The sequence below is a fragment of the Gymnoscopelus braueri genome (assembly GCF_963280865.1).
Source record: "Gymnoscopelus braueri genome assembly, chromosome: 9".
Taxonomy (NCBI): Eukaryota; Metazoa; Chordata; class Actinopteri; order Myctophiformes; family Myctophidae; genus Gymnoscopelus; species Gymnoscopelus braueri.
The window spans coordinates 22,538,582-22,592,146 of NC_137610.1; the positions used below are offsets into that span (position 1 = coordinate 22,538,582).

At 43.3% G+C, this 53,565-nt stretch overlaps 1 protein-coding gene across 1 annotated transcript; it reads left to right on the plus strand.

The window, feature by feature from the left end:
* Positions 1-18,397: 18,397 nt before the first annotated feature.
* Positions 18,398-44,663, plus strand: LOC308092225 (immunoglobulin superfamily member 22-like; the record flags this gene model as incomplete). Its single annotated transcript, XM_080438069.1, has 26 exons — positions 18,398-18,445; positions 18,560-18,599; positions 19,765-19,869; positions 22,517-22,653; positions 26,246-26,345; positions 27,131-27,167; positions 27,852-28,023; positions 28,519-28,632; positions 28,802-28,964; positions 29,798-29,910; positions 30,113-30,275; positions 31,901-32,185; positions 32,519-32,643; positions 33,216-33,357; positions 34,117-34,324; positions 35,127-35,215; positions 35,709-36,011; positions 37,163-37,336; positions 38,332-38,460; positions 39,433-39,729; positions 40,193-40,281; positions 41,577-41,769; positions 42,895-43,194; positions 43,859-44,007; positions 44,132-44,312; positions 44,599-44,663. 26 exons carry the CDS (start codon positions 18,398-18,400, stop codon positions 44,661-44,663), a joined length of 3,921 nt encoding a protein of 1,306 aa, XP_080294195.1.
* Positions 44,664-53,565: the final 8,902 nt, after the last annotated feature.

The following is a 53,565-nucleotide window of genomic DNA, read 5'->3' on the forward strand; positions in this document are numbered from 1 at the left end:
CACCCCCCATCTCTCTCCCCATTTCCTGTCAGCCTACTGTCCTGTGTCAATAAAGGCTGAAAAATCTTTAAAAAGAAAATAAGCTGTCAAATAATTGCAGTGGAGTAAAAAAGTTCTATATTTGTCTCTGAGATGTAGTGGAGTGTAAATATAAAGTAGGCCTGCTGAAAAATGGAAATACTCAAGTAAAGTAAAAAGCACTTCAAAATTGTACTTAAGTACTGTACTTGAGTAAATGTACTTAATTACTTCCCAGCATCTCCTGAAGAAAGCTGCAGGTGCTCAAACAAGTAAGAGGCGAACTATACTCTATACCAGTAGTTCTCATGTCAAGGACCCCCCAAATTGATATGTATTTGGCCAAGGACCCCCACCTGAAAACGTTTTGTGCCAGGGACCCCCAGAAGAGAAGATTTGTGTAAGAAATCTTCCAAGCATTTTCGATATTTTCCAAAAGTCTTCAAAAATAGCATGCTTGTAGATCTGTTGTTTTTGAATAGCCAACATGGATAAAGTGGTTAAAATGATAGCGACGCTATATTAACTAATTTTGCTGGGGACCCCCTGGTACCCCCCCCCCCCCCCCACACACACATCTCCAACACGCTATTTTCTGCACGTAACTCAAGTAAAATTGGGCTTGAGATGAGAAGATCAAGCGTGACTATTGTTATGCACTGTCTTTCATCAATGCTGAATATCCATGCCTGGCCCACTTCTCCCTAGTTCAATGAATGGTGACAGAAAAAGAGCAGAGGCACAAAAAATACAATCCAACCACTTCATTCATTCATTTCGTTTTGGGTTGTAAAGATGATTGCATGGAGGAATATCTCTAGGACGTTTCTCCATCATTAGTATGCCAGTCAGGTACGGCACAAAGAGGATTAGAGAGAAATTGTCTCTCTCTTTCCTTCTCTCTCTCTCTCCGTCTCTCTCTCATACACCCACCAGCTCTCTTTCAAACCAAACAATCATATTTAGTGAAAGTACTCCCTGTATACACACTGACATGTTTGATATTTGCTGCTAAGTGATGTCTCACCTGCACAAGAGACTTTACGCACAGAGGCCGTTGTTTCTATATCCGCTGTTCTTTAAATGCTCCTTTTATTGCCATTTTATCGCTATAAGTAATCAGTAGGTGCAATAGGTGGCCGAACCCCCTTGTCCTCTGTTTAATCTAGCCTATAAAACAGTTTAAAGGGGATTAGTCTGTCTCGGTTTATTTAAATGGAAAGTGGTCTTGCTGTTTCAGCACTGAGAGCATCGGAGCTAGAAAATGTGGTTTGACAAACCCCCTTCAGCTGGTGTTAACCATGACCGTATTTGTTACAGGCTTCAGCAGGGCTACTCTCACTGAACACAATATAAGGAAGGTAAACAAAGGCTGTTACAAATATCGACTCATTTGATTAGAATCTCTTTAAGCCCAATTGCATTATTCAGCCTATGACTTTTAAACAATTTAACCACTTAAGTCCCAATTTATACTTTCAAACAGGAAAATTAGAAATAGTACTTGCATAATCAGTACTTTGACCTTTTGTACTTCAACCACTTCAACCCCAGCATCCTTATTGTGGGGAAAGCTTTCGCAGAACATGGCAGATCGACAAGCTCACAACGCGCCGTGCTGCGACGTGTTGTGAGCTTGTCAATCGGCTATTTTCAGCAAAAGCTTACCCCACAATAACACAAAACTGAAAATACACTAGTACAGAGCCCTGAGGGGTCATACAGTAGGGATCAAGTGGTTAAGTATACTTTGATGGCAATACTTGTGTACTTTTACTCAAGTAATACAGGACTACAGTAACAGACTACAGTATCTCTGTATTGTGGTACTGCTACTTTTAATTAAGTAAAAGAGCAAAAGAGTACTTCTCCCAGCACTGACAGAAACAATAATACGTCTCTGTCGGGTCCAAAACTGTCACTTTTCAGGTTTGAAGTTCAAAAGCATCAAAAGTAGCAGATCAACAAGCTCGAAACGTTTCGCTTCGCACCGCGTTTCGAGCTTGTAGATATGTTACTTTTGATGCTTTTGTGTGACGCTGTAGTATGATCAAATAGGGCACTAATTTCCGAAAAAACACCCCAAAAAGTTAAAATATGGAGATAGGAGATTTCTGCCCGGCAGCAAAGAATAGCTTCCTAGTTTAAAATATTGATGATGCTGTGAGCTAGTGTTCATGCCACTGAACTGAGAGAGTAGAGAGTGTTGACTGGTTTTGAATTCTTCTCTATTATGACTCGCGGTCTGTGTAATCCAAAGATAGCACCGAAATAGTACAGACATATGGTCACGCTCCTCCGCCGCCTAGTCTATTCTTTTGTCATTTTTTCATGCCTTTAGGAAGAGTGCTCAGTGCTTTGTTCAAAGAGCAACTTTAATTTAAAACTGTATAGTTAAACTAATCGCACATCGTTGTACTTCTATTCAAAGAGAGGAGCAGGTAGAAAGAATACTCTTTTTGTTATGTGAAGTAGAGCCCGACCGCTGTATATCGGTCTGGCCGATATATCGGCCATTATTTGACTCTTTTGATGACATTGCTAGCTTGTAGATTGGTCATTTTTGAACAGGGCTTAGGTGGTTAAAGCGGCACTATGTAAAAAACGTTTATGAATAAAAGGTCAATTTGTCCAATTTGTATGGTAGTTACGTAGAGTATGCTAATACAATATAACTTATACAATTGGGGTGGTTGTATTTTGTCTCCCTGCTCTTCTATAGAGACATTTAGATTGTGCCAAAGGTCATGTCTCACCTAGACACAGGATCTGACATGAAATTTTGACCTGATGGTCAAAATTCAATTTGTCCCCTGAGCAAGCAGGCCGGCTCTATTAGCTCAATGGTAAAAATGTCAGCACTTGCGTAGGATACCGGGTTCAAATACCGGGGTAGAAGAGGAAAGTTACATAGTGCAGCTTTAAATGTCATTTTAATAGATTGAAGTTTAATATCTCGTTGCTGTCCGGCAGAAACCAGCTAACTCCATTTTGACGCTTTTGCATTTCTTTCCATAAATCAGAGCCATTGAACACCCTTTATGTCTGTGTGTTGGTTAAAAAAAATATTGAACCAATGAAAAGCATTAAAAAGCGCTTCTGACAAAACCAGCTAACTCCATTGGATCCTCAAACTTTCTGCTAAACCAGCTAATATAACTCCACCTGGAGTTAGCTGGTTTTGCTGACTCCAGGCTCCACCCCCTTTTGACCTCCAACCTCATTGTGAGCTTGGAGGTCCATTCAGCTGTTCTTATCAATGATGAACAAAACCTCCTAACTTTTTGGAGTTAGCTGGTTTCTGCCGGACAGCAGAGATATACAGATTATTTTTCTACACATTTGTTTATCGGTCAAAACATTGGCAATCGGTGGTCTAGGACTCTCCCAAATCAGGATCACCATCAGACCCATAAAAACTGGCCATCAGTGGGGCTCTAATGTGAAGTTAGTTACACACTCTCTGAAACCAAGGCATAAGAAGAAGAAGAAGTGCTGGGGGGACTTTAAGGGCTGCTAGAACCTCTCCATCACCACAGGCTCCTCAGAGAGAGAGTGATGATGTTCTGAGGAGGGCCGGGCCGGGCCGGGCCTGCAGACATAAACTTCAGCTGACCGGTGGGAGGCATTAGGATGATCTATTGGCCCGGCCGGCAGTGGTAAAAGTAAAAGTAGCAATACCACAATATAAAACTACTGCATGCAAACTTTGACTTGTGTGAGGATCCAAAAGTATTGGCATCAAAATATACTACAAAATATACTTACAAAATATACTTACAGTACCAAAGCAGTGAGCACCAAAGTAAGAATACTTAAAACTTAAAAACTTTAAATGTAAAAACCTTTTCAAAAACAGCTCACGGTATACTCAAGCGGAAGTATAAGAGAGGGCTTAATTAGTTGTATGTTTTGTAATAATCAAAATCTGCAAAGCAACAAGTACAGTAACTAAAGTTTCCAAATCATTGTAGCGTAGTAGAAGTCTAAAGTACAGTAAAAAAAAGTACCTCAGAATTGCACTTAGTACAGCACTTGAGTAAATGTACTTTTCTTTTCCACCCCAGGACAGCCTGGGCCCGAGCGGCTCAGAGCTGACCAGAGGGGAGGCATTAGGATGATCTATTGGCCCGGGTCGGGCCCAGGAGGAGAGCATGGACCCGGGCAGCTCAGAACAGATCAGAGCCTTATTTGTCCAGAGAAAAGAAAGAGGGACCCAGCTGGCCGTTAGTCACATCCTGACCCGCACAGTCACTGCTCATCCACCCAGAAAAGAAAGTGTGTGAGTAAAAGGAGGAGAGACCGAGCAGGTAGGAGACTTTAGACGGAAGAAGCAGCCTCGCTGGTGGAACGACAGCATCCTGAGTGGAGACGTTAAAGCCAGAAGCAACTGAACCTTGTTGTTATAACGCTACACCTGTAGAGAGGTGAAAGGACCAGATAAAACCATGTAAGTTTGTGTGTGTGTACTTGTATTACTATGCTAGTGAGCAGTGGTGGAAAAAGTACTCAAATTGTTTACTTAAGTAAAAGGATCAATACTGCAACGTAGAAATACTCTGTTAGTAAAAGTCCGGAATTAAAAATTTACTTGAGTAAAAGTACAAAAGTATTGGTATCAAAATGTACTTAAAGAACCAAAAGTAGAAAGTACTCATTGTGCAGTTTTTCAAATGTATAAAAATCTTTTGAAAATAGCAGATCTACAAGCTCACAACGCGTCGCGACGCGTTGTGAGCTTGTAGATCAGCTATTTTCAAATAGCCGAAATTTATATAGGGCTGAAGTGGGTAATGTACTGTATGTTTTGTAATAATAATCCAAGTAACTAGTAACTAAAGTTTTTAAATAATTGTAGTGGAGTATAAGTACAATATTTGCCTCTGAGATGTAGTGGAGTAGAAGTAAAAGTACAGAAAATTGGAGTAAAGTAAAGAATACCTCAAAATTGGATTTAAGTACAGTACTTAAGTAAATGTACTTAGTTACACCACTGTTAGTGAGGGCCAAACTTCCCACAAAGACAGTGAAGTAGAATTTGAGAAGTAAACGTTGTGAGGACTGCATTGTAGTCTTCACAAGAGCAATGGTTTTAATGGTTAGAATTACAATTAGGAAATGATTCAGGTTGGGGTTAGGAGGATTATAGTTTTATAGTTTGGGGATGGAGATGGAGTTATGCCTGATTTATACTTAATGTAATTGTGCGCCTAATGTTGCGAACCGATGTGTTGTGAGCTTGTAGATCGGCTATTTTCAGCTTGAGGGTGGTTAAAAAACATCCTAAAATGCCAATGTCAACGTGGGTGCGTGCGTGCGTGCGTGCGTGCGTGCGTGCGTGCGTGCGTGCGTTAGGGCTGAGTGATATGGACAAACTCACAATATTTTTACCCTAATACCTCGGTATCAATATTGTGACAATAATATACATTTTCTTAATTACATTAGACTAAAAATAGCAAAAATAGCGGTTCTACTAGCTCACAATGTGGCGCATCGCAACACGTTGTGAGCTTTGAAAGCCTAATATGCTTTTACTTAAGCCGTATATTATACGGCTTAAGTGATTAAAACCAGAAATATACAGTAGGCTATATCGTCTCTGTCAGGTGGAAACCTCGTATGTCCAAAACGGTTATTTTTCAGGATTCAAATTCAGAAACAGAAAAAGCAGCAGATCTACAAGCTCGAAACGCGGCGCGAGAGCTTGTAGATCTGCTACTTTTGATGCTTTTGTGCGTGTTAATTTACAAAAAAACACAAAAAGTTAAAATATGGAGATAGGAGGTTTCTGCCCGACAGCAAAGATATATAATATTGATATATTGCCCAGCCCTAGTGTGTGTGTGCGTGTGCGTGCATGAATGCGTCATTGCCTTTGTGCTGATATATGACAGGCCTTACGGAGCTGTTGGGGTGAAGAGCAGAAAGGCTGCTCTGCCAGTTACAGTGCAGAGATCAGTACGTTTCAAGAAAACCCAGCGAGAGAGCATTTAGAAATAGAGTTTTTAGTGTCAAGCTCCCTCTTCAGCGAGATGGCAACCCGCTCCACCGCTTTGAGCCATGTTGTGTTAACTACCTTTAACTACAGTATGAAGTCTCCATCAAAAGACTTCTTCTGTAGCACCACATAAAGATGGATTTTTGTTTCGCTTCCGCTGGGAGTCATCAAAGCTCGCTGGATTAATTAGTTTTCTAACCCTGGCATGTTTGCCGCAGGAGAGAAAATACATGTTTATTGTTTTGCCACTCGGAGACTAATCTTTGAGTTAAAGTTTCTGCGTTCGCTCGAGAGAAGTAATGTGAGTTCGACTAATGTGGTTGACCAAGCCCTGCGTAATTTGCACAACTTTATAATCCATTTTATAGTTGTTGTGTAAATTACTTTGTTGTGTTTTAGTTAGGTTTTATTAGTATAGTGTTATTTTGATTGTTTTTAAGGCAAAGAAGCCACTGTATTAGGGACCAATAAATATACTTACCTTTTTGATACATTTTGCATCCGTGTCCAGTTTCTCAAGGGAATTTTCTAAAGTGTGTGTTCTCAAAACCAAAGTATTGAAACTTACCAGTAACTCGAACCTGTGAAAGCCTGTAGAAGTAAAGGTGTATTTAAAGGGGACTCTCCTCTATAACAAAAGTGGCGTAGTCGACAAACTAAACAATATTCAGACTGAAACTCACAATAATTACGCACCCAGCACTTTACTGTGCATTGATATTTTATTGTTGTGAGTTTGATATTGAATTATTTATTAAAGGACAAATAGAGTGTGCAATACCTCAAGATAATTGCAAGTCAAATGTGATACAATTACGGCCTTGTTCACATATTTGGCGTAGCGCGGCAGGACTGGTTGAGAACACACAGAAAAAACCCTTAAGAGAAACTGTACTGTTATTTTGTTATTTTTGTGTTTTGTTTTTGCTTTATAATGATGATGATGCCAGTGTATCCCGGTGCCCCGTGGTTGCCCACTTTTGGTGGTACAGAAGGTGAGAGTAGATATAAGGAATGGAAAGAGCAGATCAAAGGATTATTAAGTACCCAGGAACTAACAGAAGTAAAAAAAGTTGCTATTGTAATCAAAACACTCACGAACGAAGCTAAACGGCAAATTAGTGTGGTTGATGATGGCGAACGTGACACAGTGGCAAAAATCTTTACATACTTAGACACTTTATATAAAGAAACTGTTTCAGTCGCAGAAATGCGCTCTTTATTTTATGGGTGCGCACAGCGTGCAGGAGAGAATGTACAAACCTATATCCTGAGACTTAGAGAGCTGTTTTGTGGGCTGCGGCGACACGACTCAGGCACCGCTCCCTCCGATGCCATTCTTCGTGATCAGTTTATTATGGGCTTAGCTGAGGGCCCTCTGGGCCAAGCCTTAAAAGTATATGCTCGACGACACCCTGATGAAGATTTTGCTGCTCTGCGCGAAGAAGCCTGTCTGTTAGATGCTGAACACGGAACTACTGAAATAATGTGCCACGCTGTTAATCCTATTTCTGTCCCCAAACCCTCTCAGGACCCCGCTTGGAGAGAAAAGTTAAAACAGGAAATCATGGACGACGTTAAAACCCAAATGCAAGGATTCACGCAGGAACTCATGAAAGAAATCAGACCGCTCCTCCGCACTGGCACCGCTGACGCACGATCTCGCACTCCGCCCCCACCTGAACGACGGTACACGGCCTCTCAGCGCTATGAATGGGATGAAGGAGGTAGGCCGATATGTGGACAGTGTGGGCAGGCTGGTCATATAGCGAGGTTCTGTAGATCCGATCGAGCTCAGTTAAACTAGTACGCCCTGTCGCCGAGGTCCGGGGGGCAGAGGTGCAACGTTCACTGAAAAAGTTAAGGGCCAATGAAGTGTTTATTGGGGAATGTCCGACAATTGGGATAATGATGGGGGGAGTCAAATTGCGGGGTTTATTAGATACGGGGTCCCAAGTAACGCTGATGCAACAGAATTTGTTTAACGAAAAGTTCTCACAAGAAAAGATGGAAAATGGGCCTCTGGTGTTTAGCCTACGGGCAGCGAATGGTCTCGATTTACCATACTCTGGCTATGCCATATTCGATTTAGAATTAGAAGGACTGAAGATACCTGGAAGAGGAATAGTAATTGTGAAAGATGAACATTGTATCCAGCCGCTGATAATTGGAATGAATGTGGTCCACGCCGTGTGGCACGCACTATTTAAATTACCTGGGAGGTCTGTGTTTCCATGCCAACAGGAGAGGACGCCATGGAGAGAAGCCTTCGCCGCCTGTAGGAGGGTGGAAGCCGTAACCCACGAAGATGGAGCGTTGGGCTATGTGTGGCCTGTCGGCCGGCGGAGAATCCGAGTCCCCGCCCGCAGTGAATTAGTAGTATGGGGCCGTGCATGGAAAGGACCAAATGGAGCAGAATACGAGGCCCTGATGGAGGCCATACCGGAAGGGAAGGATCTGGGAGTGGCCCGAGCGTTGGTCACCGTGCGTAATGGTCGAGTCCCAGTGCGCATTTGCAACCCCCACTCGTATAGCCTGTCCGTGGGCCGATATCAAAAATTAGGGAAGCTGTATCCGGTGGAGGAGGCCGACGTCCGCGGGAGACGAGACCTGAACCTGTCCCTGGGAACCGATGGAGCAGTGGAAGTGTCCCTGGTGAGCATAGAAGACGATGGACCAGTGAAGACCTTACCTGAGGAGATGGAGGAGTTGACCCGACGAGATGACTTACCTGAACAGCAGAGGAAGGAGCTGCATGCGATGATGTGTAAATGGAAGAAGGTGTTTGCAGTCCATGATGAGGATTTCGGGCAGACGGACGTTGTACAGCACCAAATACCGACTGGAGACGCGGCACCCATTCGTGAGAGGCACCGACCGCTGCCGCCCTCCATGTACAGAGAAATGAAGACTCTACTGAGTGACATGCTGGACAAGGGAGTGATAAAAGAAAGTTGCAGTCCATGGGCAGCGCCCATTGTCCTGGTGAAGAAAAAAGATGGCAGCTGGCGTTTCTGCGTCGACTACCGAAAACTGAATGCAGTAACCCACAAAGATGCTTTCCCCTTACCTCGGATCGAGGAGACCTTAACGAGCCTGACCAAAGCCCAGTGGTTCTCCACACTCGACCTGGCTAGCGGGTATTGGCAGGTGGGCATGGACCCTCGGGATCGGGAGAAGACAGCGTTCACCACCCCCCTAGGACTGTTCGAATTCCAGCGGATGCCGTTTGGGCTATGTAACGCCCCCGCAACCTTCCAAAGACTAATGCAGCGATGTTTGAGTGGCCAGGTGACAGAATCGTTATTAGTGTACCTTGATGACATTATTGTTTATTCACCTGACTTCTCCTCTCACATGCAGCACCTTGACCAGGTCTTCGAGCGGTTGTGGAGACACGGACTGAAGTTGCGTTTGGACAAATGCAAGCTCCTCCAAAAGGAGGTAAAATTCTTGGGCCATGTTGTAGACAAGGAGGGAGTGCGACCGGACCCTGAAAAGGTGGCGGCGGTAAGAGATTGGTCCCCACCCTCGACTGTCCGTGAGGTCCGCGCTTTTCTAGGTCTGGCCGGGTATTATCGCCGCTTTGTGTCCTCGTTTGCTGCTATAGCTAGGCCACTAAATAGTTTGTTAATCGGAATCCCAAATGATGTCAAGTCCCACCAGTGTAAAATAGTGTGGTCCCCTGAATGCCAAAATTCGTTTAATGCTCTAAAAACTGCCCTCACGCAGGCTCCAATACTGGCTTACGCAGATTATGACCAGCCTTTTGTGGTATATACTGATGCGAGTGGCCGTGGGCTCGGTGCGGTTCTGGCGCAGGTCCAGGATGGCCAGGAACGAGTGATTGCCTACGCCAGCCGAAGTCTTCGTGAGAGGCACCGACCGCTGCCGCCCTCCATGTACAGAGAAATGAAGACTCTACTGAGTGACATGCTGGACAAGGGAGTGATAAAAGAAAGTTGCAGTCCATGGGCAGCGCCCATTGTCCTGGTGAAGAAAAAAGATGGCAGCTGGCGTTTCTGCGTCGACTACCGAAAACTGAATGCAGTAACCCACAAAGATGCTTTCCCCTTACCTCGGATCGAGGAGACCTTAACGAGCCTGACCAAAGCCCAGTGGTTCTCCACACTCGACCTGGCTAGCGGGTATTGGCAGGTGGGCATGGACCCTCGGGATCGGGAGAAGACAGCGTTCACCACCCCCCTAGGACTGTTCGAATTCCAGCGGATGCCGTTTGGGCTATGTAACGCCCCCGCAACCTTCCAAAGACTAATGCAGCGATGTTTGAGTGGCCAGGTGACAGAATCGTTATTAGTGTACCTTGATGACATTATTGTTTATTCACCTGACTTCTCCTCTCACATGCAGCACCTTGACCAGGTCTTCGAGCGGTTGTGGAGACACGGACTGAAGTTGCGTTTGGACAAATGCAAGCTCCTCCAAAAGGAGGTAAAATTCTTGGGCCATGTTGTAGACAAGGAGGGAGTGCGACCGGACCCTGAAAAGGTGGCGGCGGTAAGAGATTGGTCCCCACCCTCGACTGTCCGTGAGGTCCGCGCTTTTCTAGGTCTGGCCGGGTATTATCGCCGCTTTGTGTCCTCGTTTGCTGCTATAGCTAGGCCACTAAATAGTTTGTTAATCGGAATCCCAAATGATGTCAAGTCCCACCAGTGTAAAATAGTGTGGTCCCCTGAATGCCAAAATTCGTTTAATGCTCTAAAAACTGCCCTCACGCAGGCTCCAATACTGGCTTACGCAGATTATGACCAGCCTTTTGTGGTATATACTGATGCGAGTGGCCGTGGGCTCGGTGCGGTTCTGGCGCAGGTCCAGGATGGCCAGGAACGAGTGATTGCCTACGCCAGCCGAAGTCTACACCCGACCGAGCAAAATGATGCAAATTATAGTTCCTTTAAGTTAGAGCTCTTGGCCCTTAAATGGGCCGTGACAGAAAAATTTAAGGATTATTTAACCGGCGCTCAGTTTACAATATATACAGACAATAACCCCGTTGCGCATCTTCAAACAGCTCGATTAGGCGCTGTGGAACAGCGCTGGGCGGCCCAATTAGCATCGTTCACATACGACATAAAGTACCGACCTGGAAAAAACAATGCAAATGCAGATGCCCTGTCTAGATTCCCTGTTCAACCTGTAGGAGTGGCCGTGGTGGAGTTGACGCCGGTGGCTAGGGAGGATGGGTGGGCTGGAGCTGAGTGGCGGGAAGCACAGGATCGGGATCCAGACATCCAAATGGTGAGGAGTTGTGTAGAGCGGAGGAGGCTGCCTACCCTTATGGAGAAGAAGGGTTGGTCACGGGAAGCCAGACAGCTGCTGCGACAATGGGACAGGTTACGCATACGAGACAATGTGTTATATAGGCAAGTGACTGATCAACATACACAAGAAACATACTCACAACTTGTTTGTCCAGGAGCGCGACGAGAGGAGGTGTGGAAAGGACTCCATGTGGCCGCGGCACACGCCGGGTTAGACCGGACTTTGGCGCAGCTTCGGCGCCGGTTCTACTGGCCGGGCATGGAGGGGGCGGTGCGCCAGTTCCAGCGAGGTTGTGTCGCCTGCAGCCTACTGAAGGACAGGTTAGAACCGAGGGCCCCCTTACAGCCATTTAAAGTGTCGTATCCTATGGAGGTAGTGGCTATTGATTTCCTCACATTAGGTAGACCTAATGATGCATGGCAGAATATTCTTGTAGCAACCGATTTGTTTACTCGGTACAGTTGGGCTATTCCAACGCGTGACCAAACAGCGCCCACGACTGTCCGTGCGCTTTGGACACATATTATCCAGCCCTTTGGCTGCCCGGCTCGTTTCCACTCTGACAGAGGCCCAAATTTTGAATCTGAATTAATGCAGCAATTGTGTCATACTTACGGTATTACTAAGAGTCGCACCACCCCTTACCACCCAGCTGGTAATGGGGGGGTGGAGAGGTTTAACCAAACCCTGTTGAACATGTTGCGCTCCTTAGATACTGATCGCCAAGGAAGATGGAATGAACACCTACCTGAGTTAGTACATGCTTATAACAATACTGAACATAGTGCTACAGGCTATGCCCCTGCGTTCTTAATGTTCGGTCGCCATCTGAGGCGTCCGGTAGATGTAGCATTAGGAGTACCGCTGTCACAGAATCGAATGGGAGTGGGAGATTGGGTGCAGGATCACCAGAAACGAATGGCCACAGCGTATAGGACAGCAGAGAAAAAAATGGTAAATATAGCAGCACAGCGTAAACAGGTTTATGACCGCCGAGCTGGCATGCCACCGCTATTGCCTGGAGAGAGAGTATGGGTGCGAAACAGGAACCGCCAGGGACAAGGTAAACTGGGCCCATGGTGGGACCCAGAACCTTTTGTGGTGTTGGAGAGGGTGGGGGATGCGGGGTTAGTATATAGGATCCGACCTGAGAAAGGAGGGCGAGATAAAACGATCCATAGGAATGCATTAAAAGTGTGTATAGCCCCCAGGTCCCCGATGGAGAGCCCCGCACCTGCCCCAGTGTCAGAACCGGTGGGACCTGTATGGCCGCCTTATATAGGGTTTTTTCCTGGTCCTAGGGAACCTGAAGGTCCGCGACGCTCTGGAAGAGCGAACCTAGGACAGCCACCTGAGAGGTATGGACATGACGATTAGAACCAGTTGTCAGGGACTGCCAACGGAAAAGTAGGGGGGAATGTGACAAAGGTGAAACGGGGGTTTCTTAAAACTTTTGTAAAGGTTTTTATTGGTGCTTAATGTATAATTATTTGCTCATTTAACCACCATCTTATTATTTTTGTACAACCGTTTTGCACTGTATTGAGTTACAATTGTTTTCCCCCGGTCCCTTGGTTCACTCATTGAGAGACATTCAGTGGCAGAGAGGTGGTCACGAGGTCCCGCCCAAGGCCACGGTCATGGCCAATGTCCCCAGACATTATGTCACCACGGACAAATGAAGGAAGAGAGAGGTGTGGTTTTGACAGGTATAAAAGAGGAGGCGGGACAGTTGAAAGCAGAAGCAGAGCCCAGAGAGAAGGAGGGTCAGACGGAGAGAGGTAGCAGAGGAGGAGGTTGTATGAGAGCCCCGGAATAAAGTGAGGGAACTTGAGCGAGTTACACCAGCCACCAAGCAGTTGGAAGCCGAGGTGTACCTATCTATGAGCCAAGAGGGAGGAACGATCGAACCGAAGGGGAGGAAGAGAGAGCGAGACCAGACCATAAACAGAGGACCATACGAACCGAGACCAGACCATAAAAGGAGCGCTGAGACGGAGAGTGGTGATAAACGTTGCATACGCAACCTACTCAGCGCCAGGTGTAAAAGCCTGGCCTGTCAGTAAGTACCGATCCATGCAACGTTCATCCTTGTATAAACCACCAACTGTGAAAACACGCATGTACTTTACCAATGCACAGTGAACTGGTCATAGTTTCTATCATTGCAGAAGGAGAGAAGAAGAAAAGAAGACAAAGACGACTGGCATAAACCCTCTTCCTACTTACCCCCATATATGGACATGCAGCATTTCCCCCTGAAACGAAACGTGTTGAGTACCTCAAAAGCACTTTATTGGCACAGCACTTTACTTAAGTATTGTTGCACAGAAACCCCTGCTAAATTGAAAACCTGTTGACCAAGCCCTGCGTAATTTGCACAACTTTATAATCCATTTTATAGTTGTTGTGTAAATTACTTTGTTGTGTTTTAGTTAGGTTTTATTAGTATAGTGTTATTTTGATTGTTTTTAAGGCAAAGAAGCCACTGTATTAGGGACCAATAAATATACTTACCTTTTTGATACATTTTGCATCCGTGTCCAGTTTCTCAAGGGAATTTTCTAAAGTGTGTGTTCTCAAAACCAAAGTATTGAAACTTACCAGTAACTCGAACCTGTGAAAGCCTGTAGAAGTAAAGGTGTATTTAAAGGGGACTCTCCTCTATAACAAAAGTGGCGTAGTCGACAAACTAAACAATATTCAGACTGAAACTCACAATAATTACGCACCCAGCACTTTACTGTGCATTGATATTTTATTGTTGTGAGTTTGATATTGAATTATTTATTAAAGGACAAATAGAGTGTGCAATACCTCAAGATAATTGCAAGTCAAATGTGATACAATTACGGCCTTGTTCACACTACACTTGTTAGATTGTAATCTGCTCCCCCCCCACCTTTTTTTACTGTTTTATACATTTTTATGTTTTTCTTTTTACATGTTTTTAATGTCTTCTGCCTATAAGGACATGTCCAATTTACTGCTTATTTAAACTCCATTCTGTTCTTCTTCATGTTGACAGGAGAGATGATCAGAGGAGCAGTGTTTGTACCGTTAGGCCCATGAGGACTGAACAATGGAAAGAGTTTCTCAGTGAAGGTGCAGCCAGTGAAAGAGTAGAGATGAACTCTAGTCTCCACATCATAAAAGGAGACCAGACCCTCCTCATAATCCACAAACACTCCAACTTTCTGGACCTCTCTGAAAGAGAGGACAACAACATGGTCAGCATTAGCCATATACTTTTTTCTATTCGTCAACCTTATAGTCCAGTAACCATATTTGGGACTCATTATGCTTTCATCTTTCCTGTTGATGGACTCTCTGACCACTCCTAAACTCCAATCAGTCCTCCCTGTAACCTGAACCTCATAGTAACACCTTCCTGAGAATAAACTTTGTTTTCCTAAGACATTGAGATATCTAGAGAATCTCTTTGTGTTGTCTGGGAGATTCTTCTTTACTTTACCACAACTCACTTGTTTTCCATCCTCAGACAGGATGAGTGCACTGTGTGCTGTGTCAGGGTCCAGAGTTACACCCACTGCATATTGCTGGATCCTCCACAGCTCAGCATCACACAGCTTCTTCATCTCTTGACTGAATGTCTTCTCCAGCTGAGCCACAGCTGTCCTCACTGTCCCCACATGTGAAGACTGATGGACATTGACCTTTGTCGAGTCCTTGGTGGGTCTCCACCCTGTGTTGTTGGATTTGAAGTTATGGAGGTGGTCTTCAGTTTGTGAGTGCTGATTCAGCTCAGAACTTCTCTTCTCTAACTGAGTGACTTCCTGTTGCAGCTCTGTAATGAAGCCTTCAGCCTGTTTCTCAGTTGTTTTCTGCTTCTCTTCAACCACATCAATGAGCTCAGCCTGGCTTCTCTCAATACAGCTGATCAGAGCAGTGAAGACCTGCACACCGACGGCTATGACTGCATCGGCATCTTTCCTGCTGAGCTCTACCGAGTGTTTGACCTCCTGAATCTTCAGTCGTCTTCCCTGGATCATCTGCAGAATTTCAGCCTCAGTCTTTGCATCATACTCTTCTTTGAACCTGTGACTCCTGAACTGATCGGCCATCTCTGAGAGAACTTTATTAACAGAGAATTCTGGTCTTGTATGGAAGGTTTTGTTACACAGTGGACACTTGCACACATTAGTGTCCCAGTAATGTGTGATACAGGCTTTGCAGTAGTTGTGTCCACATGGAGTGGTGATTGGATCAGTGAACACATCCATACAGATAGCACACAGGAACAGCTTTTCAGACTGGAGATTGTTGGCAGACCCCATTTCTACAAACTAAAAAAGTGTAAAATCTAAATAAATAACTTTCTTTGTAAGAGAGAACGCAACCAGTGATCACTATTGTGACTCTTCCGGTGTATATGTTCGATGATGCTACAATTCCACCGTTAAGCTGTGAAGATGTTGTGAAAGCTCAAGGATTCTTCTAGCAGGTGGTGAAGAGTCCAGTAGGAGACGTGCGTCGGAACGAGGTCTCTCTGTTTGGGCTCTACTTTTATACCAGGAGCACCTAAACACTTTACATCATCGCTGTGATGTCACCATGACGTCAAGCCACGCCCACACACAGAGTTCCACACCCGCGGTTGATAAAAGTGATCAATAAAATAGTAGAGGGAGTTACAGTAATCCAAGTGTGATGAAATGAAAGCACGTATGACTGTTTCAAGGTATGCAGTGGATAATGGTGATGTTGATTTGAAGTCCTTTCGCCCTGTGCTCGTACAGAGCAGGTTTCAAGGTCTTTACACTCAGGAGCAGGGTTGCATTGCTCGTGGGACGGCCTTGCACGCCGTGCAGGAATCTATTTGACCAGGAGCACACGCAGGCACACGCATAGATTTAAAACTACTTTAAATTCACACCTCAACAAAGTTTACAAAGGCTCCCGACTCACACCAGGTGGATTAACATAGGAATGAGCCTAGATGCATATCAATTGTCTATTGTGTGACCTGTGGTGTAGGTGTTAAGCATTAAAACAGAGTGCAACCACGTTCCAATTCAGCATTGCAACACTGCTCAGGAGTGTGATGAATATGAATAAACTATTCCTAAAGTTAATGTCTCATTTATACTGTGCAGGTTCCTATATCCCCACCAACAACAATAGAATCCAAAAGCTTCCAAAGAAAACCATGTTCCACGCTAAAATTAGGAATGCATTAGAAAGAAAGAAAGAAAGAAAGAGAAAAGCACTCTCACCAACTTCAGGCCTAGTCAGGAGGCTCCAGGAGAATCCTTTGTTTTCTTGTGTTCAACTTTTCTGTTTTAGTCCAAATAAATCCACCATCAGAATATTCTGATACTTTCTTTAACCCATTTAAACCTGGAAAGCATGCGTGTCATTTTAGATCTTAGCTATATACGTTTTTCTGTTAGAAGGCATATCATCAGAGAGATAGACACAGGTAATCTGCTTTGTGGAGGAGAATACCTATAATGTCTCTTAACACTTCTTTTTTTTAAACACTTAACGCTTTTCCCACCAGACAATGGCCCAAAGATTGTGCACACACACACACACACACACACACACACACACACACACACACACACACACACACACACACACACACACACACACACACACACACACAAAGCTTAAATACACAGGGAGAGATAAAAAATGAAATATGGACACAAGAGGGGAATTTGACGTTTCAAGATAGATCAAAGAAAGGGTACAGACCGCCGGCTATTCCCCCCCACACAGCATGTGCGTGGATTACATTCATAACTGGATATTTGTCGGAGTGTGGCAAAGACACTGGCCAATTATAATCACTGCATTAAAGGCGTGTGTGAGACGGCAGGCGAGGGATGTGAGAGATGGGCGGAGAGAGAAACAGCGTTTCAATCATGTTTGGGAGCGTGTGTCTGCAAACCACAAACCTAATTACCTGTAAGGCCAAGGGAGGCACCCTGATGGCACATGCATGGTGCCTGGTGCACACACATGCACACGCACACACTCTTTTGCCTTTGTGAGTGCTCTTTGGGGTATTGAGGACAGCTGTGTATGAATATAGAGGACACATAGTTAGGCTTGTCCCATTAAATTCCCTTTATCTAATGGAAGCAACGTGAGCCTACAGTACAATATAAAGCAGATAAACTATTAGACAGTAACAAGACCCAGTGGAGTATGTGAATTATGCTGTGCCATTCATCAAGGCCTATTATTAACTGAGCACACAGTATCGTTCGCTGTCGGGCAGAAACCTTGTATGTCCCAACAACCGTATACGTTTCTGGAATTGGAAATAAGAACCCTATGTTGGATACAGCACCGGATACAATGTAGTTATTATTATTATTTATTTTTAAATCTATTTTGGGGGGTTTTCTGCCTTTGTTTGGATAGTTCAGTAGAGAGTGACAGGAAACAAGTAGAGAGAGTCCGGGAATTGAACCTGCGACTCACTGTCGGGCTGCATTAGAGCCTATATGTGGTATGCCAACCCCATAACCACTAGGCCATCGGCGCCCCCTGTAGTTATTATTTGGTCACAGAAGCTCTTGTTAATATTTTTCATCTGTTAAATATTTATAAAAAAGCCAGATAGACTTAAAGGGATACTTCACTTTAGGGCCGGGGAAACATTTAAAAAATATATTAAAAATAAATGAAAAAAGTTATGGAAAATTCATGGCCCCCTCACGCATTAGAGTGTCCTACTAATGCGTGAGGGGGCCATGAATTTTCCATAACTTTTTTCATTTATTTTTAATATATTTTTTAAATGTTTCCCCGGCCCGAAAGTGAAGTATCCCTTTAATCACTTTCAAAATTGTTCAAAAATAGCAGCGTTGTGAGCTTGTAGATCGGCTATTTTTGCTACTTTTGTGTGACAATAGCTCTTTTATGACGAATTAAGTAGGGCATTAAAAGAAAAAACTATAAAACGTTGAAATAATTATGGAGATACGACTTTTCTGCCAGACAGCAACGATCTCTCTCTCTCTCTCTCTCTCTCTCTCTCTCTCTCTCACCACCCACCTGCCAAGCCCCAAAAGCCTTGTCTCAGTCTCAGCAGCACCAAGGTGACTTTGTCCCGCCATGGCAGCAGAGCTGCGCCAGGCCAGCGAGGGCATGATGGAGCAGCAGGTAGGCGAGCTGAGGCAGGTGTCCGAGATGTCATCCTTCTCCACCTCCTCCACCTCCACCTCCTCCCTCTCCATGAGCTCCTCCTCCTCCACCACCACCACCTCCTCTGGCAAGCTGCGTAAGGTCTACCAGAGCTCCTCCAAGACCGCCGAGGGTATGGGATCACATCTCCTGACAAAGACAACAGATTCTGTTACTCTGGTCACAAGAAACGGCATTAACCTCTTCACTCATTTTCAACCATATCTTCATATAATTGGTCCTCACTAACGCTCATTATACGACGGCACCCTTTCCGTTTCAGATGTAAACATATTTTTGAAATCTTGTTTGAAAGGACAAAACCTGCCTACCGATGACATCACTGGTAGGCAGGTTTCTGAACTGTCCACACACAGCCCTCCTCTGAGAGACAGAGTGAGTAGACAGAAATTGTGCTATAATGGAGCATTAGTGAGGACCAATTATATGAAGATACAGGGTGAAGTGGTCCTTTAAGCTGAAACTAGCAAAAATTGCTGCAATTATTGATTTACAAGCTTACAATGCGGCACATTGCACAGCATTGTGAGCTTGTTTATATATATTAATTACATGTTTTGACAATAACATGCCCAAAATAGGGACGCCAGATTTTTAAGTGTTCAACAGGCTTTGCTCAAAGGAGTAGTTCACCAAAAAAATTGCTTATTTATTTCTATCCATTACACACCCAATGAAGCCTTGAATTCGTGGAGATTCTTTAGTTTTTGTCGCATTCCTGAGCCAATAATTTTATAACCGGTGGACTCCCCTGTAGGAGACTCAATGGAGACTCTTTGAGTCTCCTACCGGAGACATTGGCATCTTTCTGCCGGTCATGAAATTATTGGCTTGTGACAAAAACAAAAAAATCTCTATGAATTCAAGGCTTCATGGTTTTTGATTGATTGATTGAAATGTTATTAGGCAAAAGAATGTAAACATCACAATTACATTTATAATACTTTTGTCTAAAAGGTCCGTCCAAAAAAGTCCTTGCAGACTTGTTTCCGTTGAGGTCCTGAATGGTGTGTGTAATGGATAGAAAATAAGTTTTTTTTTTGGGTGGACTACTCCTTGAATACTATTCATCAGCACAACCCTAAACAGGTGGCACAAGGAGCGATAATGCTTTCGACTCGTTTATTTTCCAAAGCGTAAAACCATCCAAACCACCCTTTTAACCACCTGGCACAACGACAAACTAATTATTTGTTGCAACATTATCTAAATGGTATACGTATGCTTGTGTGTGTTGTTGCTGTACTTAATCTCTGTGTTACTTGGTGACAATCCAGCCACCGCCGAGGCCTTCAGCCAGGTGCAAACATCCCCCCGCATCCCAGAGGGGGAGTCTGTCCCAGATTTTGAGGAGAAACCACGCCCTGTCACTGCCCAGGAGGGTGAGTTAGCGGCTCCCTCTTTTTTCCCCTTTCATCTCGAAACTCTGTGAAATTGCAAAGCAGCACCATCTGCATAACCCCAGCATCTCTCATCCCCTTACTTTATAAACAGGCCCGAGCTCCCAGGACACGATCATGAAAGCACAAAGTAGCTGTGCTTGGAACTTTCTTTGTGCTCTCGATGATGACCTCTGGGCAGGGGAAAAGAGGAGATGCACTGTAGCAATTGCTTTGAACAAATACTGCGGGCTGTTGTAGCATTGGAAGCCTTATTTGCGCCGTCTCTGACTGTGATTTATAGATCAAGGGGCCAAACACACAGCCCAAATTATACTATAACTCTGCAGATTATAGCATTATCTTTCGTTAGTCGTGGTGGACAGTAACACAGTACATTTACTTGAGTAGGCTACTGTACTTAAGTAAAAAAAGAAATTGTATCTGTACTTTATTTAAGTGTTTGTATTTTTGGATAGCTATGACTTCCACTCCACTACATTTCAAGGACAAATATTGTACTTTTCGACTACATTTCTAGGAAGGGAAAAAGTGCATGATGAATGTGAACCACTTAATTCCTATTTCAAATATGGTGAAAGTAGCAGATCTACAAGCTCCCAACATGTCACATTGCAATGCATTGTGAGCTTGTAGATCTTCTATTTTCACTATAATTGATATTGTTTTGAAATTTCTGGAAAATCTTGTGTGTTTTCGGGAAATGTCTACATTTTAATACAGCAATGCATCGATATAAAAAAAAGCTTAATGTTCTTTGTAACTTGTACTGTTTAAAGCGTGTACTTTTGAATACAGCACTGTACTATTTTTAAAAGCAAGTAAACCCTGATGAAAAAAAACCAGCTTAGACCAGCAAAAGCTGGTTAGCTGGTGACCAGCTTAGAGAGATGCGGATGGACACACACACACGATATGATATGTATAAAGATAAAGACGCTAAGAATTGTGATGTTTAAAGAGTAACTTAACACCCTGTTTCAGCTAGGACCTGCCTCCTTCAGATAATGAGATCAAAGTAACATAATGCATCCTAATTCAGACTTTTTCATTAGCATTTATACCTCTCTCTCAGTGCCTTCAGTTCCTTGGGGGTCAGGGGAGGTTTGGCCTCCCTTTTGGTGGTTGGGCACTCGACTTTGAGGTTCCTCCTTGTTGTTTTCAGGGTAGCTGCCCCACAAATGGCCTCCAGTATCTCCTTGACAAAGAGAGAATATTTTGTATGTGCCTGCGCAACACACCACACACTATGTGGAACAGAAATGAAAATAGATGTTTTAGAATAAAATTACTCAGCTTTTTTTTTTTTTGTATGACAAATGTATGTACACTTCAAAACATGGTTTAACTGTAGAGAAATAGTGTTCTGGATGTATCCTGCACACACACACACACACACACACACACACACACACACACACACACACACACACACACACACACACACACACACACACACACACACACACACACACACACACACACACACACACACACACTCACTAACACAACAGCCATTGATAACAAGCTCAAATGCAAATAAATATCAGTGTCATTATGACAAATTAAAAGAGTCAAGTTCACATTGTCTCATCACGTAGGCTACTCGTCGTCGCTTCCACACACACACACACACACACACACACACACACACACACACACACACACACACACACACACACACACACACACACACGCACACACACACACACACACACACACACACTGCATTAGCCTATCATAAATAATTATTGTCATCAAAATCCTTTATCAAGACAAATAATAAATACATTTATGTTCCTAGTCTAACTTTGCTCGAGCTAAATAGCAACATGATCGCCACCTGGTCCGACCTAGTTAGGCTACTCTATGGCCTGACCTGTTAAGTGGGGGGACAGGTGGCGTGAGTTAAGGTGCGAATATGCGAATATACGCAAAATTCGGACTCGTTCCGAATAATCAAAAGACGCTTTTTCGCTTCGCGAAACTGATGTGGACGCTTGCATTGACTGTATAAGGTTTTTAAAAAAAACGTATTTATTCGCATGAAGAATTCGCCCCGGTGTGTAAGGACCTTTATAGTTAAACAATTTGGCTAAGTAAGTAGCCTAGAATCAAATAAAACAACTAATATGACACTTGAAGACTCCTGACCAGGCATGCAATGCTCATTTGGTATGTCCATGCATTCTATTTCAATGACGTGACGCGCACGTCGCTTAACACATACACTGCAAGTCACACAATGGACAATGATATGCATCTAGGCTTATTCCTTTGTTAATTCGTTAGGTGTGAGTCGGGAGCCTTTGAAAACTTTGTTGAGGTGTGAATTTAAAGTAGTTTTAAAGTGCCTGCGCGTGCTTCTGGTCAAATAGGTTCATGCACGGCGTGCAAGGCCGTCCTGTGAGCATTGCAACCCTGCTCGATCCATCGCTGTAAGTGACTCGAATGGAGTTCTCTGCATGTTGCCAGATTTTTGCGAGAGAAACAAGCAACAAGCCCAAAAATAAGCAGCCAGGCCACGTGATTTAATAGTGAATGGTCTAATGTTGTTTTAGAGCAGTGGTGCTTCTCACACATTTTCATTTCAAGGACCCTCAAAATTAATATGTATTTGTTTTTTTAGATGAAAAGGTGGTGTTCAAGGCAAAGGTGACAGGAAGACCTGAGCCCAGAGTGACCTGGGAGAGAGCCAGCGGACAGCCACTGTCTGATGGGACCAAGACTTTCTATGACAGCATCAACAAACACCATATACTCAAGGTTTGCCTGTACAACTACATACTGTACACAGCCTGTAGTCTACAGCAGTGGTTCTCAAACTTTTTCATATCAATGACCCCCAAATTAATATATCTACAGGCCTATTTGGCTTAACCCCCATCTGAAAATATGTTGTGCCAGGGACCCCAGTAGAGAAGATTTGTGAAAACAATTCAAACACAAAATTGTTCAAAAATAGCAGATTGTGCTGCAGATCTGCTATTTTTGAATAGCCACCCTATAAAATATGGGTAAAGGGGTTCAAATGATTGTGATCTGTAGCCTACCAACACATTTTGCTTGGGGTCCCCGGACCCCACTTTGAGAACCACTGGTCTACACCAGTGGTTTTTAACATGTGGGGGGTCCCCAAATGATTTTAGGAGGGTCCGCAGATGCTTAGCTTAATGTGGAACATTGTTTTCTCACTCAACAGCAAACAAACCAACATACAGTTTTTAAGACCATTACTGCATTAAAGGTAGACTATATACTGTACTATTAAAAAAAATCTAACTTTGGTCAAATTGTCAAACATTAAGTAAGAAAGAGGTAAACATTTTGAGAATAGCTATTGCTAGGCGTTGTGAGCTTGTTAGATCAGATATTTTCACAATATTTATCTGTTGATTTGAACTGAGTCAAACTAAATGTAATGCCTCAACTCCTACAACTCCAAGTGCTTGTCGTTGTCGGGGTGGGGGGTCAAATATGGTTCAAGTGATTAAAATGATGACGCTATATTAACACATTTGGCTGGGGACCCCCTCCTCCACCAAAGGACCCCTGGGGGTCCCCAGACACCACTTTGAGAACCAATGCTGTACACTACAGTAAGCAAGTCCATTGACTAAAAGGTGAATTCTACCTCACTTGGTCACAAGATTGATTGTGGTAATATACTGTATATGCCCCAGTTACTGTACTTTTGCATGGCATGCTGTTTTAAATCATAACTCCACAGTGTTTCCACGTGGTGGAGTCTTATTTTTAACATGCGTGTGCACTGTACATGGTTGGTGAGCATGGGGTCTATGCTATTTTTCTGCATTTCAGAATGTATGCCTCGCAGTCGCAGCCTCGATGTATATCGTCTCTGTCGGGTGGAAACCTCATTATGCCCAAAACTGATTCCAATTCAAATATAGCAAAAGAAGCTCAAAACGCGTCGCTTGCAGATCTGCTACTTTTGTCTGCTACTAAGTAGCTAATCTAACAATCTAATCTAAAGATAGCCTGATTTAATAAGCACATTTACTCAAGTAGGCTACTACTATTTTGAGCATCTCAGAGGTAAATATGATACTACAATTCTTTGACAGCTTTAGTTACTAGTTATTTTTCAGATTTAGATGATTGTTAACCACTCAAACCCTCTATCCTTATAACAGAGCTGAGTTACAACTGTACATCTACACCAAATCTCTTCGCTAAAAATAGCCGAGCTACAAGCTCGTAGATCTGCTATTTTTTTGTCAAGTGTTCCCCCCAGAAAAGGCATGCTGGGGTTCACGAGGTTATTACAAACATACATTTTGATGTATTATAGATGTACATAAAGGAAACATAAAATAAGCCCCACCTTTACCAGCAGCAACATTGAAGTGATGAACACATTAATGCATAAGTAATAACAATCCAAGAATGATTGTTATAGGACATTCTGCATGAGTAATGTTACATTTGGTAGCCTACTGTAAGTATGTTTTGGTGCCAATACTTTTTTTAAAGTAACATTTGTAATGCAACTTTACTTTAACAGGGAATTTCTACATTGTGGTATTGCTACCTGGACCCCCAAATTGATTATGTATTTGTCCGCGGACCCCCATCTGAAAAGGTTTTGCTAGGGACCCCCAGAACAGAAGATTTATGTGTAAAAAAATATCAAAATTATTCAAAATGTTTCAAATATAGCAGATCTATAAGCTTGAAGCGCAGCACGAAAAATGGAACTCCTCTCCCCCCAAAGGACTTTGAGAACCACTGATTTAGGCTAAGAAGAAAAGAATCTGAGTATATTTCTTCCAGCGCTGTTGAAATCTACTGATTAAAGACATGAGAGGAGAGAGAAAGTAGAAAGAAACCCAATTCTCTTGAACAGGCTGCCAATAATAAACCCGTTCTGCCATCCTAGCACAGTCACCTCATACAGCACGCCATGCATCATGCGGAAAAGTACATAGAAAAAAACAAACTCTGATCCTTTTATCTATATAACCACTCTGGAGTGGATTTATATGCCATCTCCTTACCAGCCGGGGAGCTTAAGTGAAGCTTAAATGGCTATTATAAAGCAATGAACTTGCGGATGCTGACATGCATCTACCGTTGCCATCTGTTTCATGGTTGAGGGATGACTTTTAAGATGCAGGGATGAAGGCTTATGAGAACATGATTCCTGACGTGGCACCGCCTCCTGCTGTTTGATTCAAGCACTGCAGGGGATTTTTTTTGACCTGAGAAGTTTCAGTCATGTACGCCTCAGAGAGTTAGGCACTATAACTATAGAGCACCGAAGTCCTGACGTCACTCGTTCATCCCCAGGTTTGCGGAAGTAATTTCTCTATGGAGAATAACATTGGGTCATCTTAGAATCGTCTCATATAAGAATTGTGGTCCAAAAATAAACACCGCGTGTCGGCGTTATTGTCAGGGAGGAGGTTCTGTATCGTTTATGATAGTTAGTCACTTATATTTGATACAGTCTGTTTCTGGCGAAAATGTAACTAATTCGGCGGAAGTAACATTAGCGTTTTCTCACCGTCAGTTGATGCTTCATATCCATAAGAGTCAACCCGCCGGGGTCATTTGTTTATTTTTGGAACACAGTTCTTATTTGACGCGATATTAAATACGTGTATGGGATTCAGAACGGGGGTGGAAAACTGCGAACCAGGTAGACAAACAAAGGATGTATAAATGACGTCAGACTTCGGCGGTCTATAGTTTAGATCAGGGGTCTTCAACAGGGGGTCCGGGACCCCTAGGGGGTCCTCAGAGTTACTACAAGGGGTCTGACACATCTTTGTGTGATAGGATTTTATTTTTTTACATTAACCACTTGAACCCTAGCATCCCTATTCTGAGGAGAACGTTAGCCAAAAAATAGCTAATCTATAAGCTCACTTTCACTCAAGTTCACTTAGTATTGACGGTTTAAGTGGTTAAATGTCTGGAAAATACACATTAGGCTAACATGAATCCAACATACTGTACACTGATGACAGTGCTGTCAAACAAGTCTATGAAGCAATCTATGACATTTATGAAAAGGTTTAATGTGCAACACCATTTTATAAAATATGAAGTGGGGGGGGGGGGGGGGGGGGTCCCACGCTAACTCTCTCTCAGCTAGGGAGTCTTTGGCCTTAAAAACGTTGAAAGCCCCCTGCCTTAGAAATACCAAAATCAGCGATTAGTCTCCCTCCCGGTGAACTCAGCAGGCGGTTAATCTGTTCTGTCTGTCTCCTGTCATAACTGCAGATGTTGTGTGAACAGCACTGAATTCATTAACTCCAGTGACATTTGGAGTTGCTTGCTGGCAGTGTGTGATAATAGCAAAGTGAATGCATTTCTGCCCTGCCTGCAGATCAAGAGCCTGACCCTGGAAGAGGCTGATGTCTACAGGTGCGTCGCCTCCAACAGCCACGGAGAGGCCGTCTCCTCCGTATCTCTGACTGTCACAGAGAGTAAGCCTGACGCATGCATCTGAATGGTGTTATCGTCCACTCTGTCGGGTGGAAGCCTCATATGTCCAAAGCTGTTACTTTTCAGGATTAAAATTCAAAAATGGAAAAGAAATAGCAGATGTACAAGCTCAAAACACGGCGCGAAGCGACGCTTTTCGAGCTTGCAGATCTGCTATTTTTGATACTTTTGTGCGACGCTGTAGTATGAAAAGTAGGGCATCAATTTACGAAAAACAGGTTTCTGCCCGAAAGCAACGATATAGGCCTATATGAATTCAGTGGTTCTCAAAGTGGGGGGCCAGAATCACTCAGGGGTCCTTGAGGGGGGTTCCAAATGGACCCTTAAAGAGGGTCTGTAACTCTGAGAGTGTACAAGTGGAACCACATGGACCCATAAGGGTCCATTTGTACTTTCTCAGAGTTATGGGGGGATCCTTGAAAAGTTTGAGAACCACATTCATAGCGTGATACACAGTATTATTTTTTTATTTAGTTTTAGTCATACTCTTTTGAATAAAATTCCAATTTAGTTTTAGTCACATTTTTGTCATAATAATGATAACCTTATGATAATAGTTGGCTAAATATAAGATCTAAGATCTACAATTGATTTAGTTGGCTAAAATTGAATTGAGGTGTTTTAAATGATTCTCTTTAAATCATATTTTTTGTACATATTGTGAAAAAATATGACATTTTTTCATCATAGCTTTAGTCTGGGAAATGAACACTGGTACCTGGACTCAGATTGGTTGGTATGGTTCTTGTCTGTCTCTGTCTCCTAGATCCAGCGATGCAACTCAAAAAGATGCTGCATAAACGGTAAGAACACAACACAAGCCTCTGTAGACAAATTCATCCAAAAATACATACATAAATAACTAAATCATTTGGCAAGCAGATCCTTTTCCAGTGAGTACTTCTTAACAGTGGTGGAAGAAGCACTCAGATTTTGTTTTACTCTTGTAAATGCAGAAATATTTAGCAAAGGTCCTGTATTAAACATTTTACTTGAGTAAAAGTACATTAGCATCAAAATATACTTATAGCACCAAATATAAAAGTACTAACTATGCAGAACGTATACTACTTGTAAGGACATGAACATTTTAGGGCTTACAATTCTTTGGCATTTTTAACTGTAAGCCTAGAGATGAAAAATAGCAGATCTACAAGCTCACAAACACGTCGACTATTTTTCGGTGCACGCGCAACACTGGCACGCAACTATGTACAGTATGCATCATGTTTTACTCTAACGCTAACCTTAAACCTAACCTCTAAATGTCTGTAATCCTAATCCTAACCCCAACCTGAATCTTTGTCTAATTCATATCTCTAGAAATGTTTTTTTCCAACCATAAAACCACCATTGCTCTTGTGAGGACCAGGAAAAGGGTCCTCACAATGTCTATTTCTCATATTCTACTATACTTGTGGGGATATTTGGTCCTCACAAGTATAGTAATACAAACACGCACACTGAGGACTGTTGGTGCTGTGCAGGAGTGTGGTGAAGCGGGAGGAGAAGAAGCCTCCGACAGAAGAGGAGATGCTGAAGATCCTGTCTGGAGCGGACAGGAAGGACTTTGAGAGGATCTGCACTGAGCACGGCTTCACCGACTTCAGAGGACTCCTCCGTAGGCTGAAGGAGATGAGGAAGAAAGAGGAGGTGGAGGTAAAACATACATACATGAACTTAACGGCTTAAACCCTCGACCAGTGGTTCACAAACTTTTTAGTTCAAGACCCAAAAGAGAAATGAGACATTTGCCTGGGACCCAAACTAGTGAAAATAGCAGATCTACAAGGTCACAACGCGTCACTTTGCACCACATTGCGAGCTTGTAGATCTGCTATTTTCACTACTTCTTAAATAAATCTTTATAGTGCGCTCATTCATATACCACAAAGTCAGACAAGGTCGAGGACATAATGTCAAGCAACACACGTTAAAATCCTCAGTGTAAACGTATCTGGTCTATTTGGGTCCAATTTTACACACTTAAATTAACAAAGGATTTTACCGTGCAGTAACGTCACGTATAGCAACAATCAAGGTCACCTAAGCTGAAATATAACTTTTGAAACCACTGGCAACAGTTCTCGGCTCTGGTGTCTCGGCAGTGGCGGCAGGCTTTTCATATTTCATATTTTTCACATTTCATTCCAGATGGTGCGTGTTCTCAAACCCCTAGAAGACATCACTGCCAAGCCTGACAGCTATATTGTCTTTGATACCATCCTGGAACTCAGAGACCCAAACGTCAAGATGCAATGGTTCCAGGTAAAACACAGTCTGTTTGTTTGTTTGTTTGCTTGTGCACGTGCGTGCGTGTGTTTGTATGTGTGTGTGTGCGTGCGACGTGTGTGTGTGCCCCATGCGGTGTGAATTTGCATACATGAAAAACGCGTGCCCGGGTTTCCCTCCTCAACTCGTGTGATTTATCATGCAGGGCACGGAGCTGCTGAGGATCCAGTATTCTCACGGGAAGTACGAAGTGAAGCAGATGGGAACCAAGCACATGCTGTGCATCTCGGCCGTGTGCCTGGCTGACATGGGCACCTACACTCTGTACGTCGGAGACAAGAGCTTGTCAGCCAAACTCAAAGTCGTAGGCAAGTGCACGGCCCCCGCATGCAATGCGCCGCTCCTCCCCCATTGTTCCTACAGTAATAGATTCATCACTGTCTCTTTTCGCTGGGAAGTCGTGTGACTATTATTTAACCACGCATCCTTATTTTGGGGGGCGAACATTTGCCGAAAACAGCTCATCTGCAAGCTCACAACCTGCCGCGTTGTGAGCTTGCTGTTTTCAGCTAAGAGATTTGCTGTAGAGGGAACTTTGGTTAATGAATAAAATGCTGTTTTGACCAAACAGTATGGTAGAGTATGTTGACACAATAACTAACACAACTGCAGTGGTTGCATTTGGTCTCCCTGCTCTTCTTTTGAACAATTCAGATCCTGTGGTAGGGTCTGACCACTACTGGTTGACAAGTGGTACTGCCTGAAGGTCAAAAAAAAATGTCTCCCCTGAGCGCAGAAACAATGCCGGACTCCCTCTTCCTTTGGTGTGTCGCCCTAACCTTTAACATCACAAAAACACCACAAAACTATGCCTAACCCTAACCCTAACCTCACAAACACTATGCCTAACCCTAACCCTAACCTCATAGAAAGTATGCCTAAACCTAACCTCAAAACCACGTCCACCTGGGCGAAACACCGGTAGAAGAGAGAGCGTCCGGAACCAATGCTCCTCTCTGAGACCAAATAGCATGTGAATCTACTTTGGTATTTTGTGATGATCCCTGCACCCTCTCAGCAACCCCTCCATTGTGTTCCTGACTCATTCATCATCAGCAACCTCTTTCTCTCTGCTATTCCATCATTGTCTAACCCCCCACCCTCTCTTTCTCTCTCACACACACTTTCTTGGCTCGCTCAGACGAGCCTCTGAAGTTCCTGTCCGACTTTAAGCCCATGAGAGTGACGGAGCGCCAGACAGCCGTGATTGAGGTCCGTCTCTCCAAGAAGACAGACGCGCCGCTCATATGGAAGGTTGGTGGTGCACGTCTCAAATACCAAGATTTATTCAAACAGAACTCTGAGAGAGAGAGAGGTAGACAGTCTGTCTGGGTTACCACCACGCAAGCTGTGCATCTTGATAGCTTAAAAAATATGAGTTTTTAAGATGAGTTTAAATCAATAAAGGCCCTTATGTAAGTCCGTTCCCTGGTTGTGTTTGCTTGTGCTGGAACAGGTAAAGGGAAAGGAGGTGAAGAGAGACGAGAAGTTCGAGGTGTCCCTGTCAGAGGACGGCCTGACCTACACCTTGAAGATCAAGGACGTCAAATCCAGCGACACGGGAGACTACAGCATCAACATCGGAGACCTCACGGCCACCGTGCCGCTCTTCATAGAAAGTACGCCCGAGCGTTTGGTTTCTCTTGCTGTACCATGAAAACCCCTTTGTGTGTGTTTATGTTGCGTGTTTTGTTTTTGTCCCAGAAGGGTGTTGCATTCTTCCGGTCTAGTGGAAGTAACATCGCCGCAGAAACGAGCGTTCCCCACAGACTTTAAGTGGAGACGAGCAGTCGCTGCGTTTCTCCCCTGAGAGTATAGTGACTGATTTCTTTCATAACTGTGCTAAACAACATCAACTCGCCTTCATCTCCCACATGAACAGTGGTGGAAGAAGTATGCAGGTCTTTTACTTATGTAAAGGTAGCAATACCACCATATAAAAATGACAAGAAAAATGCCTACCGTTATATTTTTTTACCCGAGTAATAGTACATAGTAGTAGGCATCAAAATATACTTACAGTACCAAAGCAGGTATTACAATTTTTCGTTTTATAATAATAATCTAAATCTGCAAAGTATCTTGTAGCTAAAGCTATTCAATAAGTGGAGAAAAACTTACAGTATTTGCCTCTGAGATGTAGCAGAGTAAAAGTTCAAAGTATCAAAAAATGGAAAGTTAATAAATATACCTCAAAATTACATTTAAGCACAGTGATTGAGTAAATGTACTTAGTTCCACCACTGCACATGAAGGTTGTATGGGCGGCATACTGTAATTAAAACCTCTCTTCTAGTGCCGAGTTGAAAGTAATCCCACCAAATCCTTCCTCACAACAGGCACATTTATTACAGCTCTGTCTAACAAGATGCTCATCGGCTGAGGTACTGAAGTAAAAGTATCAATACTGTAATGTAGAAATACTCTGTTACAAGTGCAAAAGTGCAAAAGTATTGGCGACGCATTGTGAGCTTGCAGATCAGCTATTTTCAAATGGCCGAAATGTATATAGGGCTGAAGCGGGTAATGTGTGTTTTGCAATAATAATCAAAAAAGTAACTAGTACCTAAAGTTTTCTAATAATTGTAGTGGAGTAACAGTACAATATTTGTCTCTGAGATGTTGTGGAGTAGAAGTTAAAGTACTGAAAACTGGAAATACTCTAGTAATGGAAAAAATACATCAAAATTTTACTTAGATACAGTACTTGAGTAAATGTAATTAGTTACTTTCCACCACTGCTCATCAGCCCACGGTACAAGCTGGAAAGCACATTTATTATTAAAGCTCTATGTCTAACAAGATGCTCAGCCCCCGGTACAAGCTGGAACATGTGTACCGTATTATCCGGACAAGGACATCAGGCTCTCCTCTGGGGTTACACTATAACACACTCACAGTTAATTGGGGACGTGCTAATTAGGATATATATCATTAGACGCGCTCTCTACTCTTTAACACTTTCTGTGCATCTTTTTCTGTCTATTTATTGGTGGAGAGTTTTTGCTCTGTGAACAATTGTTATTAGTTAAGTTGCTTCAAAGCAGCAAGTACAAATGTGCGTGTCTGTCTGTCTGTCTGTCTGTATACTATAGCAATCAATTAGACCTGTTAACATAGAAAAAATATACAAATTATATGAAAAAATTAAAGGGCTTCTCGATTATAAAACTAATCGATTGAATAACCGCTATAAGATAAATAATGGAACATTGCAGGCCTGATTCCCTCCTCCTCTCTCCAGGGATTCCCATCAAGTTCGCCAGCTACCTGAAGAACGTGCAGGTCAAGGAGAAGAGCAAGGCCCGCCTGGAGTGTGAGATGAGCCACAAGGACGTGCACGTCCGCTGGAAGAAGGACGGACGCGACGTCACGGGGAACCCTCGCTACATCTTCGTGCGCGAGGGCAAGAGGGCAGAGCTCGTCATCGAGGACTGCGATTGGTCTGACGAGGGGGAGTACGCCATCGTGTGCACCCAGGACAATGACGAGCATGAGTACGTCAGCTCTGCCAGCCTCACTGTGATGGGTAAGGATGGAGCAGCACTGCCACTACTATCTAGTAGTTGAAGTGCAACATCAGAAACTACCTTTCACCAGAGTTAGGGCTGCCACTATGGATTATTTTATTAGAGATTATTCTATCGATAGCTTTTTTGATTAATTGAATAATAGAGAAGCACAGTAAAACCTCTTATCTCCAAATTTTAACTTTTTCGTAAATTAACGCCCTACTTGATCATAGTGTCACACAAAAGTCAAGATCCAAAAGCAGATCCAAAAGCTTGTAGATCTGCTACTTTTGCTGTTTTTGAATTCGAATCCTGAACATGTGTGTGTGTGTGTGTGTGTGGCCACGCAGAGCGTCTGGCCACGGTGAAGAGTGGCATGTCAGATAGCAAGTGTACTACAGGCTCCCCCGCTGAGCTGTGTGTTGTACTGGATGACGAGAAGGTGGACGGAGTCTGGCTGAAGGATGGAGTGGAGGTGAGACGACAACAACAACAACACGACAATAACAAAACAGCAATAACAAGAAATCAACAAGAAGAAGGGGGGGGGGCAGCCTGGAATCACCCTATCCCTTCTAAAATATAAACACTGGAACAAGACACCTATTGTCGCTTTTGGGCAGAAACCTCTTATCTCAATATTCTAACTTTTCGCGTTTTTTTGGAAATTAATGCCCTATTTGATCAAACTACAGGGTCACACAAAAGCCTCAAAAGTAGCAGATCTGCATGCTCGAATCGCGCCACGTTTTGATCTTGTAGAACTGCAACTTTTGATGCTTTTGAATTTGAATCCTGAAAAGTACCAGTTTTGGACATTATGAGGTTTCCACCCGACAAAGACGATATAATAACCCCTAAACCCATTTCTGTGAATAGAGATACCTGATAAAGTTCCTACTGTGGAAATAGGTTGTCTACTTAGTAGACATTACTATATTGTCGGATTGTATTTCTTTATGTTTCCGGATTTCTTACTTTAACCCCCCCCCTGGTACATATATTTGAGTGTGTATTTTTCTAAAACAGTTGTGTTACATCTGACAGATTACAGATATGAGCGGGGTGCAGGTGGTCAAACAGGGTGCTGTCCACAAGCTGACCTTCAGTGGAGTGACCGACGCCCACCAGGGCAAATACACCTTCAGAGCCAAGGGTGCCGACAGCGAGGCCGTGTTGACCATTGCAGGTCTGTGTGTGTGTGTGTGTGCGTGCGTGTGTGTGTTACTATGCTTGTGAGGATCAAATGTGCAAAAGTATAGTAGAATGTGAGAAATAGACATTGTGAGGAACCGTTTCTCCTGGTCCTCACAAGAGAAATGGTTGTTTTATGGTTGAAAAAAAAAGATTTTTAGAGATACATTTACAATTAGGAAAAGATTCAGGTTAGGATAAGCTTAGGTAATAGACATTTAGAGGTTAGGTTTAGGAGTTCGGATAGAGTTATACCTGATTTATACTTAGTTACACGCTAGACTGTTGTGCACCGAAAAAAAGGGTACTGCCATTTTTGTGGGTTTTTTTCTAACTTTTTAGTAACAGTTTTGGACATCCACCCGACGGAGACGAATAATAGCACCTAGCTCTAAGGGCCCTGTCAAGCGCAATGTAGAACTTTCTTTACTCCAGTGAGCTTGCTGTGGTTCAGGACTCCAGTGAAACACTGGTTAAGAGCGACGCTAACAAGGACTTTTTTCCTGGTATCCTAGTTTCTTTGAAGCACTACATTGTTCTCTTTGCCATGTGACCATTTACCCTGTCATTTGCCGACTAGGGTTCATGCTATTTTCGGCTAATAGGGATTCTAGGGTTCAGTGGTTAATGTAAAAAGAAACGTCCTATCACAGAAAGATTTAACTAGTAACTCTGAGGACCCCCTAGGGTTGAAGACCCCTGCCCTAAACAGAATGAGGTGCTTTTCCTCAGTCCAATCCCCTCTTATCCCCAGACCCTCCGGAGATCGACCCTGCAGTGCTGGAGATTCTGGCGGCCCAGCCTGTGATGGTGAAAGCGGGCCAGACAGCTACCATCAAGATCCCCTTCAGAGGTAGACCCCCGCCCAAGGTGACCTGGTACAAGGACGGCCTGGAGATGACGGAGGATGAGAGGACCAAGGTGGAGCGAACGGCAGACTCCACCACGCTGGTAATCAGCAGGTAAGGAAGCAGAGAAAACTGTCATGCTGGGCGTTTGGTACTGTGGGCGTGTGGTATTTCTAAAACCTTTCATCATCTTTATATTTTAATCACATATTAATAATGCATATAGTACATACTGTAGCTAACAGCACAGTGACATTGTGGTGGGAGTGTTGGGAGTTTGGGGGTTCAATCCCCGGCCGAGTAATAACAAAGATTATAAAAATGGTACCTAATGCCCTGCTTGGCACTCTGCATCAAGGGTTGTAGTGTGGGGGTAAGTCCCTGCGACATAGGCAAGGCAAGGCAAAGCAGTTTTTATTTGAATAGCACATTTCAACAACAAGGCAATTCAATGTGCTTTACACAGAACATCAAGCAAAGGGAAAAAATATATACAATGTATACAATTAGGAAGCATAAACAAAAGGAGTAAAAAATAACAGATAGTTACAGTGCAGAAGAGAAAGAGAAAGAGAAAGAAAAAACATAGGCAGCGGCAAACAGAAAGGTCTTCAGTTGTGTTTTAAAATGATTTAAAAGAGTGGCAGCAGACCTACAGTTTTCTGGGAGACATACTAGCAGTGTACTGCCTCACGCACTATGCACACAGAGATAGGCTTTTGACCTATGGGCCACATGGCTCGTGGACCATTGGATCTCAAGGCTACTTATAACTTCAAATCTTTGCTTCTGGAGGTCCCTGGCACACTTTCAGATGGGGGTCCGCGGCCAAATACATATCATTTTGTGGGTCCTTGACTTGAAAAAGTTTGAGAACCACTGCACTAATAGAGATCTACTCAATGTGTGCATCCAGGTGCATCAGAGAGGACAGCGGTGACGTCATGCTCCGTCTGAAGAGTGACTGTGGCACTGCCGTCGCCAACCTGCACCTCAATGTGATTGGTGGGTCAAAGTGTGCAACACACCCGAGAGACATATCTCAATGCTAATTTATGCCCTGTGCTCACCGCAAAGTGAAAAACATATGTCAGGGCTGCCCTCGACTAAAGAAATGAAAAGTCGACTAAGAGGAATTTGTCGACTTTAAATCGATTAGTTGATCTAATCATCAAATTTGTATAGTTGCGTTTTCAGGTTGGTGAGGTTGAGAATTGAACATTCTAATGTTGATTTCACAATGGCTACTGCATATTGAAAATTATAGACTCATCAAAAATCATGATCAACCCATGATCACATCATAAATCAACAATGTCTTGGTCGACTAAGACCAAACAGAGCGATTAATCATCTATGAGAGGACAGCCCTACTATACATATTTGATAAGTTATTTTCAATGAGATGCCTGGTCATACGATACGACAAAGCATAAATCAGGCTTTAGCTTTGAAATACTGTACTTCACGCAAGCGATCGTGTGCCTCTTCCCTCCAGACCGGCCCAGGCCCCCTCAGGGTAAAGTGGAGTTCATGGAGCGGTCGGGCCGGTGCATCAGGATGAAGTGGAAGGCCCCCCGGGACAACGGGGGGAAGCAGGTCACCGGCTTTGTGGTGGAGCGCCGCGCGGCGGGGAAGAAGTCCTGGCTGAAGGTGGGCGAGGTGGAGAGCAGCACCACCGTCTTCGCCGACGCCAAGGTGGACGAGGGCCAGGCGTACCAGTACCGCATCCGGGCCGTCAACTCCCAGGGCACGAGCGACCCTCTGGAGACCGACGAGGTGTGCGCCGGTGAGCCCATAGGTGAGAGCCAATGTACCACGGAAGGGGGAGACTTGGTTAGTCCATTTTCAGCTTCACTTAGCTGATGGCTGCTTAGGTGGTTCTCGAGTGCTCACCGGGGGAGCAGTTAGGGGTTTTGTGTGTTGCTCTAAACATCTCGATCAGTAGCAGGTATGTATCTGTGACTTCCGAGGTGGGGGCCGGGGGGACCATTTTTGTATAGGCCCACATTGCAATTTTTTTGACACATTAATTCCTACAACAGATAATAATAATACTTGATTTAACGTTACCTGATTTGAAGTGTGCGCTAGAAACCCAATCCTTTTTGATGATCGCCTGCCGAGCCTCTTCAAATGCAGTATTGTAACGATTCCATAAACCGGAGAGACAACAATTTATCATCCAACTTAACATGCTCATTGATCGGAAAGTGCATCTCACTCCACAACAAGTTACCGGGCCAGCATTACATAAACAAACACACACATGTACTGTACGTACCTCTCCAAGTTCCACACAGGTCCCCATGTATACACCCAACCATTCACAGAGCCGCATGCTGCTGCTAGAACCCTCCCTGTGGCTGTGATTGACCATAAGCCCCATAGAAATACATTGAAGTCCCCATACAGGGTCCGTGGCACACAGGGTACAAGTCCCGCCCTGTGTCCCCCCCGCCAGATCCGTCCCTGATCAGTAGCCAGAGACGGAAATCAAACCTTGGACCTTCCGTTTCCTTATTGTCATCATCAATCATCATCAAGAGAATGAGTATTTCTAAAGATCCACAGGTGAGCTAAGTATCATCATTGTAGGGCTGCAACTATCGATTATATAAGCTTTCTTTCCCCATTATATACATCAACGAATATAACTATAAATTAATTAGTCTGATTAACCATTTAAGCCCTATTTTATTTATACTTTGTCATACTGTACAATGAAAATATTCACTATTTTTTAAAATATATTATTTTATCAATTCATTAAATCAATTCGATCGATTAACTGTTGCACCCCTGCATCATTGTACTCGTCATCACCATCATTATCATCACCCTAATCTTCATCTTCATCATCCAAATATAGCAATGTGCGTGTTCCCAGTCACCTTCATTGTTCCTTCCATTCCAGCATCTGAATGTGTTTTCTCCTGTCCACCTCCCCAGAGCCACCAGGCGTGGTGTCCCAGCCCCAGGTGTCCAACATCACCAAGGACACCATGACGGTGAGCTGGTCTCCTCCAGGCCAGGACGGAGGAGCTCCTGTCTTGGGCTACGTCCTGGAGAGGAGGAAGAAAGGCAGCAGCATGTGGGTCCCAGTCAGCAAGGAGCCGCTCACAGGTCAGTCTCCATCTGGAAATTGGGCCGATTGGGCTGCTTGATTATGGCAAACATAAATGTTTACTGTATATATCGTTAACTTTGTGTTTTTGGGCGGTGAAACCGCCCCTATAAGTGAGGTTTGGATATTTGTACAATTATCCTGCGCTGTGATTGGCCAAAAAGTACCCCGCCTAACCCTGCACCGTGATTGGCCAATCACAGTCTATTCAGGACTGTGATTGGCCAGTGTCACATGACACATGTGCATAGCCCTATATAAGAAACCATAACTTTAAAAAAAACATATTTTGTTTTTTTTAAGTTATGGTTTCGTCCATCATAAAGAGTGTTTCAATAAATGTATTTATTTTTTGTACATGATTGGTTGACTCCATTCAGTATTGTGATTAGCTAGCAAGACACCGCCCACTTCACACAGGGTGTGATTTTTTCATAAATGAATGCCCTACATCATACTACAGGGTCACAAAAGTATTAAAAGTAGCAGATCTACAAGCTCAAAACGTGGCACGAAGCGACGCGTTTTGAGCTTGTTGATCTGATACTTTTAATACTTTTGAATTTGAATACTGAAAAGTTAGTTTTGGACATATCGTTGCTGTCGGGCCGAAAACTCCTATCTCCATATTTTACCTTTTTGTGTTACTTTTGCTGATCATACTTGCGATGACTGCAAAAACAGCAAAAGTTGCAGATCCACAAGCTCGAAACACAGCGTGAAACGTTTTGAGTTTGTAGATCTGCTACTTTTGCTGTTTTTGAATTGAATTTGAAAGTAAAAGTGTTTACATCATCTTGTTTTCATAATCATTGGAACCTAAAATCCTAATTGAAAACTAAATTTGATTAATTAAGCAGCCCTACCGTCACCTGTGGGTGGAAAATAGATACTTGTGTATCTTGACGTATTTGTGTGTAACTTTATCTAATCTACCGTATGTGTGTTCTACTGATCCAGCTGTATTTGTGTGTAACTCTACCGTTTGGTCCAGATACTAAATGTGTGGTGGATGGACTGATGGAGGACATGGAGTATGAGTTCAGAGTGACCAGTGTGAACAGAGCGGGAGCAGGAAGCCCCAGTTCCAGCTCCAACGCAGTCATCGCCAAAGACCCCATACGTGAGCCTTTCTTCTCCTGTTCCTTCTCACATCTCTGCTTTTAATTTAAAAAAAATGTATCAATAGAAATTGGAGATAAAATTGGCAGTCCTAAATACTTCAAACCTACAGTACTGTATATAGCCACTCCAACTGGAAAAGGAGGCAGTCTCAGCTTTTTATGTGCAATATGTTTTTGCCAGACCCAAGGGGTCGGGCTTACATGAGGCTTTGTACCTGTTTCGTCCATACATGGGCATGGTCACTTTGTCCTCCGGCCCCAGCCAAAAAACGAACTATTCATGACATCATTATTATGTCACATACTAGGACTTCATTCTGGGTCTGGCAGAACCAGGTCTCCTGGTCTTGTTATATCCATTCCTGTTGCTGGCTTTCCTGACGCAAGTGTAAGTTTATAGGCCTATTGCTGCAGTTTGGTAGGTTTTATGGTGTATTTATTATAGATACCTATATGCAACTTTTGTTTCTATTAGATGTTTACTTGATCATTGTTTATAAAGATGTTTAACTAAAAGTATACGCCCATACAGTATGGGCTGGGCTTCACTTGAAGCATGAAATCAAGTCAAATCAAATCTATAGCTCAGCCTATATCAAACTATAATTTAAGCTCTTAAACCCTATCGTATTCATCTCTGTCATCAAAACACATCGCTTTGCGCCGCGTTTCGAGCTTGTAGATCTGCTTTTGATGCCGTTGTGTGATGCTGTAAAATGATCAAGTAGTATGAAAAAAAACACACAAAAGTTAGAGATAAGAGGTTTCTGCCCGACAACAACGCATACTTAGTTGACCGGATTCCCCAGGGGTCTATACTAGGCCCCAACCTTTTTTCCCTCTTCACCAAATCTCTTTGCCGAGAGTAGTCACGTTGTGAGCTTGTACATCTGCCATTTTCGCCGAATTTTCGCCTCCAGAATATAAGGACACGAGGGTTCATGAACATTCTCACTTCCTCCCACCTATAGGTGCACCCGGTCTGGTGAGGGACTTGCGTGTGTCAGATTCTTCTAACTCCTCCATCTCTCTGAGCTGGAGGCCCCCGGAGCAAGGGGACGAGCCCTCTGGCTACATCCTGGAGGTCCGACCCGAGGACGCTAAAGAGTGGACCAAGGTCTCCAAGATCCCCATCGCTGGCACCGGCCACACGGTGTTGGGACTGCAGGAACGCATGAAGTACTTCTTCCGAATCCGGGCCGTCAACGAGGGAGGGGTGGGGGAACCCATCGAACTGGACCGGGGCGTTTTGGCTATGCCCCCACCTGGTGAGATGACTATACTGTACATTCTATTATTAGCCCAGTGGTCACGGACCTCCAAATTAATGTGCATTTGGCTGCCATATCATTTTGTGCCATAAGGACCCCCATAATTAAAATATTTCAAGATAATAAAAAAAAAAGAGATGGCTTAAAGTGGTTAAACTGATCTTGATGCTGCATTAGTTAATCTGGCTGGGGACCCCCAGGATCCCCCTCAAGGACCCCTGCAGGGCCCTGGACCCTATATTGAAGAAACACTTAACCACTTAAACCCTATGTACTTAGCCGACTGGGGTCCCCCAGGGGTCTATGCTAGGTCTGCTCCTCTCCCCGTTTCCCCCTACGACAAATCTCTTCGCAGGAAAATTGCAGATCAAGCTCACAATGTGTCGAGGTGTTGAGCTTGTAGATCGTCTATTTTTTGGGTTCATGTGGTTAACATTATGTGCGACTACTTCCCATGCAGTGGCTCCCAGATTTGACATCCAGGGCAAGCTGAAGAACCGGATGGTGGTCCGTGCTGGAACAGCACTCTGCCTTCAACTCGGCTTCATAGTAAGACCTCAATCAGTCACATGCCATCAACAGCAACCAACCAACCGCACCCTCTGTTGACTAATGCTGTCGGACAGAAAACTCTCATCTCCATATTTTAACTTTTCGTGTTTTTTCGTATATTAACGCCCTACTATTGATCATACTACATTACATTACAGTCATTTAGCAGACGCTTTTATCCAAAGCGACTTACAATAAGTGCATACAACTACAGCGTCAAACAAAAGTATCAAAAATAGCAGATCTACAAGCTCGAAACGCAGCGCGAAGGACGCGCTTTGAGCATTTCAATCTGCTATTTTTTTCTATTTTGGAATTTGAATCCGGAAAAGTAACCTTTTGGACATAATGAGGTTTCCACCCGACAGAGACGAAATGTTTAATGCAGAATGAAAACGGGTGCATTTCTACCATAAGCCATGAATCAGGCTTTGATGCTATACAATAAGCAATGAATCACAACAAATAAGTACAAAATGTATCATAAGATGTGATCAAAAACAATATTTACAAAGAGCAGTGTATATAATTTTCATAATCTAATAAATAAAATAAATTACTTATTTTTGTGGCAGTTTATGCCAGAAACATCTGTTTGCGTGCTATATTAAATATTTCAACAATACTCCAGAGAGTGCAGTTTTTTTCCTTTCATCTAGTCAAGTTATAGCTCCCCACAGTTCACTTACTTCGACTCAGAGTTGAGCATGTGTTCTACCTTAAAAGGAAGCCTAACCACTTAAAGCTGCTAAATGTAACTTTCCTCTTCTACCCCGGATTTGAACCCGGTTTCCTGTGGAAGTGCTGAAATGTTTTACCATTGCATTGATCTAATAGAGCATGCATGCCTGAATCTTGACCATCAGGTAAAGATTTCGTGTCAGTTCCTGTGTCTACAGTAGGTGAGACATGACCTTTGACACGATCTAAATGTCTCAATAGAAGAGCCGGGAGATAAAATACAACCACCACAAATGTATAAGTTATATTGTATTAACATACTCTACTATATATTGGACAGAATTATCTGTCCACTTAAAACCCTCTAATCGTAGTCAAAACAGACCTGAGTTGCAACTGTACTTGGACCGCTTTTTTCCCCATCTACACGAAATCGCTTTGCCAAAAATAGGCAATCTACAAGCTCACAACTCGTGTGAGCTTGTAGATTGCCTGTTTTTGCCAATAGTTCCCCCCAGAATAGGGATGCTGGGGTTCAAGTGGTTAATTCTCATTTAATGGATCAATCTAATACCTCCCACCCCCTTCCCCTCTACCCGTCCTCCTCCCAGGGTTCCCCTCCCCCGGTGGTCACTTGGCTAAAGGACGGCGTTCGAACCAGCGGCAAGGAGGCCATCACTAAGAGCAAGAGTCACTCCCAGCTGCTCATCTCCTCCTCCAAGAGATCTGACTCTGGCGTCTATCGTGTCCAACTGAAGAACCCTTATGGAGCGGTCCACTATGACGTCAACGTCAGGGTGACAGGTACGCTGTCGGGTGGAAACCTTGTGTGTGCAAAAAAACGTTACAATGGAACACAGGTTGTTGTATTTAGTCACAAACACTTTATTGGTTAAGTATTTATAAAACCACAGACAAACTTACTCGTTTTCAACCTGGCTGATTCATGACAGCGAGTCCTAAATGGTGCATTTATATAGCGCTTTACAATGTGCATCACACACACGCTCTACCTCCTGGGTTTGATTCCCGTGCCCGGGCGGACCTTTGCTGCATGTCACTCACAGACTCTCTCTCTCTCTCCGTTTTCGGTCTTTCTACACTGGACTCTCAAAGGCAAAAAAAATAACTTTCCCCCCAGATCTACAAACTCAAAGCTCACAGCTTGTGAGCTTTTTGATTGGTTATTATCACACTGTCATATGTACAAAGAATAAAATAGGGCATTCAAATGGAAAAGAAAAAATTAATAAAGACAACGATTTTGCCTGACAGCGACAATATGCACAAGTTGGCCATTTTGCATCACACGCTGGATAGGAAACCAATTTTCTCCATTGCTGAGGCAGTGCTATGTGTTTATGCAGTCATACTGTGTGGCTAATCCCTGACAAAAGACAGCACTGAAAACGACACATTTCTGGAGGCAGTTTGAGAAACACCAGTGACGGAAGCTCTTTGTGCCCTTTTTCTTATGAAACCTTGATCCTTAGAGGTTTATTTCTGGAATTCTCACTCCACAGAGTGAGAGCTCCGTCTTACAGCTATAAAAACTGACTATAAAAGAATAGAACATTATGTGGATCTTCTCGGGATCCACAGAAACAGTATGGCTTAAGGTGGATCTCGGACTTGGCACCAACATTGATCTCGGACTTCATGTGACCACGGACTTAAGGCTTCAGCATGATCACAGCCCCATTGTCTTACATTATACGTTTTAAGTTAAATACCAAAAAAATCTATAAAACATATGTGAAATGAAATGAGTGGAACTACTACTGTGTGTGGTTTGTGAGATTAGCTCCGGACAGACACACACAGACCCTCTCATTAGACGGCTAGCCTCTTGCAGAGCCACGCCCCCCCAAAAAAGAACATTTTCATCTCTTTGTGCTCCTCTCTTCTCTCTTCCCTTTTTTTGGCCAGACTTCCCCCGTCCTCCTAAGAACCTGTGTCTGAAGGAGGAGGTTCCAGGCACGGTCACCCTGCAGTGGGACCACACCCCTGACCTGGAGGATGACGAGGACACCCATTATGTCATCCTCAAACGAGACACCAGCACCGCTTCCTGGTTCACTGCCGCCGAGCGCATCTACAGCAGCAAGTACACCGTCACCGGACTGCTTCCTGGGAGGAAGTACTACTTTCGGGTCCTGGCCCAGAACTCCATTGGAGACAGCGATCCTCTGGACTCCAAGGAGCCCATGATCATCGCCAAGCATAAAGGTGGCTAATTTGCTTGTGGTGCTCAGTAGGGCCGCAACCATCGATTATTCTATTGATTACTTTTTCCGATTAATTGTATAATGAAGAAGCACGTTTTTATCAATTGTTTTTTTTTAGATCAACGCAAAATATTTCTATATCGATTTTTCATAATTGACCAAATGTATTAGTTTGATTAACTGTTGCAACCCTAGTTCTCAGTACCACTGCACAGTATTTGAAAATAATGTTTCAGTTTATAAGTGTTGTTGTGTGTGTGTGTGTGTGTGTCTGTCTGTATGTCTGTCTGTGTGCATGCAGTACCTATGTAGAGGGCGCCAGAGTGCAGGAATTTAGACAATGCAATACCCCCACACACACACACACACACACACACACACACACACACACACACACACACACACACACACACACACACACACACACACACACACACACACACACACACACACACACACACACACACACACACACACACACACACACACAATCCCCCATCACAGTGAAATAACACGGATTACAAGTCCGTAAATACACAATATTTTCGAGCTGCGTTCGCTTCCAGCGTTCGCGCGTCTTACTTGTAAGTGTTAATGTAAGCGTGTGTGTGTGTGTGTGTGTGTGTGTGTGTGTGTGTGTGTGTGTGTGTGTGTGTGTGCCTCAGAGGCCATCAGCAGTCTCATGATGAAGGAGTATAAGGCACCATCTCGCCAGGTAAAGCCATCCTTCCTGCTTCCATTGAAGAACCACGCTGTCAGCAGAGGTCACGACTGCACCATGAGCTGTGCCTACCAGGGCATGCCTACTCCACAGGTATGAAGGAGATGAACAATTGCATACCTAAATGAGAACAATCTATAATTACCAGCCGGCATGACGTGTTTGCACAAAGGACAAACGCACAAAGTAAACGTTTTGTAACTCCGGTGGTCTGCAGGCGTGCTGGCACAAGGGAGGAGTGAAGATTTCGGACTCCTCTCGCTTTTGGCACAGCACCGCCAACGGGGTGTGTACCCTGGTCATCCCCACCTGTGGAGTCAAAGACAGTGGAGAATACACTCTGGTGCTGGAGAACCCTCTGGGAAAGACACAGTGCTCCTGCACCCTGGTGGTCTTTGGCAAGTACACTGTAGCATCCTGTGTTTTATTATAGCTTTCATTGTCATACCTGCTTTGTAATCAAACGGTAGTTGACCCACCCACAGGATATCGTCTCTGTCGAGTGGAAACCTCATGTCCAAAACTGTTACTTTTCCAAGATTAAAATAAATAAAAAATAGCAAAAGTAGCAGATTTACAAGTTCAAGCTTTCGAGCTTGTGGATGGAAGGTGGAGATCAATTGATGGATGGAATGAAGGGATGAACTCTTGCTGACCGGTGCTTTCCACCATTGTGTGTTGCAGACAAGGATGACAACAGCCTCTTGGAGAGCCTGACTGACCGTGCAAACAAAGAGAGGATCATGTGAGAAGGCTACCTGGTCTGCTACAGCAGCGCTTCTCAAACAGAACCCCCAAATTAATATGCATTTGGCCCCCCATCAGAAATAACATTGTGCCACAGGGACCCCCATACAAGATTTGTATTGTTTAAAATGTTAAATCTTCAAAAAATTAGCAAATTCATGTTTATAGGTTTAATGTGGTTAAACTGATATGCTACATTAACACATGTTGCTGGAGACTCCGTGGAAACCCCTCAAGGACCCCTGCAGGTCCCCAGACCCCACTTTGAGAACCACTGTGCCAGTCATATCCCCTACTGGTGGTCTACTGGTCTAGGGTATGTAAGGGACAATAACATGGTATCCAGTGAAATGATGGCTTGAAACTGAGGGATGAAGTACAATTCAGTGTTTTATTTTCCTGGTGTTCAACAAAATCCAACAGGGAAAATGAAAAGTGCTAAATCAAAATTCACAGCAAACCCCCCAAAAACTACCATCTAAACAAAATCACTTTTTTTTTACTAAACGATAAAAAAAAGAAGAAGCTGGCACTCACACCTAATGTAGTGTTTTTAACATAAAATTCCTACGTGTGAAAATGTAAAAGGTACCCCATTGTTTCCCTGATAGGAACAGAAAAATACAGAAAGCTAGACACATGCACTGAACAAGCTTGGATTGACCATAGCAGAATGTAGGCCAGAACACATAACAGAACTGTCTCTCTGGACATGGCAAAAGGGGACAAAATGGTTGGTATGCTGCAAAGATGTGTTTATTGTAGGTGATGGGAGATGATTGGTGAACTGATGATTAGGGAACCAATCGGGTGGTGAGGTGTAGTTGATGGTTGACCAATTTGCTCAGCTCTCTCCGGTAATATACCAAATGGACACCAGAGGTCAGCCCAGCTCTCGTAATGTTTATTGACAGTCTGCTCTGTAAACACTAGTGTGTAGAGGGATCATTATTCAGATACATTGAAAGAAAAAGAGAGGTGATCCTCTTTCTATCAACCATTCTAAATGTTCAGCTTTTTTCTACTTTAACCACTTAAGCCCTATATACCTTGTTGCACGACGAATAGCGAAAGTAGCAGATCTACAATCCTGTAGATGTGCTATTTTCTTTAATTAAAATTAAAAAAAAGTTGTAGATATTTCTAGAAATATTTGGAAATGTTTAGAATTTTCCTTTGCTATAATTACACGCCCGAAATAAGGATGCCATGTTGAAAGTGGTTAACCGCTATTCTATTTCCTGTGGGTCAGGCTGGGTGCCTATTAGTAACAGCATCTATTTTGGAATCAAATGTTATCCTCCGGAACATTGCACCCAGTCCCAATATTACCATTCACTCAACCCCGTCCATCATTGCTGGAGGTTGGAGGAGAGTGTGTTGTGTTGCAGAACAGTCAGAATGGACTGAGAGGAGTCATGACCCCTCTCTCTCCATCCTTGCGTCAATATCCTGGCTCCCACACGCTGCCTTTCTATAGAGCCACCAGTGGACTCGGCTTGCATGACACATCGATTTCGTACCGAAAAGCAAGAAGCCTACGTCAATGACACCTTATGACGCTGGGCTTTTTCAGCAGCAGCTTGGCAGGGTGGACGTAGTTTGGTTGGAGGAGTGAAAGTCTGAATGGTCTTGTTTTCTTTCTTTGTCAGTGTTTTGTTTGCAAGAAGGACACCTAGTGGGTGGTTATTGGTTTCATTTGCATGAATACATTTGACTGAGGGAACACAGGGGGAGGAGGCCATGTAAATCTACTGGGAATGCAAATAGCAGCTCAGCATGTCTCTGCTTTGTCCCTGAACAGAGAGATCTGGGCACGACTTGAAGATGGTTGTCATTTAACCCATTAAGACCTGAGGCCGATTCTGCAAATACCTTCTATATCAGTAGTTTTTTTTGGACCCCCAAAATGATATGTATTTGGCCGTGGACCCTCATCTGAAAATGTCTTGTGCCAGGGAACCCCCGGGAGAGAAGATTTGTGTTAGAAATACTTTTCTTTTTAAATCAGAATTTAAAAAAAAAATAGCAGATGTATAAGCTCGCAGCGTGGCACAAAGTGACGCGCTTGTATATCTGCTATTTTTGAGAACCACTGTTGTAAATCTTAAGAGTTTTCTGAAAAACGTATGTTGCTATATAGCAACATTCGTTGCAACAGGTTGTAGATCTGACATTTTCAGCGACGATATTCAGTACAAAGGGAAACGAGGCAGCCTAGTAGTATAGACCCCTGGGGGACTCCGGTCAACTAAGTAAATATACAGGGTTTAAGTGGTTAAGGAAAACCTGAAACCTCTTAATATTCAGAATCACCAGACACTGAAAGATAGTCGGTTTCTTTTGCTGCCTTCACACTGGCAGCTGCAAAAGATATTACAGGCCACCATTGTTTTTCAATGGAAGCCAGCGACATGAAGATACAAAGATACACCCAACATTTGTAGCTGCTACAAAAGCTTCAACACAACAGCTACAAAGCTACAAAAACATTGAGCTGGTTTCAACTTCAGCTAAAAAGCTACAAAGCCACAAACATGCTGTGTAGTTCTGCATCTTTGTACCTTTTGTATCTGCCAGCAGTGTGAACGCAGAATGAAGGCCTTTGCAGACAGGGTGCGATTAGTCAATCAGTTTGTAAATTCAGAGCCGGTGTGCATGAGGTCATTGAGAACCATGTGTTCATTTAAAAAATGATATTGTCCGTTTTTTTCGTGCGAAAAAATCGCACCCTGTCTGCAAAGGCCTTGACTCCTGTCATTTTCCTCTTTCACGCTTCATCACAGAGCTGCCTGGAGAGCATCTCTACGTGGGGATGTCATTACTTCAGCTGAGCTGTTCAGTGCCTTTATCAAAGGCACTCACAGAGCGGCCTTTTGATGGCTGAACCTTGGCTGCCAGTGAATAGGATGCATTTGGGAGAGGAGGACTGGCACAGCTAATGCAGGAGTAAAATGTGTGTGAGGAGTGTGTGTGCGTGCGTGCGTGCGTGCGTGCGTGCGTGCGTGCGTGCGTGCGTGCGTGCGTGCGTGCGTGCGTGCGTGCGTGCGTGCGTGCGTGCGTGCGTGCGTGCGTGCGTGCGTGCTCAAGCATCCATCTATGTGTATTTGAGAGAAAGGGAGAGGGTGAGAGGAGAAAGTGAAATAGAGCTATTAGGCCTATAGGGAGAGGAAGAGGGAAGGCTTCATTTGGTTCGGAAGCTGGAGGAGTTCCCACAGGGTTCAGCTCTGTTCAAAGGACGCTTTCCGCCACGGCGAGACAATGGAGTGTAATAGAGCAGTCACTAGAACAGTGCTGGCTGCTGTCCTCTGGTGCTCTCCGCACTACTGCTACTTGAGCTGCCAAGCTTAAGTAAGATGATACAATATAGCATGGATTTATTCTTAAGTCACAGATATTAACCAATTTAGACCTGAGGCCGATTCGAAAAACGCCTTCTAAATCCTGACCTAAGTTTTCTGAAAAACTTCAAATATTCATTCAAAAATTACAACAAATGTATGTTGCTATATACTCAAAAATATCCCAGGTCTATGTATGTATAATTTAGACACATACATACACTTTTGTTTGAGTAGCAACAATAGCAGATCTACAAGTTCACAACGTGTCACATTGCGAACTTGTAGATCGGCTGTTTTCGTCATATGACGTGTCAGGCTTGTTTTTAAACCGACCTTGTGTAGACGACGTGTTTGGAAGGGTACTTTTTTTGTGTGAGAATTTAGTATTTACCAAAATTCCACAAAGCTTGTCATGTTATATAGAGATGAATGAGGGGAACCATTTAGAACAGTGGTTCTCAAAGTGGGGTCCGGGGACCCACAGGTGTAGCATCACTATCATTTTAACCACTTTATCCATTTATATGTTGACTATTCAAAAATAGCAGATCTACAAGCCCACGTTCATGCCGCACTGCGAGCTTGTACATCTGCTACTTTTGAAAAATTTGTAAAGATCTTGAAAGTATTGGAAAATGTGGGATTTTTTTTTAACACAAATCTTATGGGGGTCCCTGGCACAAAACATTTTCAGATGGGGGTCCGTGGTGAAATACATATCAATATGGGGGATAAGAAAATGTTTGAGAACCACCGATTTAGAATGAGCCACAAAGAGGCTGTGAGACAGTGTTCAAGTTGCATTGTAATTGCATTTATTTCTCCAATACATATTCACATTCATAGCAGTTCTCTACAGGAAAGGATCAATATGGTCCTTAATCTCTATAGTCATGAGGGGAAATAAATCACAAAAGTGAAAGTCGAGGACAAGGTAACATAATGTAGTACAGAAGAATAACAAGCATCCATTCATAAAACAATGTCAGCCTTTCTTTTGTAGTGGGCTTTAAATAAAGATCAAAAGCTATTTGTCAGAAACCATCCCAGTTTTTTCCCTTCCATTCTAGGGGGGCTAAACAACAGGCGTTTTTCCGGAGCTTTTTCTGAGAAAGAAAGGATAGCACCTTTATGGAAACTCTATACATAAGGTCGGTGTAACACTTCAAAAGCAATTAATGCCATCAAAAGAAAAGAAAAAAACTAAATATTCCTTTTGTTTTCAATATAAATGTATTCTCACGAGAGCTTCACTCTCTTGTGCATAAACATCAAAACAGCATTCATCTCTACTTGAAAAGAAAATGAGAAGGGAGATAGGAAATTGAAGCGTATACTTAGAAGGAAATACAGTACACAACAAAACCCTTTGTTTTAAATATGACAGAGGCTAGGTTTCAAGGAGACATTTGACTGGCCTTTTGTCAGGCAATTAAAAAAGTGCACTGTACAGTAGTACTATGAGCTTTTCTTCTAGTAGCCTATTATACTGTGTGAAAAAAAAAATGAAAAAAAAACATTCCTCTGCCTTCTTGAATTGAGTTGATGAAGACAAATATTGTGTTTTGCTTAAAAGCAAAACCATGCACAGCAAAAATCCTGATGGGTCTGCTTTTACACTTTCAGAAGTCCAGCTATAAACACTCTTGATTTGACTGCGTATAGGGGTTGATTCGTTGATCGTGAAGCTGTTCAGATGCAACACTTGCATCGGCGTGATGCATCAAACCTGTACCGGTCAGGCATACATAATGAAACACAAACACATTACAGCTCTATGTATGAATGTCAGTCACTGCATGGTAATGGGACACGGCACGAAAACAGCAAAAGGCGAAAACTCATGATCACAATCAACAACAGCAAGACGTTTAAAATAGATAGATAGGAAACTTTTAATCGAGGGGAAACAAAGTGCCAACTTCGTAAGAGGAGCAAGTGAAAGCACAGCTCTCTTTCTATCTACAACTACTGGTTCCAGCTCACCCTTGGGACAGTGCACACCGTGCCCTGTCTAAACTGGTCTCCCACCACAGACCCTCTCAGGTCCCTTTCTCTGCACGCACAAAGCCCTGAACAACAGGGGCTGTTGAGGGACCGTGGTAAAGTGATGTGCCTCCTCGCCTGCCACCTGTGGGGGACAGGACGGCAGCACGCTATCTTCTCCCTGTGTCACATTTCACCTCCTCACCTACTTCCAGCTACAGTATCTCAAAACAATAAGCCTTCTTTTAAAATGCCATGCCCTGAAGAGCACCTGCCCTACAGACAGGGAACTGTCTGTTCCAGACAATAGGTTGATTGAAACACGAGGAGGGCTCCAATGGACTGCAGAGAAATGAGTTCTGTTTTCTACCACTATGTGAGCTTTGGTTATCGGTGCCAGCATAAAAAAATTGACTTGACCTACTACGCTTTGCATCATAATCAAGAGTGACTGGATCTAGTCTGGGATTTTTGTTTAAAAAGTTAACTTTTTTGCCTTTTCAGGCCACCGTATATCTTGAATCTTGAGTCTCCAAAGTCGTGTAGATTGCCACAAGTCTGGCATGCTCAACAAAACAAAACTCTATGGGAAATACGTCATTTCATACTGCATCTTCAGTCTTTGTGAAAATGAATGAACAAATGTATTTGAGTATTAAGAATTAACACACTGCACTGCAGTCATTACATACATAAAAACATTTTTTTTGATGGGACAACTTGACTCGGTGTTGTCATTTCAATAAAGCTTTTCCTCAAGGCTGCATACTTGTCGATTGGCTATTTTCAGCGAAAGCTTTCCCCACAAAAACAAAACATTGTTCATTAATCGTAATTGAGGCAAAAGTTTGAAGTAAATCGTGATATTGATTTGAAGTCATATCGCCAAGCCCTAGATAACACTGATGTATGATTGTAGTGTGGATGAATTCATGTTCCCTAGCAAGCCTCTTACAAAAGGGTGTCTTTCAGCCCAAGCAACATACTGTCAGTTGGAATCAATACTATGCCAGGCAGTGAAGCGGATGAGATGAAAAGAGTATTTTGAAGGTCCAGTGCAATGAGAATTGCATTTCTCAAATTCAAAGTATAATATAACAAAAGACCAGTTCATGTAAAGTTACCCAAATTATTAGAACTGTTTGCATTGTAGTAAACACCCAGTTACAAAATCTCTCCCTGGCTGTCAACAAAATCTGATCTGATTTAAGAATGCAATCTACTTCCTGCTATAAATGATGTACTATATCCCTACACCTTTTAATAGATGCGCTGAACAGTCCACAGTATAGTTAATAATCTACTTTCCCAAACAGGCAAATTCTCCGTTCCGTCAATGCTGAAGTTGCAACTTTGAACATTTTGTTAACTAAGGACAAGTAAATAATGCACATACATCCACAGTTTTAAAAAGTCCACATACTGAATCAAGCTCTAAAGATATAATTCTTTACCACCCAGGTCATAAATGGATGGTTTATGACCTGGGCGATAATAAATACTATTTTGGAGCTTGATCCAGTGTGTCGACTTTATTCTTTTTAGAGAATGTCACTCAAGTCAGTACATCACCTTTTGTACCATCTAACCACCAAAGACTAAATTAAACAACACTCGTTGTGTTATAAATCAACAAGATTCTTTAAGCGTAATAAGAGGCAGAGTGTCCCTGATAGTTAGATAGATAAGAGCACAAGACAAGAACGGACAACCTGACAGACAGAAAGACAGGCAGACAAGGCAAGACAGCCTGACAGATCACGCCTGTCTGACTAAGCTGAAATATTGTGCTGACACACACATTGCCAAAACCATGCGCTATGGATGGAGGGATACTTGGGGCGAGCTGTCAACATAAGACTACAATATTATTAGCCAGTCTCAAAACCTTGACTAGTGTCAACACCATAATCTGCCTGCAGATATGGCTGAGTAGATGATGATGTGATGTATTAATACCTTGTGAAGTGTGAGTGTCTAGCAAGCGCATGTGGGTGTGTGTGTGCACAGTGAGTATGTATGTGTGTGTGTGTGTGCACTGTGTCAGCGTGTCACGTGCCTGCACTGTGTCAGCGTGTGCGTGTGTGTTTGGTGACAGTTCTGGAGGTCATTGAAGCAGCGGAACGAACACATAACTGACTGTTTAATTTTCTGCACACACTTTGCTCTCCAATCATTTGTGTGCAATTTATACTCTGTAGTACGGTTGGTGTGGCTTAATGAAAAGCTTAGTTTATATCGTTGCTGTCGGGCAGAAACCTCTTATCTCCATATTTTAACTTTTTGTGTTTTCTCGTAAATTACCGCCCTACTTGATAATACTACAGCGTCACACAAAAGTATCAAAAGTAGCAGATCTGCAAGCTCGAAACGCGGCGCGAACGAGCTCGTCGATCTGCTGCTTTTGAATTTGAATCCTGAAAAGTAAAAGTTTTGGACATATGAGGCTTTGACCCGACAGAGACAATATGTAAATTAAGTATAAATTAAGCTTGAGTTATCCAGGAGTCGAAACCTTTTGCTATGACTATTTCCCTTTGATAGTCATTATCAAGACTTCTCATAACTAGCGCTTACTTACATTTGTAATAATGTATTTGTCGGGTTCCGCTCACTGTTGGTGTGTTTAACTTTACCTTTAGTAAGATATGTCTAATTATATAAATGTTGTACACACACACACACACACACACACACACACACACAAAGTGTCTGGGAATCGCTCCAAAAGGATTATACTGGATTCATTCTGAGCTGAGAATAACTGGAATAATGGACTGACTGTTCCCTTTTCTTTGATGACTTTCCCCTTTGTTCTTTTGGACTGTACAAAATCAGGGTGCCCTATGGGGTGGGGGGAGGCGAGGGTGGCTTGCATGCATGCGTGTTGCTCCTGAGACTTTAAACGCTTATTAAAACAAATGCGCTGTAGCCCTTGCTGTTCAGACAAATACAACACACCCAGCCAGCAACCCCATGCGCTCTCGGAACAATTCCAGCAATAGTACCCCACCATTTTTTCCTAATAATCAAACCAGCGGGAGCTGTTCGTGGTGCTATGTGTGTGTGTGTGTGTGTGTGTGTGTGTGTGTGTGTGTGTGTGTGTGTGTGTGTGTGTGTGTGTGTGTGTGTGTGTGTGTGTGTGTGTGTGTGTGTGTGTGTGTGTGCGTGCGTGCATGTGCATGCGACGTGCGTGTGTGTACACATAAGTTTGTGCCTACAGCTTAGTGTAGCAGGAACCTTGGGTAGGCGAGAAACTGTGATTTAGCACTGACAGAAGTAGCAGGTGTTCTGCAGTTCGGTACTCTTTCCTCCTTGACTACATAGCAGGCAATAATGCAATAATGCAATAATGCCTGCAGTGCACAGGTGCAACATCTCAGCCTGATGAGTTGGCGTCAAACATTTTTAAATACAGTTGAAAAAGCCTCGTCGCCGAAGCATAAGCATCAGGCTTAACGTCTACTGTGTCCTACAGTATGTATGAAGGCAGGAGTTTGCCTTTAAAACACTGGTACAATGCCCGTGTGGGGCACGACCGCCATCCGAAGTGGGACCATTCTGGAGAGCCACT